Source organism: Grampus griseus, assembly GCF_964374135.1.
Source record: "Grampus griseus genome assembly, chromosome: 9".
Classification (NCBI taxonomy): domain Eukaryota; kingdom Metazoa; phylum Chordata; class Mammalia; order Artiodactyla; family Delphinidae; genus Grampus; species Grampus griseus.
In genome coordinates this window covers 74,576,495-74,648,583 of record NC_139003.1, presented here as the reverse complement: position 1 = coordinate 74,648,583, position 72,089 = coordinate 74,576,495, and the positions used below count along the sequence as shown (strand labels likewise).

Here is a 72,089-nt window from a genome sequence, read left to right as displayed (position 1 = left end):
GTACATTTTTTTCTAGATTTTAAAACAGTGTTCAATGTTTATTTGGAATTACAGTTGACCCTTGAACAACATGGGTCCACTTACATGAAGATTTTTTTCAATAAATATCTACTACAGTACTACATGATCTGAAGTTGGTTGAACCTGTGGATGTGGAACCACAGATACATGAGGTGGACTGTAAAATTATACTTGGATTTTCAACTTAGCAGGGGTTGGCGCCTCAACCTCCACGTTGTTCAAGGGTCAACTGCACTTTCAGAGTTAATGTATCAGATTCTGATGTATTAAAAAATCTCCCATCCCTCCTCTTGATTTATTCCTGCCCCATGCTGCTTCTTTGTTTATACTGGTATGTGAACTTTCTCTTCCTGAATAAGGAGTCAGTGGAGATGGGAATACTAATTGATCTGAGTCAGTGAGTATCAATGTCATTCTGGAAAAAGCAGTGGCAGCATTAAGATTATGATGATGATATTGCTATTGCTACTACTACTATTAATCGTCATCATCATCAAAATCAAATAATAACAAAGGCACTGTATGAGAGTCTTGTTCACTAACCTTTCCAAATATTGCTATTAATTTATCAAGAGAGTGGGCTGGAGACTGTTAACTAGTATTTAATTTCATCTAACTTAGTGACCATGTTAATATTTTACTTAAGTCTTCTCAGGCAGAAACAAGGTATATGTCTTCATAAATGTATAAATGTATATTTGTACATATATTTGTACATATATTTGTACATATGTACAAATGTATATTTGTACATATACTTCGTAAATGTATATTAAACTCTATTAGAGTTTAATTTCCCCATGAATAAATTTCTTCTATTAGGCGGTGAAATTATTAGTCATGTTAAAGAAATTCTCCACAACTAATTTTTATTAAGTAACATGTAGAAATGAAACATATTTGATATCCTATGTGAAAAATCAGAATATATAATGCCATGTAAAATATATATCTACATCTGGGAAAAGATTAGAAAGAATTATATAAAATAAAGACATGAGATTATATTACTTTTTTCCTTTTTGGCAAATTTTCTTCAAAGGTATTGTTTAATTCTTTTGAGAAGAAATTAAAGATGGTGACTTATACAAAAGATTTTCTTTTAAGATGTGGATTATTCCCTTTTCCTCTTGAAAGCATGATGAATATGCCCTATTTTACTCTGCAGTCCAGCAATAAGCGCTATGGGGTCCCAAAGACAAATTCTTTTAAAGTTTCAATTACTAAGTTTTCTCTAGGATTCTATAATTTTTACATTTATATCTTATTGGTCTTACTATATTATCAATATTTATTTTCTTGCTTTTGTTTTATCAGTTTTAATATTATATTTTTAGTATTGTTATAGCTGTCTCCTTCTAGGTCGTAATAAAATTTGTTAGAATAGAAGAAAATCATACTCCCCTAATTTTTCTTCCAAGCTTTTAAACTAAAAAATTTCAAATATAACAGAAATGTTGATTTGCAGAATTAACAATTGTTAATATTTTGCCATGTTCACTTTATGTATATTACACATCTAAATTATAGTTCTGTTTTGAACTCTTTTATATTTGTTTTCTCTATTCTTTTTCATTTGTTCTTCAACAAATATCTGTTATGCATCAGTTAATTCTAGTAATTTGTATTTTCTTTTTCCCATTCCATTATTTGTGCTAATAGCTTTTTCATTTAAAAATTTTGTTTTGCAGAATCAACTATTGGTGTTATTAATTTTATTTTTTCTTCTCCTTAGCGTATGTTTACTCTTAATTTTATTATTTCCCTTTCCTTACTTTCTCTTGGCTTGCTAGTTAGTTTTTTCTCAAACTAAAGTGGGAACCCAGTTGATGTTTCTTTTTATTTCTTAGTACTAGAAACCTCTGGAACAATAAAATTTTCTGCCTTTTTTTTTTTTTTTTTTGGCTCTTCTATGTATTTTGGTGTTTAAGATGCTCCTTGAAAGCATCAGATTTGTTGGATTTTTTTTCAGTCCAGATATTTATCTTTTTTAAAAGGTTTATGGGGCTTCCCTGGTGACGCCGTGATTGGGAGTCCGCCTGCTGATGCAGGGGACATGGGTTCGTGCCCCGGTCTGGGAAGATCCCACATGCCGTGGAGCGGCTGGGCCCGTGAGCCACGGCGGCTGAGCCTGTGCGTCCGGAGCCTAGGCTCCGCAACGGGAGAGGCCACAGCAGTGAGAGGCCTGCGTACCGCAAAAAAAAAAAAGGAGGTTTAGCCAAATCATATTTCGTATTTTAATCAATTCCTCTGCATTCACATTATTCCATCCGTATATAAGCTTAAATATTGTTGCTATGATGTCATACTTTTTCTTTTCCTTAAAAGAAAACTAAAATTTTCTTGTGCCTCTTTAGAACCTATTCTTCCCTCCAATTGCATTCTTAGGCAATCAATGATCTGCTTTCTGTCACTAAATATTAGTTTTTCCGTTTTCTAGTATTATATAAATGGGATCATAAAGTAATACTTTATTTTTTTGGCCTGGCATCTTTCATTCAGCATAATTACTTTGAGATTTATCCATGTTATGGTGTGAATCAATAGTTTGTCCTTTTTGTAGTTAAGATAGCTAAATAGTATTCCAGTGCATGGATATACCACAATGTGTTTATCCATTCACCTGTTGATAGACATTTGAGTTGTTTCCAGATTGGGGATATTACAAATAAAGCTGATATGAACAGCTGTGTACAAATTTTTATGTGGACATATGTTTTCATTTCTCTTGAGTATACGCCTTGGAGTGTGTCAGTCTGTTTGCGTTGCTATAACAAAATACTACAGATTGGGTAATTTGTAAAAAACAGAAATTTATTTCCTACCGTACTGGAGGCTGAAAGTCTGAGGTCAGTGCACTGGCATGGTCAGGTGAGGACCCTCTTCAGGGTCTCAGACTTCCCTTTGTGTCCTCACATGATGGAAGGGGCTGGGGAGCTCTGTGGGCTCTCTTTTATAAGAACATTAATCTCATTCACGAGGGCTCCACCCTCATGACCTAATAACCTCCCAAAGGCTCCCCCTTCTAATACCATCACAATGGGCATTAAAGTTTCAACATATGAATTGGGGAAGGAGAGGACACAAACATTCAGACCATAGCAGAGTGGTATTTTTGGGTTGTATGGTAACTCTATGTTTAATCTTTTGAGAAATCACCAAACTCTTTTCCATAGTGGCTGCACTTTTATACACCCTCCAGTAGTCCATGAGGGTTGCAATTTCTTTACCTCCTTACCAATACTTGTTATTGTCTGTTTTTGTTCTTCCAGCCATTCTAGTACGTGTGAAATGGTATCTTATTATGGTTTTATTTATGGTTTCCCTTAGTCTCTGATCCAACCTCACACCCCAGACAGCCCTTCCGGATGGCTCTATCTAAAATAACTTCCCTTCCTCCCTCTTCCCTTCACCATGCCTTACTTTTCTACACAGCACTTAGTGCCACCTGACATTATCAAATGCCTCTTTATCCATCTGTTTATTATTTCTCCTTTGATAATAATGGGAGCTTAGTGAGTTAGGGCTTTGTCTTCCTCACCCCTTTGGAAATGGCTTGGCACATACTGACTCAATATTTGTTGAATACATGTGGTGTCGAGAAGTTAAGTCATTTGCCTAATGTTCCGAGCTAACAAATGGTAGATTTGTACTTTGAACTCCCAGACTGTAAGAGTAGACTCTGCTTTGGGAAGGAAAAAAAAATACAGATGGCAGAGAAGCTTAGGATGGGAGATGGGAATGAGAAAGGCCTTTCTTCTCCTTTCTGCCAGGAAATGCTCAGTAGAATTTTTTTTTTTTTTTTAATCTATGCAATAACCGAAGAGAATTGTTCAAAAGGCAGAGCTAAGGTACAGACATGTTCAGAGACTTCAAGTCAGGAGTATGCAGGTAAACTGGCTCCAAAGCCCACTTCTCTTCCTGGGCTACAGAGTTATGCCAGATGGTTACTTGCTTTCACCTTGCTACTTAATTTTCATATGAAAGGAATTCATACAACCTTGAACTATGGGACCTTAAAATAGCTCTGTAGGGGTCATTTTGAACAAATTAATTCAGAGTTAGTTTGTTCATTTATAATGTCAGGGAACAAACGAATAAATTGGTGTATTTTGCATTTAATATCATTCCTTAAGATCTTGAGAAAATCACTGTGTCATCTATGGGTACTTCTTAATTAGGAAATAAATTATCCATTCACACTAGAGACTGCAGAAGGAAATGAACTTCATCTTGCAATTCTAGAACAAACTTCCAAATAAGGGTCAAGTTTTCATAGAGTAGAGAAAAAGAAAGGAGAAAGAAAATCATTTAGCACAGTGTTTCTCAAATTTGGCTACTTTCATGACCATATTCTTGGGGGAGTGGCTGCAGGCTTTCTTTGATCACATTTTAAATTTTATGTTTGACTTTTGTTCATAATCTAGTCAAATGAATACACACTTGTTCAGGACTCTCTGGACAACCATCTTCAATAAAGGAGTGCTGCCACATGAACCATACCGCTGAACCAGAACTGCAGTCTGCCCGCTAATGCTTGCTATGTTCCTTTGCTTTACAGGCATAATATTCAACTGAGAAATTTTCCTCTTCCAGCTCTTGGTATTGTATCCTTTTGTCACTTTCTCCTTCTGTACCATAACTCCCAGGGAGCCTAGCTAGCTGTATGTTGAATCCTTAAAATAGTTTTAAAGTAATTATATAAAAATTTTTAATGGTTTATCTTTTTGGCTAGGGGGAAGCAAGGGAAGTCGACAGAATAGATCCTCAGGTGATGTGGACTCAGTTTCTTGCTGGAATTTGCAAAGCCGATTTAAGTACGATCTTAGTTGTCAGAAGATTGTTTTTAAAATGTAGAAATTCAAGAAGACAGGCTTTGAGAATGCAAATTTTGAAGAACTTGGAATCTTTTCTCATTTCGAATATAATATTAACCGCAGAGCTCGGCTAGCTGGATATCACAGTGTGTTCAACGTAAGGAAATCACAATAATAAAAACAGCCTCTCTGTCTTGCCGGTGTTTGGTTCTACCTTTGCCCTACACCATATCCTGTGTGTTATTGTTTAGAGAAATAGCAGTGTGCAAAAGAGCTCTGCAGGGTGGAAAATTAAATCATGATGACTAGCTAAGTAGTGATCAATGGATTTCAGCAGATGAAATATGATGATATGATAACTTACAATGTGGAAATGATGCTTCCAGAACTTTTCAGGGTTGTTTGCCTCAATGTTGGGGGCAAAATAAGGCTTATGTGAGAACAAAGAAAATGATAAGAATGCCTGAAATTCACATAGTAATTAAGACAAAAAGGAAGGGGAAGCAGTTCACAGGTAGGGATAAGGATGGAAGAAAGGCCGTTAACTTGAGATGGCCGTCGTGCCTGCGGGATTCAGGGGTCTGGGCTCCCAGAGGAATGACCTGGTGAGTTTCAGCACTTGTTGTTGTTGACTTGCTGGTCCCAGTACCTCTGGAGACATCTTGGCAAGCTAGCATTTACATGTAAACGCCTCTAATAGAGCTACCCTTTCCAGAGCCTGCTCCCGGAAAGGGTTGCAAATGAATGAAAATGAGGAAGAAAGAATGTTAGACCTTCTGTTCAATTTCACATATTCATCTTTCCACCACACCTAGAAGGCTCTTAGTCACAATGGAAACGAATTATAATTCTAAGGAAATTACTTTATTAAATTCGCACCCATATACAATATACATGTGCATTTTAATCTCTTTATCTAAAATGAAATTGAGAACAAAGTTTTTGAGAATTCAAATATTTTCACTTAAAAGGGAAGTTTCAAGATTCTAGTCCAAGCTTTTTCTGACATCAAATTAGTATATATGGCATGATTCATCAGAAAAGGAATGCATGGGCCACCTGGAAAAGAGGATGACCCACAGAGCAGCAGCCTGACAGGGACTGTGGGAACCAGTGGGATGGGAGGAGGGCGCCTCCACAGCAGAGTGGCAGAGGCCGAGCTGCCAGGTGATGCCTCCTTGTGGAGTGTGGTCCTGCACCGGCTGCCTAGGCCCAAGTGGAGGGGTGGAGAGTGTGTACAAAGGAGGGGTCCCGGATGCAAACCATTAAAATTATAAATGTGAGGAGAACTGGCATGCTTACAAATTGAATTTTATAATCCAAAAATAGTATAACTCTCCATTTATTAAAATCTTTTATATCCCTAAAAAACCAAAAAACAAAAACAAAAAAGGCCCCTTGCCCAGGCACTCCATCATAGTAACCTGCTTTATTTGTCTGGAGACACTCATCACCATATGAAATCATCTTGTTTACTTGATCACCTATTCTTTCTCTCTCTTCAAAGATAATGCCAGCAACCTGAGAGCAGGAAGTGGGCTTTCTTGTTCAAGGCTGTATCCCCAGTGCCTGGAATGGTCCTAGATTAGGGTAAGCATTCAATAAAAGTTTGTTGAATGAAAAAAAGAAAGAAAAAGAAAAAGAAACAAAGAAAAGGAGTGTATGTGTACATAAACAATCTACATGGGATATTTTTGAGAATTTCAGCCTAACACAGATATAGTAGTTTTAATGTCTGCTTTTTTAAAGTCCCAAGTGTTTTTGCCAAAGTGCCCATATAATCCAATTTTAATTTACTGATAATTTAACTTGTGTTCAGTTTACATATAAGATAACTTATAGCTTGTAGTCTGTTCTATTTTACTGAATTGGAGGCATATGGCAATTTCATTCCCTGATTTCAGCCCTCAAATGTTGAGAATGAAAAGAGATATTAAAGAAACTCATAGAATAATGGTATTAGCAGGGTAATGTGGGGAGATTTGGGGTGCTTCAGAAAAAACTTATCACTTGAAAAACTCCAACCTCCTTTGACCTGATAGTACTTGAGATCTATCATTAAAAACAAAATTTTAAAAACATAGTTGCCTCCAGGGACCCTCTTAAACAGAGTCACTTCCTTGGGAGGTATAGGGCAGGCATCTGGTTCCAGGGCTCAGAGATGAGGTTGCATGTGTTTACCCCATCCTTTTCTTTGTGGTCTAGACCATGAACAAGGACCCCGGCAAGGGGCACTGTGATAAGTGGTGAAACTGAGAAGGTTCTTCTGCTGTGGGGAGCCCTAGAATCAGGACCCTTGGCATCAGGGGCAGTGGGAAGGCACAGAGGAAAGTCACCACAAGGGAAAAGGGGGCTGCAAAAAAGCCAACGGGACTACCTTACATTTGTTCTTAGGACCACTAGTCCTGATTTCTGTAGGGTCTAAAATGTTGTGATTCATGTAGAAAGGCTGGAGGAAGGGGGAGGGGAAGACTTGCTTAGCCTTTCATGGATTTATGTTCAACACTCTATGAAAGGAAACTAGGGTTTTCCAATACCCACTTTACCATAACTGTGTTGGACGCAGGCAGGCAGGGAGTCTAAGCACTGGAGGCTAAGAATTGACCTCTTTAGTCAACTGGAGAGCCAGCTGGGGTTGAGATGTTCTGAGCTTGTATCTCTAACTCCATAGACAAGGCTGATCCTGGGAGGGAAATAAGAAATCAGTTCTGGAGCCCCTCAACCTTGGAGCCCTGGGACTACATTTAGGGAGTGGGAATGTGGTTGGGGGTGTGAACTGGTCCGACAGAATGTGGTGGTGTGGGACAAAGGGGCAGAACCTAGCTTTCCTGAGGGCTCAGCAACAGGGGGTGTGGGCAGTCATGCTATGGACTCCCCAAGTCTTTGCCACCTACTGCAGTTCAGAGGGTAAAGGAAAGAAAGTAGGTGATGGTTTGTAAAGGAAAGAAGGTAGGTGATGGTTTGCTGGGGTCTTCCCCTCCCCCTCATCCCATATGGCAAACTTCACATTCAACCTCCCCACACACTCCAAATTTTATCACTGCTCATCCACAGCATAATAGTTCCCTGTTTTCTGGTGAAAGAATATTTCTTTTTTGTGTCAGTAATGGTAATTTAAAATATATTCCAGATAAGATAATAAAAGAGTAATAAATAAGAGCCATGAAAATGTTACTGTCAACCACCTCTCTCTCTTTTACTGATTAAAACATTAATGGTGGGGTTGAAGGGAAGCTTGTTAAAAAGCCATGCTGACAAATAGTTCTTCAAGGTTTCGTCTGAAATCTCCAGTAGCAAAGTACCTGGGTAATGGACTGGGAACAAGAGAACTACTCCAGTATACAGACATCTTTTGGGTAGAGAACAGACAATGGCGAAGATTTTGGAAGTACAAAATCTAACGGTCTTGGTTTTTATTTTAGTGTCCTCACCACTGGACACAGTGGGTGTTCATTCAATTGAATGAACCTTTTTAGGGCACTGAAATCTCTCCCTTTTAGCTTTCATCCAAATCTGCCCTATAACATCCTAATTCCCTACCCAGTAAACAGCCCAGATGCAAATATTTTCAACTAAATTCCACCAGAAGGATTTCTGTGTCTGTGGCTACTCAAAAATATCTCGACTCTCGTGATTTTCAAATAAAGCCCACATACTATTGAATAGTTTGCGAACATTAAAAGAATGAGGTAAACCAGACTCTAGTTTGTAAATGGGCTGAACTTTGTGGAAAGCATTCACCTCTTTGCAGGAAGAACGTCTTTAGAAATCATCAGCTTTTGCCCACTCCCACAACGTTCCTCATTCTGAGGAACAGCTTTTCTGTTTCAATACCCAAAACATGGATTATTGTAGCTGTATCAGAACTGTGTGATCCAGTTCTCTTGTTTAATAGATAAGGGAACTGAGTTCTCTAGGTCTACTTCTAGTCAGAAGTGGTAGAACCGAAGAACACATCTCCAAACTCTCAAGCCAGTGACATTTCCTCCCACGAGGTAACTGCTTCTGCAAAAGACAGAAGGGGGCAAGGGATGGAATCTCGTCAGCCCTGTGAAAGCTATCCACTCAGTTACTGGGAATAGACACACATTGAAAAGGATGAATAAGGTAGAACTGTTTATATATACAAATATGGCAACATTCCAGACACTCATGAATTAAAACAGCAGTTGCCAAATATCAATAGTACAGAGAGTCCATTTATGCGAACCAAAATGAATAGTGTACATTTTCTATGGACAAAGTCTGAGGATGCATTCCACCCTGATAACAGTGCTTACCTCTGGGGAGGGCTGTAGAATTGGGGATAGTGGTCAAGGGAGAGTTTGTCCTTATCTGTATTGTTTGTATTTTTATGAGGAGAATCTACTTATGCATTAATTATTTAAGAATTAGTTTAAAAGAGTAAAACTACCTTTTTGTTGTGCTCTGTGTCACTCTGATGGCTTTGTTTCTATCACTATGGATCATGCATGGAGGAACTCAGCTTGTTACCTTAATCTCAGGGCAATACCTAGATTAATCTCAAAGCTGTAGGGGCTGACAGTCTGGCACAGAGGGAAAGGAGTGAGAGTGTGTTTGTGGGTTTAATTTTTATCTTCCCCCAAATTACTTGTTGCCTTTATAACTCAGCAGAACCCTATGGGGCCTCCTTGGGACAGCCAGACACCACCCCCACCCCCACCCCACCCCCGCCCCCACCCCTGGCACATGTCCTCTACCTGCCTCTTGTTTGTAGAAAAACTTTAGCCTCCTAGGCCTTCCCAGAGTTCCAAAGAATATATTTAATTAAAGAAGTGAGAAAATGCAGAAGCAAAGGAAAACACTCAAGCAAGATAAAATAATAATTTAGCCATTAAACAAAGTCGAGGACCTTTAGTTCCTCCTCAAAGGCTATAGATAATATTCTGAGCCAAATCCTTTGAGCTGTTTTGCAGATACTGAAACCCCCACCAGGTGGAAGAAATTAACTGCACGCTGCCCACAAGCACAAAGAGCCAAGACTGGTTGGAACCAGAAGGTTGATGGTGTTGACTCCCCATTACCTCACCACCAGCCAATCAGAAGAATGTCCATGAGCTGATCACGTACCCTGCAACCCTCTCCCTCTCCCTGTCTTTAAAATACTTTCCCTGAAAGCCTTCGGGTGGAGTTCGGGCTTTTTGAGCACTTGCTACCTGGACTCCTTGCTTGGCGCCCTGTGATTAACACTGCTCTTTCCTTCACCACAACCTGGTGTCAGTAGATTGACTTTACTGCATGTGCAGGCCAGCTGACCCAGGTTTTGGTTCAGTTACACCTTCTCCCTCATATTGATCACCATTTCACACTTTCACCTTCAGTGAGATCAAACTCCTTGAGTATAACAATGTTGCTGTTCCTGATAATAATAATAACTGGATATGCAATACTGCCAATCAGAATGACAATAGCTGTGCTTTTTTGAGCACTAACTTCATCCCAGACCCTCTCCTAAGAACCTTCATGCGTTGTCATCCTTGTTTCATCTTCCTAACCACTTTGTGAGGTAAATACTATTGTTATGCCCATGTTAGAGCTGAGAAATAGAGGCTTGAAGAAATCAGTGACCCTGACTGCAGCCACATGGCTGGTGGGTGGAGCCTGGGTCTGAGCCCAGGCGGTGTGACTCCTGCAGATGTGCTTGCGCACAGATGTCAGCATTTCCTGTGCCTGGAAGGACGCTGACCGCCAGAGTCTGTAGGAAGAGGGCTTCGGGTTGGAAAATACAACTGGTCTAAACTGAATGTGTATGTTTTTGGAGAGACCTTCTGTCTAATCTGGTTCCCCATTGCTTCTTCCTTGAACTCCTTTGAGCCTTTAATTTAAGGGTTCAGTTGCCGCTGGGCCACTAGATCAAGTGCGTCATTCTACTGGCAATGTACGGTGAGGGGAAAATATTCTCCTTTGGAGAGTAAAAACCCATCTCCCTATGATTCCCACTTACCCGTTCCTCTTACTTAAACCACCACCACCAAGTAGAAACATCTTTTAAAAGAGAAAGTCTGCTCCTCTGGGGGTGAGTAAATAATCCCTTTTCTCTTCCAATATTGACTTTGGATATGTCAGTTTTGTTAAAGGAAAAAGTTTTGTGGAAAGCATAAAGTGGTAAATTTTGAAATGATTTTTGTAGTTTATGTAGAGAAAGATACTTTTTAGGAAGCTGGTCGTCTTATGCTAAATATGGAACAGTTTTCTCCCCAGCCTCCCCTTCTCCCCAAACTTTGGGAATTATTTCATTATTTCTCTGTTGATGACCAAAGTATCTCATTTCATCATGGAAAGTTTGAGGTAGAGCACAGGGATCTTTGATAGAAATACACAAACATATACTTATGTATATACTATGTATGTTTATTCATGTGTATATATACATCTGTAATATGTGTGTGTGTGTGTGTGTGTGTGTGTGTGTGTGTGTGTGTATGCCACTTGATGAGGTACCGTAAAATTCTCCTCGCATTCCCAAGTACCATCAAGTTTCTGCCTAGAGCGCTAAATTGGCTTTTTTGATTCCTGCCAAATCTTGCTCAGGGAAGCCACCTATGGTCTCAAAGTTCTGTTACTATTTCCATATATTTTGTGAATATTTTCCTTTTGAAAAGAACAACTCCTCCTGCTCGTTTTTCATCCATGTGATGTCACACGTGCATACACGAAAGATGAAGTGGTGACCTGTCCTTTTCATTCTTTGCCCTACAAGCTCAGGGCCTGATGCTATTGCCATATTCTTACACTTGTAAATACAGCAAGTGGGCTCATGTCTCGAGTGCCCTCTCTGTGCCTGGCCCTGTATCTGGGACCTGAGAGAGGGCGGTGAATATAACGGACGTGAACCCTGCCCTCATGGGGTTTATGTTACCCCTGCCGCCAGCAGGATCTCTTAGCTCTGCCAAGCTCCCCAGTTACCAGGGCAACAGCACTTTTGGAAGGGGAAGGAGTTCTGACAAATGTGCGGTATGATACACAGTTCTGCACACAAAGCCATTTATTTTAGGCTGAAGCATTTGCAGCAAAATTTGAATAATTTATCTGGAATGTGTCAGATTGAATGCTTTATGATATCTTTTTGGTTTTCTTTGGTAGAACATTTATACAGTAAAAGCTTTGTTATCATAGATTTCTCAACTAACTCTCTGCCAGTCACTGCAAACAAGATGTATGGACTAAACAGGGAGATGGTCCCAAGAATCTGAGCCTGTCTGAGAGAAGTATTACAGGTCATTACTGAAGTGAATCAGGAGGATCTGAAGGATTTTGTACTCAGTGCTCTAAGGTAGAGGTCCCCAACCTTTTTGGCACCAGGGACCGGTTTCGTGGAAGACAGGTTTTCCATGGATGGGGGTGGGGGGGTGGGGGATGGTTCAGGTGGTAATGCGAGCGATGGGGAGCGGCAGGTGAAGCTTCGCTCGCTGGCCCGCCGCTCACCTCCTGCTGTGCCGCCCGGTTCCTAAAAGGCTGCGCACAGGTACGGGTCCATGGTCCAGGGGTTGGGGAACCTTGCTCTAAGTTCTTGGGACAGAAATAACAAAAAAGAGGTTTTGCTGGGCCACAGCTGCTACTAAATGTTACCTATTCTGAACCAAAGAACAAGAGACATCCCTGATCCCACCCTCCTCAACCCAAGAAAAAATACTGAGTCCTGAAATTCCCATTATAAATGGAATCTTTTTGGTTAAGTTGGCATCGCTCTTGGAAAGAGGGTCAGTCAATCCAAGAGGACCATCCCCAAACTTGGGCTTGCCATTAACCTTTCCTAGGATTCATGTGTGCAGGGCCCAGCCAGCACGGTTTGCCGAGAGAATGAGACACCACAGGTGAGCATCACTGGTTCAAAACCTGGAGGGAGAAAGAGAAAGATGCTGGGCAGCCTTGCCTGGAAGGGCCTGGAAAGCCCCAGCCCCACGAGAGCACTTTAAGCATGGAGGCATCTGGAGACGGGTGGCTGCTCAACTCTGCAGAGGGCCAGCTCTTGTTTGCCTCTAAGTGATTTCTGATATATTTCCAAGCACAAAATCAAACTTTCTTCTTTAAGAATCTTAACGATGGAATTCCTTGGCGGTCCAGTGGTTAGGACTCCACACTTCCACTGCAGCGGCACAGGTTCCGTCTCTGGTCAGGGAACTAAGATCCCGTAAGCCATGTGGTGTGGCCAACCCCCCCCCCCAAAAAAAAACCAAAATCAAAACAAAACAAAAGAAATCAAAACAAAAAAGGATCTTAACGAATGTTCCTGCGTGTGTCCTAGGTTTTTCTACGACAGGGATGTTTTGGACATCTCTTGTCCTTGCCCAGGCTGAGGCAGGAGAGGCAAGGTGCAGCACCCTACAGCCCCAGAAGGGCCTTGTCAGAGCACACTGTGCTGGGAGGTCACAGGTGGCAGAAACTGCTGGCCTCTCTTTCCACAGCCCACAGGAAGCATTTGCATGTCTGACACTTTCTGCACAAAGCGGCCCATGGTAGCAAAGCCCAGATGTGGTTCCCAAGCTGTTCACGGCACTGCTTTGTGATTCATCCTTTCTACACGGTCTCTGGGAGTCCAGTGGGGGCATCCAAACCTTCCTGTTGCCTATGTTCGGTAAGCAGAATGTTAAAATTTTAGAAATTCCTTGCTTTCACTCCTTTTAGAGGTAAAATAGTAATTAGCAGAAGCAAGCGTTTGTTTCTTGGGGATATGTTTGTGAAAACATAACAAAACTTTTTATTTATGACTTGCATTAGTTATTTCAAGCTTAAGAAATGTGCCCGTTTGAAAAAGTTGGAAAAATGACATGTTAAAGAGGGAGAAATTACTTACACCATTGTTCCTGGGTTGAATGGTGACACAGATAACTTAGTCAAAACATATCTTTAACCATTTTTTGGGTGCGATAAGTTTGTGAGTCTCTGATTAGAGCTGGCTGAATGTTTCCCCCAGAATAATGGGTTTTGAGCATTAATAATAAACCTCTAACTTTCACAAGCAATTGCTATGACTTTATTCATATGCAATAAGGCCCTTCTAACAGATTATACAATTAACTTTCTGCAGTTAAAATGAATGAAATATTAATGGTTTTTGAGGAATCCAATGGAATTAAGTTAAAACACATTGACTTCTACCACTTTATGACCAGTTAAAATATATTTTTCATTATTTGAAATCGTTTTCTCCCAACATGTAGTAATCTGGGAGAATTAAATGACACCGAAAATTCTGGAAATGAGGAGAAAGGGACTAGAACCGCAAGCACCAGGCAGATGAAGAGAGAGAAGAGTCGTTTAGGTAAGTCTCCAGTTACACATATTCTACTAAGCTCTACTTGAGAAAGGGGACACATTGCCCCTGCGGAGGCAATACTGCCGCATTGACATCAGCGATATGAAGCTGTCAAGTTCTTCTGAGCATAATGGCTTTTTAAAAATATATATACAGCAGGTTCTTATTAGTTATCCATTTTATACATATTAGTGTATATATGTCAATTCCAGTCTCCCAATTCATCACATCACCACCACCACGCCTCCACCGACCACTTTCCCCCCTTGGTGTCCATATGTTTGTTCTCTACATCTGTGTCTCTATTTCTGCCCTGCAAACCGGTTCATCTGTACCATTTTTCTAGGTTCCATATATATGCGTTAGTATATGATATTTGTTTTTCTCTTTCTGGCTTACTTCACTCTGTATGACAGTCTCTAGATCCATCCACATCTCTACAAAAGACCCAATTTCATTCCTTTTTATGGCTGAGTAATAGTCCATTGTATATATGTACCACATCTTCTTTATCCATTTGTCTGTCGATGGGCATTTAGGTTGCTTCCATGACCTGGCTATTGTAAATAGTGCTGCAATGAACATCGGGGTGCATGTGTGTATTTGAATTACAGTTTCCTCTGGGTATATGCCCAGTAGTGGGATTGCTGGGTCATATGATAATTCTATTTTTAGTTTTTTAACGAACCTCCATACTGTTCTCCGTAGTGGTTGTATCAATTTACATTCCCACCAACAGTGCAAGAGTGTTCCCTTTTCTCCACACCCTCTCCAGCATTTGTTGTTTGTAGATTTTCTCATGATGACCATTCTAACTGGTGTGAAGTGATATGTCACTGTAGTTCTCACTTGCATTTCTCTAAAAATTAGTGATGTTGAGCAGCTTTTTCATGTGCTTCTTGGCCAACTGTATGTATTCTTTGGAGAAATGTCTATTTAGGTCTTCTGCCCATTTTTTGATTGGGTTGTTTATCTTTTTAATATTGAGCTGCATGAGCTGTTTATATATTTTGGAGATTCATCCTTTGTCCGTTGATTCATTTGCAAATATTTTCTCCCATTCTGAGGGTTGTCTTTTCGTCTTGTTTATGGTTTCCTTTGCTGCGCAAAAGCTTTTAAGTATCATTAGGTCCCATTTGTTTATTTTTATTTCCATTACTCTAGGAGGTGGATCAGAAAAGATCTTGCTGTGATTTATGTCAAAGAGTGTTCTTCCTATGTTTTCCTCTAAGAGTTTTATAGTGTCCGGTCTTACATTTAGGTGTCGAATCCATTTTGAGTTTCTTTTTGTGTGTGGTGTTAGGGAGTGTTCTAATTTCATTCTTTACATGTAGCTATCCAGTTCTCCCAGCACCACTTACTGAAGAGACTGTCTTTTCTCCACTGTATATCCTTGCCTCCTTTGTCATAGATTAGTTGACCATAGGTGTGTGGGTTTATCTCTGGGTTTCCTATCCTGTTCCATTGATCTATATTTCTGTTTTTGTGCCAATACCATATTGTCTTGATTACTGTAGCTTTGTAGTATAGTCTGAAGTCAGGGAGTCTGATTCCTCCAGCTCCTTTTTTTTCCTTCAAGACTGCTTTGGCTATTTGGGGTGTTTTGTATCTCCATACAAATTTTAAGATTTTTTTGGTCTAGTTCTGTAAAAAATGCCATTGGTAATTTGATAGGGATTGCATTGAATCTGTAGATTGCTTTGGATAGTATAGTCATTTTCACAATGTTGATTCTTCCAATCCAAGAACATGGTATATCTCTCCATCTGTTGGTATCATCTTTAATTTCTTTCATCAGTGTCTTATACTTTTCTGCATACAGGTCTTTTGTCTCCCTAAGTAGCTTTATTCCTAGGTATTTTATTCTTTTTGTTGCAATGGTAAATGGGAGTGTTTCCTTAATTTCTCTTTCAGATTTTTCATCATTAGTGTATAGGAATGCAAGAGGTTTCTGGGCATTAATTTTGTATCCTGCAACTTTACCAAATTCATTGATTAGCTCTAGTAGTTTTCTGATGGTGTCTTTCTCCATGTATAGTATCATGTCATCTGCAAACAGTGACAGTTTTACTTTTTTTCCAATTTGTATTCTTTTTATTTCTTTTACTTCTCTGATTGCCATGGCTAGGACTTCCAAAACTATGTTGAATAATAGTGGCGAGAGTGGATATCCTTGTCTTGTTCCTGATCTTAGAGGAAATGCTTTCAGTTTTTCACCATTGAGAATGATGTTTGCTGCGGGTTTGTCATATATGGCCTTTATTATGTTGAGGCAGGTTCCCTCTATGCCCACTTTCTGGAAAGTTTTTATCATAAATGGGTGTTGAATTTTGTCAAAAGCTTTTTCTGCATCTATTGAGATGATCATATGGTTTTTCTTCTTCAATTTGTTAATATGGTGTATCACATTGATTGATTTGCGTATATTGAAGAATCCTTGCATCCCTGGGATAAATCCCACTTGATCATCGTGTATGATCCTTTTAATGTGTTGTTGGATTCTGTTTGCTAGTAGTTTTGCAGATTTTTGCATCTATATTCATCAGTGATACTGGTCTGTAATTTTCCTTTTTTGTAGTATCTTTGTCTGATTTTGGTATCAGGTGATGGTGGGCTCATAGAATGAGTCTGGGAGTGTTCCTTCCTCTGTAATCTTTTGGAAGAATTTGAGAAGGATTGGTGTTAGGTTTTCTCTAAATGTTTGATAGAATTCACCTGTGAAGCCATCTGGTCCTGGACTTTTTTTTGTTGGAAGATTTTTAATCACAGTTGCAATTTCATTACTTGTGATTTGTCTGTTCATATTTTCTATTTCTTCCTGGCTCAGTCTTGGAAGGTTATACCTTTCTAAGAATTTGTCCATTTCTTCCAGGCTGTCCAATTTATTGGCATAGAGTTGCTTGTAGTAGTCTCTCAGGATGGTTTGTACTCTGTGGTGTTTGTTGCAACTTCTCCTTTTTCGTTTCTAATTTTATTGATTTGAGTCCTCTCCCTCTTTTTCTTAATGAGTCTGGCTAATGGTTTATCAATTTTGTTTATCTTCTCAAAGAACCAGCTTTTAGTTTTATTGTTTTCTTTGTTTCTATTTCATTTATTTCTGCTCTGATCTTTATGATTTCTTTCCTTCTGCTAACTTTGGGTTTTGTTTGTTCTTCTTTCTCTAGTTCCTTTAGGTGTAAGTTTAGATTGTTTATTTGAGATTTTTCTTGTTTCTTGAGGTAGGCTTGTGTTGCTATGAACGTCCCTCTTAGAACTGCTTTTGCTGTCTCCCATAGGTTTTGGATCATCATGTTTTCATTGTAATTTGTCTCTAGGTAGTTTTTCATTTCCTCTTTGATTTCTTCAGTGATCTCTTGGTTATTTAGTAACGTATTGTTTAGCCTCCATGTGTTTGTGATGTTTTTTTCCTTGTAATTCATTTATAATCTTATAGCATTGTGGTCAGAAAAGATGCTTGATATGATTTCAATTTTCTTAAATTTACTGAAGTTTGATTTGTGACCCAAGATGTGATCTACCCTGGAGAACAGTCTATGTGCACTTGAGAAGAAAGTGTAATCTGCTGTTTTTGGATGGAATGTCCTATAAATATCAATTAAATCTAGCTGGTCTATTGTGTCATTTAAAGCTTGTGTTTCCTTATTAATTTTCATTTTGGATGATCTGTCCATTGGTGTAAGTAAGGTGTTAAAGTCCCCCACTATTATTGTGTTACTGTCGATTTCCTCTTTTATAGCTGTTAGCAGTTGCCTTATGTATTGAGGTGCTCCTATGTTGGGTGTATATATATTTATAATTGTTATATCTTCTTTTTGGATTGATCGCTTGATCATTATGTAGTGACCTTCCTTGTCTCTTGTAACATTCTTTATTTTAAAGTCTATTTTATCTGATATGAATATTGCTACTCCAGCTTTCTTTTTGACTTCCATTTGCATGGAATATCTTTTTCCATCCCCTCACTTTCAGTCTGTATGTGTCCCTAGGTCTGAAGTGGGTGTCTTGTAGACAGCATATATATGGGTCTTGTTTTTGTATCCATTCAGCGAACCTGTATCTTTTGGTTGGAGCATTTAATCCATTCACGTTTAAGGTAATTATCGATATGTATGTTCCTATGACAATTTTCTTAATTGTTATGGGTTTCTTTTTGTACGTGCTTTTCTTCTCTTGTGTTTCCCACTTAGAGAAGTTCCTTTAGCATTTGTTGTAGAGCTGGTTCGGTGGTGCTGAATTCTCTTAGCTTTTGCTTCTCTGTAAAGCTTTTGATTTCTCCGTCGAATCTGAATGAGATCCTTGCCGGTAGAGTAATCTTGGTTGTAGGTTCTTCCCTTTCATCACTTTAAATATATCATGCCACTCCCTTCTGGCTTGTAGAGTTTCAGCTGAGAAATCAGCTGTTAACCTTATGGGAGTTCCCTTGTATGTTATTTGTCGTTTTTCCCTTGTTGCTTTCAATAATTTTTCTTTGTCTTTAATTTTTGTCAATTTGATTACTGTGTGTCTCAGTGTGTTTCTCCTTGGGTTTATCCTGCCTGGGACTCTCTGCGCTTCCTGGGCTTGGGTGGCTATTTCCTTTCCCATGTTAGGGAAGTTTTCGACTCTAATCTCTTCAAATATTTTCTCTGGTCCTTTCTCTCTCTCTTCTCCTTCTGGGACCCCTATAATGAGAATGTTGTTGTGTTTAATGTTGTTCCAGAGATCTCTTAAGCTGTCTACATTTCTTTTCATTCTTTTTTCTTTATTCTATTCCATGGCTTGAATTCCACCATTCTGTCTTCCAGGTCACTTATCTGTTCTTCTGCCCCAGTTATTGTGCTATTGATTCCTTCTATTGTATTTTTCATTTCAGTTATTGTATTGTTCATCTCTGTTTGTTTGTTCCTTAATTCTTCTAGGTCTTTGTTAAACATTTCTTGCATCTTCTCGATCTTTGCCTCCATTCTTTTTCTGAGGTCCTGGATCAACTTCACTATCATTATTCTGAATTCTTTTTCTGGAAGGTTGCTTCTCTCTGCTTCATTTAGTTGTTTTTCTGGGGTTTTACCTTGTTTCTTTATCTGGTACATAGCCCTCTGCCTTTTCATCTTGTCTATCTTTCTGTGAATGTGGTTTTTGTTCCACAGGTTGCAGGACTGTAGTTCTTCCTGCTTCTGCCGTCTGCCCTCTGGTGGATGAGGCTATCTAAGAGGCTTGTGCAAGTTTCCTGATGCAAGGGACTGGTGGTACGTAGAGCTGGGTGTTGCTCTGGTGGGGCAGAGCTCAGTAAAACTTTAATCCGCTTGACTGCTCATGGGTGGGGCTGGGTTCCCTCCCTGTTGATTGTTTGACCTGAGGCTACCCAGCACTGGAGCTTACCTGGGCTCTTTGGTGAGGCTAATGGCAGACTCTGGGAGTTACTCACAACAAGGAGTACTTCCCAGAACTTTTGCTGCCAGTGTCCTTTTCCTCACAGTGAGCCACAGCCACCCCTCACCTCTGCAGGGGACCCTCCAACACTAGCAGGTGGGTCTAGTTCAGTGTCCTATGGAGTCACTGTTCCTTCCCCTGGGTCCCGATGCACACACTACTTTGCATTTGCCCTCCAAGAGTGGAGTCTCTGTTTCCCCCGGTCCTGTCGAAGTTCTGCAATCAAATCCCACTAGCCTTCAAAGTCTGATTCTCTAGGAATTCCTCCTCCCATTGCCAGACCCCCAGGCTCCCCCAGGAAGCCTGATGTGGGGCTCAGAACCTTCACTCTAGTGGGTGGACTACTGTGGTATAAGTGTTCTCCAGTTTGTGAATCACCCACCCAACAATTATGGGATTTGATTTTATTGTGATTGCGCCCCTCTTACCATCTCATTGTGGCTTCTCTTTTGTCTTTGGATGTAGGGTACCTTATTTGGTGAGTTCCAGTGTCTTCCTGTTGATGATTGTTCAGCAATTAGTTGTGATTCCAGTGCTCTCGCAAGAGGGAGTGAGTGCACGTACTTCTACTCTGCCATCTTGAACCAATCTCTCATAATGGTTTTAATTAAGTAAAATTGGAAGTTAAAAAAAATAAACAAAGATAATCAAGCAACATTTGTCCTTTACGCAACAATGTTCTGCAAAAACCACTGTTGATTTCATTAATTTACATGTCACAAAACAATTAGCTTTGTTTACCCATCTCTCTCAGAGTGTGGGTGCATCTGAATTTTTTCCTAATTATGTTTATAAGGAGTGTCGACTATAAAGGGTGTTGAGTAGTTCAAATACACGATTAGTATTGTAATTACTACAACTGGGGGTAAAAAATGCCATCCCCTGTTCATTTTGTCCCACCGTTAACATGTAAATTGTGGAGTGGGATGTGGAGGGTCATTTGGGGAGGGGGAATAAAGTTAGGTCCCCAAATCAGAGCAGCCTGCCGCACAGAGAGCTTGACTCCACACTCGTGTCCATAGTCCTTTGCCTCAAAGTCTGATCGATAAGAACATGAGGAACCAGGAACCCAAGCCCAAATAAGCTTCCAAATGGGAATTCTTACAACGCTTTTGAAGGATGTATGGCTGAGGTGATTTGTTACAGTCTTAATTCCAAAGCTTTATTCAAGTCTTGCCAGGCTCTCCTGAGCTCAGAAGCCATCATGGGCTGAAGAATGAAACTCTGTCGTGGCAGGAGGAGGGGGTGATGAATCTTTCTTTTTTTTTTTTTAATTTATTTTTTATATATATTTTTTAAATTAATCTTTTAAAAAAAATAATTATTTATTTTTGGCTGCGTTGGGTCTTCGTTGCTGCACGCGGGCTTTCTCTAGTTGAGATGAGCGGGGGCTATGCTTCGTTGCGGTGCGCGGCCTTCTCATTGTTTCTTGTTGTGGAGCACAGACTCTAGGTGCACAGGCTTCAGTAGTTGTGGCACATGGGCTTAGTTGCTCTGCGGCATGTGGTATCTTTCTGGACCAGGGCTTGAATGTGGGTCCCCTGCATTGGCAGGCAGATTGTTAACCACTGCGCCACGAGGGAAGTCCCGATCTTTCTTTTTGATTCAAAGAAGAAGAAAAAGTAAAACAAAACCCCAAGTCCCATTGTACCATTTAAATGGAAGTTTTTGCCAACTACAAAAAGATGTTTGAGGGATAATAAAGGAAACTGAGTATGGACTAGCTCTCAGATACTATCAGAGAATTAGTAATATTTTTAGGAGAGAGAATAGCCTTGTAGTCATGAAGGGAAATGTGCTTACTTTTAGGAGATAGGTGCTGAAGGGGTAAGTTATGATATCGACAATTTAATTTCAACATATATTGAAAATACACATACACACAGAGATAAAACAAATATGGTACATATTAGCAATAGTGAAATTTCGATACTGGGTATATGGGCAGTCATTGAACCAGTCATTAGAGGTCTGTGTATCAGTTGGAAATGTTTCTGGCTGCAAGCAAAAGAAAACTCAACTGGCAAGGTCTGAATCTCAAAGAACCTTCATTACTTACTAAACAAGAAGTGTACAAGTTATCCAGTCAGGGTTGTTTCAGCAATTGAGTGATGCCTTCAAGGCCCCGGCGGTTCTTCCCATCTGCCTTGTCGCCCTCAGCCCACTGGCTTCTGACAGTGTCAGTTTATGACTGCGAGGCCGCTGCTACAGCTCTAGGCATCACAGCCACAGTCAAAGGCAAAGCGATGGGTGAGGAAGAGCAAAAGCAAGCTCTCCTCTTGCACTTGATTCTTTTATCAGAAAGCAAAATCTTGGGGTTGGGGGGAGGGATAAATTTGGAATTTGAAATAAACAGATACACACTACTAAATAGAAGGTAGATAAACAGCAAGGACCTACTGAATAGCACAGGGAACTATATTCAGTATCTTATAATAAGCTATAATGGAAAAGAATCTGAAAAAGAATATATATATACATACATATATATATATATATATATGTAGCTGAATCAGTTTGCTGTATACCTGAAATATTGTAAATCAACTATACTTCAAAAAAAAAAAACCCACAAAGAGACATCATCTCACACCTGTTAGTATGTGTATAATTAAAAAAAAAATAGATGTTGGCAAAAAAAGAAAAAGAAAGCAAAATCTTTCCCAGAAGCCCCCAGGAGACTTCTCCTTCCACCTCAGTGGCTAGAACAGTCAGAGGCCAATCCTAGCTACAGGGGGTCTGGGAAATGCCATCACAATAAGTGACTTACATCAGTTGTGATTCATCCCCTGGGGCTAGGGATGCACTGTCTCCCAGAGCAAGACTGACGTTCTGTTAACAGAAAAAGGGGAAATGGCAGCTATTTCCCATGTGTTAAACATATGCTCTTTTTCTCTAGAGAGGATATGGTTCTGCTTTACTAGGTAACAGAAATGATTTTAAATGAAAGTAGAACCAAAATTCATTCTTCACTATATCCTGTTGCTGTTTAACAGGAAAGTAAATGGTGCCCAAAAGAGACTTTAACTTTCTTGTCTTCCTGGACAGGGTCTCTTTAGTCCAGTGAAATAGAAACTATAACCAGCCTTGAAATCTATCTTTTGTTTCACTTTCAAGTTTTATAATACATTTCAATATACAGTTTGCTTTTAAAGCTTGTCCTCATTGTGATGGACATTAGGCAGCAGGATAGAATATATACTACTGCTCATCCTATTTTTAGCCACAGTTGATCTAGTGTCCTCTCTTTGCAAGAATTTGTGATAGGTGAGTTACATGTTCTCTCATTTGTGTAAGAAGGATGTGCTTGCCTATTGCAAAAAGCCCCAATTCAGTCTGAGTCATCAGACTTAATAAAGAGAAAACCAGAAGCTTTCAGCAATTGTTCTAACTTCTACTTTCTCCCCAACCTGTGTGAGGCCAATCTAAGATAATCTCGACATCTGGGCTGTTTAAATGGAAGTTCTGATCAGAGCAAGTAATAGTCCTAACTAGAGTTCCCTCCTGTCCTCTTCCCTAGCCCTTGGCCCCAAAGTAGGCTTTCTTTTAGAAAGAATGCTGCACACTCATTGTAGATGGATTAAAATGAATCCCCAGACCAATAATAGCCGCCTAACCATCACTGGGAGCCGTAGTCATGTGTCCTTGGGAGGCAGACATAGCCTTGCCTGGCCTGGGCCAGAAGGTCTTTGCGTGTCCGGATGTCCCTCAAGACCACAATGGCACATTTGTCTGATGATTTAGCATTTGGTGTTAATGGCTGGCATTGTGCTCAGGTATATCATGGCTGGCTGTCCCCTGTTTCTGGGTACCTTCTGGTTGTGGCTGACTGTGACACTGACTGCTACACCAGGGCTCTGTGGCAGGGCTGGCTTGGAGCAGGCCCAAGAGCCCCCTTTTCTCTACTATGTCAACCAGCACCAACCCCATCCCCCCACCCAGGGTCCCTGACTCAAGTATCTTATTGGGGCTGCACTGTAGCCTATGGCTTGCCTGTCTCCCTGCGGTGACCCCTGGGAGACGTCCCATTGCTGATAGAAGCCACGTGACTATTCTACCTCCAAACTTAGATTTAACGCTTAGGATAAATATTTCAGTGATTCTCTCCAGTGTTTTATATGAAACATTTCTCTCTTTTTTTGCATTCTTATTTATTTATTTTTGGCTGCACTGCGTCTTCATTGCTGTGCACAGGCTTTCTCTAGTTGTGGCGAGCGGGGGCTACTCTTGGTTGTGGTGCGCGAGCTTCTCACTGCAGTGTCTTCTCTTGTGGAGCTCTAAGTGCACAGGCTTCAGTAGTTGCAGCATGCGGGCTCAGTAATTGTGGCTCGCGGGCTCTAGAGCGCAGGCTTAGTAGTTGTGGCACACGGGCTTAGCTGCTCCGTGGCATGTGGGATCTTCCTGGACCAGCGATTGAACCTGGGTCCCCTAAATTGGCAGGCGGATTCTTAACCACCGTGCCACCAGGGAAGTCTGAAACATTTCTCTTTAACTTAAATATAGTAAGGGCACATCACTTAAAAAAAAAAAGGATCAATGTCCTGGAGGATGGGAGAGAGGTGTGGTGAGGAGTGGCTTTGCTGGGCGCCCATAGAAACAGGAGGTAAAGGTGGAGCCACAGGTGTGGGCAGGTGGGAAGGTGTAATGGTGGGAAGTGAAGGAAGTCCTCTTCCACTGCTTTTATATCTTTAGTGGCTTAGCAAACAGGCTATCAGCGCAGAGTGAGGGTGGGAAATGTTCCAAGAGAGAAGAGAAATCAGGAAAGTAGGAAAGTAAATGGACGAGAAAAACACAGTGTGAGGGTGGGCAGCCTAAGGCCCCGCTTATGTTTAGTGATAACGTATTTGAAGGGAGATCAGCCAATGGCGAGTAATGTACCCCCGGCCAGAACCTCTCCTCTCACTGGGCCAGATGGAAGATCGAATAACAATCCAGAGAATTCCTGATGTGAGGGGCCAGCTCGCAACAAATTCTTGCTAGTAGCTGGGGGCCAGCAGGGCCGGCCTAGAGCAGACTGGGCTACCAGCCAAAGACCCTGCTCTTCAGTGCAGTAACCGTCTCTGGAAGATTTGTCCATTGCTGGGCTGTGATGTGGATAGCAAAGTGCTGATGCCTCAGGCATTGCTGAGGTGGTGAAGAGTGGAGGTGCACCTGGGGAAAGGCCACAGGGTTGGTGATATCTGCGCATGTGAAGGACCCAAGGCACTAGTTTTCCAGCACTGAGCTGCGTGGCTGGGTGGTGCTCCTGTGTCAGGAGATGGTATGTCCAACTTTGACAGCCTTCCTCAGTGCCTTCTGTTGCCCTTTGGGTTCCAGAAAGCCTCCTAAGTGACCTGCCATAGTTCCTCCATGACTGGCTTGTGGAGTGACTGGGTGATACCCACCCCCGTCTAACAGGAAACTCATCACACTAGGTTATAAGTCATTGTCTGTTGTTTGTTATCCCTGGATAACAGAAGAGTGAGAACCCTAACATTTTTTTACCACTTTATCTCTAGTGCCTGGCAGAATACCTGAAAGATAGTAGATGCTCATTAAGTTTTGAATGTGTGAATACATAAAAGAGGGCTGGCAGGAAGGAGGGATGGAACGGAGGGAGGGAGGAAGGGAGGAAGGAAGGAAGGACGGAAGGAAGGAAGCAAGGAATTCCTGTTACTATATCAGGGCTATTCTGGAGGAGGGTTGTTTAAATTGGTGGTAGCCTGTATAGAAGTTATAGCAATGCAGGTAGGTGGAGGGTGGTGGGAGCTGATGAAAAGGGCTTTAACAGGGCTCTCTAAAATGAGGAAGACACACTGGAGGTTGCAGCGAGAGACCAGAAAGACTGGGACGTCAGTAGCTGGCACAGATGGGGATCAGGTGCTATTTTGGTGAGGGTGTCAGGAAGGTGAGAATAAAGAATGATGGTCAAGGTGGGCAGGAGGGAAGCAGGAGAGGGTTCCTGGGTGAAGAGCTGAGACAGACCCACAGCTCAGCAGGTGTAGTGGGTGTGTTTGAAAGGCCCCTGCAGAGATGAGGCCCCTGCAGCTGGGCATCCACAGAGGAGCCCAGTGGCTTTAATGATCGGCCTCTCTTTCCTATTCTTTCTGGAAAGAAGGGATCTCCCCTGCACTTGCTTCATCCTCCCCACTTCCTACTCTCTCTGACTTGGTACTTTACACCCCAGCCTCTGGATTTTCTTGTTTGCAGTTTGCTTTCTCTTTTCTCCAGACCTTCGAACCCATGGTTCTCCTGACCTAGAAAGCTAGCTCCACCCTCAAACCTCCTTCCTAGTGACTCCCTCTTGGCCCTCAGATTTTGCTGAGGGGTAACGTCCCCTTGAAGTCCCTGCTCTGCCTTCCCAGGTTGAGTGGCTGCCATTTCTATGTTCTTCATCACACTCTGGGCTACTTCCTTTAAAGCACATATCTCAGTGCAATGGCTTGCTTACTTCTCTGACTCCATCTCTAGATGCGAGAAAAGGGATATGGTTAAATATTTCCCTAGTGGTCACTCAATGGCAAATAAATCAAAGGAAAACAAAGCAGAAGCCCTGAGAATCCTCTCACTTGTTGAACAAAACCATGTGCTTTTCTGTTGCCTGTGTTTTTATTTCGCACCAGGCTAGTGTCCGAAAGCAAACCCATGCCAACAGGATTTCACTTTCTCTGAGTTAACAGGCAAAATTTGCTTTAAAGAAATATAAACACATATTTCCAAATGATAAACATTACGAAATAGTAAAAAAATATACATATATATAATTTTTTTTTTTTACTATTTCATAATGTTTATCATTTGGAAATATGTGTTTTAGGAGCAACTTTGACCTACCTCATCAGTCCAAGATTTTTGATTTATGTAAGCTGTGCCTTATCAATACAGGTAAGATGAATCAAAATGAAATTAATATATTTTGAATGGTTAAGAGAACTGTAATAGACAATTAGAATGTCTCGAAATAACTGATGCAAAATGTGTGTATATTTTTGTTAAAAAATGTTTTGAATTACAAACTCTAGCACAAATAGAGGAAAGTGCATCATGTATATATATCCATATATATATGGAACAATTATAACAAACACAAAGTGAATACATGAAACCACCACTCAAGTCAAAAGCTAGGATGTAGCCAGCACCCAAGAAGTCCCTCATAGGGTCCTTCTCAATTATACCCCTTCCTCACAAAGGGAAGTAGCCAGGAGCCCCACTTTTCTGGCATTTACTTCCTTGCTTTTGTTATTTTTTTTTTTAATTAATTAATTTATTTTTATTTTTGGCTGTGTTGGGTCTTCATTTCTGTGCGAGGGCTTTCTCTAGTTGTGGCGAGTGGGGGCCACTCTTCATCACGGTGCGCGGGCCTCTCACTATCGCGGCCTCTCTGTTGCGGAGCACAAACTCCAGACGCGCAGGCTCAGTAGTTGTGGCTCACGGGCGCAGTTGCTCCGCGGCATGTGGGATCTTCCCAGACCAGGGCTCGAACCCATATTCCCTGCATTGGCAGGCAGATTCTCAACCACTGCGCCACCAGGGAAGCCCTACTTCCCTGCTTTTGTTTATAGTTTCACCACTGATGTAGGCATCCCTAAATGATATAGTTGAGTTAATTTCAAGTTTAGTTTGAACTTTCCATAAATGAAGTTCTACCGTATATATTCTATTTTATCTTGCTTCTTTTGCTCAACATTATGTATGTAATCCCATGTTTTTGCAAACAGCCCTGGGTTGCTACTTTTTATTGCTGTGTAGTATTTCATTGCATAATAAACCACAGTTTATTTTATTAGTTTTCCAAAGAGCCAGATTTTGGCTTTATTAAGCTTTTCTATTGTATGTTCATTTTCCTAGTTCATTGATTTCTTCTCTTACCTTTATTATTGCTTTTCTTCTATTTTCTTTGGGTTTAATTTGCTGTTCCTTTTCTAACTTTTTAATATAGATACTTAGCTCATTAAACTCAGCCTTTCTTTTCTAATATATGCATTTTAAACTACAAATTTCTCTTTAAACAGTATATCAATAGCATCTGACAAGTTGATATACTCTGTTTGAAATATTTTATAATGTCCTTTCTGATTGCCAGCTTGACCTATGGATTATTTAGAAACGAATTTCTTAATTTACAAACATATGAGGAATTTCTGATTTTCTTTCTTATTGATTTTAGCTTAATTGCCTTGAGGTCAGAGAACATTCTCTGTATGGTTCAGTATTTTGAAAATAAGATTTGCTCTAAGATCCATTATCTGGTCATTTTGTTGATTTGTACAAATGTTTCATGTGCTTAAAAAGCAAGTGTATTCTAAAGTTGTCAAGTACACTGTTTTTTATGTAACCTTTACGTAGAACACACACACATATATAACATATAAGATATATATAAGTGTATATTCTTACTATATATTTATATTTTTTGTTTATTCTATCAATTACCAAGAGGGAGATGGTGAGTTAAAATCTCCCACAATGATTATCTATTTCTTCTTTTAACTCTACAGATTTTTGAGTCATATATTTTGAGCCCTTGTTATTAGGTACATACAAAATTGGAATTTTTATATCTTCCTGATCAATTAAGCCTTTATTATTATGAAATGATTCTCTTTATTTCCAGTAATCTTTTTTTGCCTTAAAGCCTACTTTTGTATCAATTCAGTGACATGGATTCTTTTCGGTTAATTATCTGTCATTTTCTTCAATCTTTCTTAGTCTTTTGTTTTAATGTGTCTCTTGTAAATAGCATCTAGCTGTATTTTTGAATCCAATTTGTCACTCTTTATCCTCTAATTTGAACATTTAGTTTATTTATACTTATTGGTAGCTTATGATATATTTACGCTAAATCTACCATGTTATTTTGTGTTTTCTATTTGTCTGGCCTGTTATATGTTTCTTTTTGTCCTTTTTCATTTTTGTTCCTACCATGTTTCCCTCAGTTTGTCTTTCTGTGTTTTATTGTGGGTTTTTCTTCATACATATCTACAGTTAACTAATTTTTCTTTAATTATAACCTCCTATTGAAACTATCAATTGAATTTTAATTTCTATTGCTATATTTTTCAGTCCTAGAATTTCTCTTTAGTTCTTTTTCGAACTGACCACATCATTTTTTACAGTTTCCAATTCCCTGCTCAGATTGTCAAAATTGGCATTTATTTCTTTAAATAGAGTAAGCATTATTATTTTACAGCCTGTGTCTGGTAATTTAAATATCTGAAGTCTCAATAGGTCTGTTTCTATTGTATGTTATTTATTGTAGATTTTGCTCATAGTGTTTCATTTCCTTACATGACTGGTTATCTTTGACTGTGTGCTGGGCATTGTGTTTTAAAATTATTATAATAAATATTAAACATACCAAAAAATAAATAAATAAAAATAAAATTATTGTAGAAGTATTTTGAAGCCTAAGATGATAGTATTTTCTTTTAGAGAGGATTTTAATGCTTCTCCCAGATGCATAGTGAGCAGTAGCCATTTTAATTCAAGCTCAAGGCTTGAGGTTTTCTGGGTCATCAGATGAGGTAAAGCTGGACTACAAGTCCATGCAATGGTTAGCTTACTTGTAGTTTACTCTGACTTACCCTAAGGGTGGAGTTATAGCTCAGCCTAAAGTAAGAACTATTTTTATCTTTGTCTTTGGTGAGCATAGACTTCCATCTTCTGACTTTCTGAGGCTGCTAAAACTGCAGTTCTGTTTCACAGTTGTCTCTTCTGAATCAGCAGATACTTCAGGGTAGCCTAGGCTTAATTCTTGGGCTTCTCATGTTCTCCAAGTGTTCATCGGACATTCTCTCCTGGGCTTCTTGACTTTTTGGTGTTTTAAGATTTTAAAATAACATTCTGTTCAGTTTTTTAAAGTATAATTGTATTGCATTAAAAATTATGGGCTTCCCTGGTGGCGCAGTGGTTGAGAGTCCGCCTGCCGATGCAGGGGACACGGGTTCGTGCCCCGGTCCAGGAAGATCCCACATGCCGCGGAGTGGCTGGGCCCGTGAGCCATGGCCGCCGAGCCTGCGCGTCCGGGGCCTGTGCTCCGCAACGGGAGAGGCCACAACAGTGAGAGGCCCGCCTACCGCAAAAAAAAAAAAAAAAAAAAAATGTTATACTTGTACTACATAAAAGTGTAACTTTGGACATTCTGGTTTTAAATTCTGCATATTACATGTCATTTGAGAGAAATGCATCTTTCTGGATTTTAACTTTGTTCCATCTTTTAGGTCAATGATTAAAACATGCTTTGCTTCTACTGCCTTGCAGGGAGACTGAATGTGGCACTTTGCCATATCTGTGGTCCTGATAAAATTATATGGATACAATCTTCTACTAACAGCAGTGTTTGGCTTAGTGGTAGCTGGATCTGTATTAATATTTAGGGTATTAATTGGTGATTGGATCAACAGGAAACCAAGAAAAAAAGGTAATACATATATAATGATATGGTAAATTATGACCTCACTAGCTTTTTTGGTTTACTTAGTGAAATAAAATACAGATATGAACTTAATAATGACAGGGCATAAGTTTTAAAAACTAGAAAAAGCGGTATCCAGCTTTCTGTCATTCTCTGGTACTATATTTAAAATATTTTATTGTAGTTTTTAGATATTTATCCATCACAGATTTTTAATATTAAATTCCTAAAAACATGTTTCATTTTAATACTCTGGTATTACCTATGTATAATATACTCATGTAATTTCTATTAAAGACAATTTCTATGTGTAAAAGATAACTTTTATACCAAGTAATCTGTCTAAACTGGGAATTACTATCTGGAGACTTATTTGTTCAAATGTCAATCCATTTTTAGCTTTTCCCTCTAATATCTCTTTAACCTTCCTTTACCCAAGCAGAATGTAGGATTTCCCAAGTTTTTCCAAGTCTTTTGATTACCAGTCAGCCTGATTGTTTTCATTTCACCTAGGAGGTTTGACAAGGCATTCTCTGAAAGCACAGCACTGAAAAGGCTAACTTATTTAAAATCTGGACTGTTGGTCCTTAGGCCATGTTGATAACTTCAGTCACAAATTAAAGAAGAGTGTGATATATCAGTAGAAAAATGTAAGTGCTTTGATTTATCTAATATCCTGCTTTTCATATCATCTTACTCTCAAAGCATGTTTTCATTTGCTTGCAAAACCCAGCTTTTTTTTCTTCTTCTTCTTCTGGTTGTAAAGGCTTTGCCTTTAGTGAGCACACAGGCCTGCTCTTTGCTTCCTACTCAGCCTATGATTGCTGATGGGAATGATAACCCTGGTTGGCACAGGGGTTTGGTCAACTGCAGTCACTCTGCATTAAACGATGATGTAATTGTAACCTGTCTCTTAAAACCAAGAATAAATATTGTTTCCCTTTGCAGTTGGCCATGTCTTGCTCTTCACTCAGAATGCCTCTATCACCACCGGCTGTGCGGTCCTGATGCTTGTGTTCTCATACAGAAGGGAGCCGGAGCAAGTATGGCAAGGCTGGTTCACTGTGAGTGTCTGCCATCTCCCCCCTGTGCTGTGAGAGTGAATGTCACAGGCAAGACCAGAATGCCCTTCAGTGAGTCATCTCTGGATGGCCCTGCTCACTGATCTGGGATCTGGCTAATCTTTCACCAGTGTTCTCCTTACCCCTAATTTGTTAGTCAGAGTCTAAATCTCACAGTCATGAAGGCAATAGAACAGCAGAGTCTCTGTCTGCAAGGTACAGATTAGCACCGGATCTGGTGCTACTGGGGTGGGAAGAAGAAAACGCTGAGAATAAATACAACATTTGGCTTCAAACCTGCATTGAACCTCTTTCTCTCAAAAGTCTTTGGGTTCATTTAGATGCTCTTCAAACTGTCAGATAAGTAACTGTATGTATTACAATGGGCTGAGAAAGTCTATCCCTGGGTTCCAAACTCCGTTTACCCTCCTTCCTTCAGTGGTCTGCTTCACAGCTGTGATCACCCTGGCAGCCCTGGCGAACCTGGCCAGCACAGCACTGACCAACACCATTCAGAAGGACTGGATTGTAAGCCTCACAGGTGACAACAGAGGCCAGCTGGCTGGTGAGCTGTGGATATAACAGGGCATCACATGTTCTCTAATCTGCTGAGAAGTAGACCTGATTTAGTGAACAGAGTTGATGAGACAATTAGCGCTCCGAGAAAGGCAGGAAAGTAGCATTTAATAGAAGGTATTTGGAGTCAAAGAGACCTGCATTTGAATGCAGCTAAAGCCAGCTATGGCTCTTACCAGCTGCAAGTTACTTAACTTCTCTAGACTTTACTTTCCTCATCTGTAGAATGAGAGAAATTATGACAACCCCCCACCTTGCCGCCAGCTCACTTTTGGGAAGGATTATGTGACATACAGGATTTGTAAAGCACTTAGCACTATATCTGCACATGGGAAGCATGTAAGAAATGGATGAGACTGTTATTATCAAAAGGATATATAGACCATACTTTCGGGAGAGAAATCCCTCTGAATATATTACAGAGGTTCTTTGGTCATTTTAGATTTGAAAAATAAGTGAATTAAAAGATTTCTTAATTTTTGTCTGTGATAAGCTTCTACTTTCCCCAGAAAATTCATCCCCAAGTGTGACTTGATTATCACCTAATCACTAGTAATGAGAGGTAGAATCATTTTTTTCAATAATGGAGCTAAATGGAAGAATCTGGCATCTTTTTATTTTTTCTTCCATTTATAAAACTTGGATCATTTTCATTGTGAGATATTCAAATTGCCAAACTAAAGCAGGAGATCTTGTCTTACCCTATATTTGTGCAGTTGGTACTCTTGGCTAGAAAACGTTCATGAGAGTTGATAGCCAAGATAAAGGAAGCTATTACAGAGGACTCTATTAAAATATACTCCTTACAAAGAGTAGAAGCCCCTTATAATCATGTTTTCTTCTAAACTACACTTATTTGGATGTACTGTGGCTTAAATAACGACACCCAAAATAAAACAGCTATGTCAGTACAAGCCAGGTGACATGGTGTTGAAAGTGTCCTGTCTCTGGGTAAAAGAAAATCTTCCTGCTTGCTCTTAATTAATTTTAAAGAAATCTAAAATAAAGCACAGATTCAGATCTGAGGTTTATTCTAATTTTAAAAATCATCTTGTAAATATGTTCTTTAATGATGGTGGAATAGTTAAGAGAATAAGCTTTAGGGTCAGACTGCCTAGGTTTGAATCTCAGCTCCACCATTTACCTTCCCTGTGACCTTAATTAATTTCACTTCTTTATGTCTCAGTTTCTTAATTTGTAAAAGGGAGATACTACGGACCCCTTAGAGTTGTTGCAAGGGTTGAGTGAGATGAATATGTGTAGAAGGCTTAGAACTATGCGTGTGGCAAAGAGTATTCAACTATTTCTGTCCTTCGTCCCCTGTTTTTTCCCTCTCTGCCCTGTCAACGTGTGAGTCATAATGGCTATTAATACTATTGTTGTTCGGACAGTGGGATGTGATAGAAAGAGTGCTGAGACAGGAGTTGTAATAATTCCAAGTTACCTAATCTCTCTAGCCCTCAGTTTACTCCTTGGTTAATTGTTCAAATTCTAACAGAACTGATCTCAGAGGTCTTTTCCAGGTTGAAAATCCTATGATTAATCTCTAGTCAGACTAAAAGGGATCTTTCCTGTTTTCACTGCCGTTCACCCAGTGCGGGCTCGCAAATCTAGCAAATACACGACATTAAATTCACCAGGAGGAGAGACTCCTGCACTGAGTTGCAGTGTTTCCGTCCTGTCACTTACAGGGATGAATGCAGCTGTCTGGCGGCTGGACCAGATCATCAATAAATCTGCTCCGCTGTTCATGGGCCAGGTGATGACATGGGCCTCTCATGTGATCGGTTGTGGTTTCATTCTTGGATGGAGCTTGGTTTCACTTCTTGTTGAGTTTCTATTTCTATCCAGGGTTTTTCAACTAGTTCCCCAATTGGCTGTAAAACCCCAGCGACAAACAGGGGCACTTCCTAGAAAGGCGACAGGAGGCTGTGAACATTCAAGGCAATGCAAACTCAGAGACAGCTCTTGCTATTTTTTTTTTCCCCTCCTTTATGTCAATGCTTCATTTCTTCTTTTCAGAGCTTGTGTCTAACTATAATCTTAATATTCTGTCTGCAAATGTGCCTCAAACAGTGAGAAGTGAGAAGGCTCCAATAGTGCCATTTGTTATTCAGTTCATATGGTTGGTGTCATTGGTGGAAGCAGGGGGGTCTGCCGTGTACAGTTACACAGGTTGTACACTACACAACTCCAGGGGCTCCATTAAGTGAGTTTCCACTGTGAGTAGCAGTCCCTGGGAACCGTGCAGTTTACAGCCTGCAAAACCTATTCCATGGTCCTTAGGGCATACTCCTTCCTATTTTATCATAAGCCTCTTTCCTAAAGATGCTAAGCTAGAGAGACAACTATGTCAGGGAATATGGGCTGTTTTTTGGTCAAGACAATAGATAAATTGGCCATCCCTGCTATCAGCAGTGTTTTTTAAATCAGAAATTGCTTATCATCAGGATGAGGATGACAGAAAAGTAAACCTGCCAGTAAATATGACCCCATTCTCTCAAGATAAGAGCTATACCTGCCTATTGACAATGTTGCCCATCTGCCTGGGCAACACAGCCCAGGCATTGCTTCTGACCTCAGTTTCTCTTTCTGGAATTCTTTTTTTTTTTTTTTTTTGGATTGGTATATCTCTGAAAATGGATGCTCACTTTATTTATGGTTATTTTTACCTATTACTTTATTTTAAGCATGAGAATTTTAAAGAGAAATGTAATACAGTACCAAATGGGAGAACAATCATGGAAAAAATACAGCCAGTCGACTAATAATTTTTCAAAAATTGTATCTTTAAGCAATTTTGCTTTATTGTTGATTATGTGAAACTAAGTTGCAAATCACAGACATTTCAGGTAAGCACAGAAGTTGAGTTGGTAAAGTCAGTTTCAAACAAAAGCTAAGTTTAAGACAAATGAAAATGAAATCATATTTTTATCTCAATCAATAAACTCAAGAATCCTAAAAACAGATAGAGATGAGGGTCTTGCAGTTGTGATGTCTAATGCTGTACGGAAAGCTAGGGTTGATTTTCCCAATTTGGCCAGTTTAGATAGCTTCCCATTATTCCCACATTCTTGATCCATGGTCCCCAAATTGTGCTCTTAAGTGACAAGAAAAATCCTCCTTCTTGATGGTCTCCTGTCAGGCATGATTGAGTAAGCCTGGTATCGACACCTGACTTAAACTGGACAAGTGAGATTATCACTTTGGATAGTTGTAATTAAGATGAGGAAATTCTAATTCAGTTTGGTATAGTTTCTTGAGGAAAGATGGGTAGGCTTCTTTTACCGACTGTCCAGAACTCCAGAACTCCACACTCCGAGGCCCCCCTCAGGCTGTGATGCCTCTCCTCCTGCTGTGCAGGTCCTGGACTTCTTATAATTATATTTTCTCTCAAGTTGTTTTGCAATTAAAGCTCACCAGATCTCACTGTATGGATAAAATATAAGTATTTATAGATATAGGTGAATAGATATACATATTTAAGTGATGGATGGATGGATAGATAGGTAAATAGATAGATAGATAGATAGGACGAGCTATATCTTCCCATCTATAACTTTTAGTTGTGTGACCATGTGTGGCTAATTTATTCAAATTCGCTGTGTCTCACTATCTGTAAAGTAAGGATAAAAATAACAGAACTGATGGCAGGGAAGGGATTAGATAAGATAGTCTACATAAAGCCCTAGGGAAGCGATTAGATAAGTTAGTCTACATAAAGCCCTATTTCCTTCTGCATAGAGTAGAACTTAAGGCAATGTTGGCTGTTTTTTTCATTGTTATTGTTATCTTTACAAAAAAACCCTGCTATGGCAATAAATTCTTTTCTATAACCAAATTCACCCTTCCCACAGTTCTTGGGCTAGAGTGGATTTAGCATACCTGACCCTCTCTCCTTCCTTCATGGCCTTATTTGGCTCTTCTAGTCCTTTTTGGAGTTTGTCTTAATTTGTGCTAAATACTTCTTACAACTTGTTATGTACTTTAAAAATCTGTTTGCAATCATTGCCTATTCTGTCCTGGAAGATGGAAAGGTATTTGTCATTTCCTTTTCATGAATATCTGCTTCTTCAGAAAAATAACCAGAGGAAATATCCACCACTCTTTCCGAGAGTTCATTACCACATCTCAAGCATGTGCAGTTTTGTCTTTTACTCTCTCCCGTGTCTTCCCTCTCCTGTCAATGTCCACCTTCCTGAATTTACTGTTTGTCTTAGTCTGGGTTCTTTCAAGAGCAATTCTGGGACTTCCCTTACATCTCCATCACCTTGCTCTTCTCGGGTGTGATCCTGGCAGGAATTGTGAGCGGTGGGTCATGTGTGGCACAGGATTCTGCAGCCTGTGATGTTGCTAAGTAATCGTAGAAGCATTTCATGGTCTCACCACTGTGTCATTGTCAGTCTTCATCATTCATTCACTAAGAACCCATTATGTGACAAGAACTGTCCTAGACACTGGGGATACATGAGTGGTTTAATCAGACAAGGTCTTAGCCCCACTGAGTGTACAGTTTGGATGGGAGACCAAAGAGTGAGTAAATAGCAATGACCAACAACACAAAGTGACAGGAGCTATGTTAGAGAAGGACAGAGGATTGGAGACACATAGGAGGGATACCAAATCTGGTCTTGGGAGCCGGGGAAGCCTTTCCAGTCGGAGGCACAATTAAGAGATCCCTGAAGGGCAAGCTCGGCAGGTGACATGAAGAGGGAAGAGTGCTCTAGGCGGGGTGGGAAGTTGTGCAGAAGCCGAAATGTGGAGATGTGGAGATCTGGGGAAGTGAAAATAGTTATTTCCAGGAGTCAAGCATGTAAATGCTACAAATGGCATCCACATTGAAGGAATATTTTGACCTGGGTCCTTTCCCCGCGGAAGTGGGATGGGGAGAGGGGAAGAAGACAGCTTGGTGGCGCCAGAGCTTTCCTTAGCTGCCTGGGGAAGGGGAGGGAAATCCTTTCCCAGAGACAGGGTGCCTGACTCTGAACATCTGCAAGCTTGTCTCCCCTGAGAACTTGGTCTTGGAACTCTGCCACCAACCAAATGTCATTCATACCTGGCAGTGAGGACATATATGATTTGGTTAGGGTGTTTAAAAAATTGTTTTGGTCATTTTATGCCTGATGAATTCAGCAGCAACATATTGGGTATCAACACTGATGGGGATTAACAGCATATTGGCCCCGAGTGATTCGACCTGCAGATGCCCAGTCTGGGAAGAGTCTGGACCTTGCTCTTAGACATGGACTCCCTGTGATCCGGTTTCCACCCAGGAGCATCATTTCTTTGCCCAAGCCCTGCTCCCTCCCCTCAGTCCAACCTCAAGGCCACAGCTCAGAGCCAGGGGATCCCCCATCCCCAGAGCAAAAATGAGGGAGCGGAGAGTGTCGTGGCGGGTGGTGGAAGGAGAGGATCAAAGGCTGAACCGACTGTGTCTTCCCCCTTCATTCAGCATCTCCCTGCCTGCCTCTGCTGTGAACCTCAGCCCCGACTCCAGGTGTTGGGCTCCTGCAAGGTCCCTGCCCTCCTGGGGCTCAGAGCTTCCCCTTCTCACCCTTGGGCCCACAGCGGGGTGGGGGCATGTGGTTTGGGGATACCTTTCTGCTTTCTATCAAGGAGACCCAGAAGCCCTTGGTCCACAGAATCTTGGGAATATGGGGAGAGGAGAAATGAGAGTTTTGTCAGTCCAATTCCAGAGGTTATAAAACCACGGGCTAGCTTGGGAACCTCTTTCCTCTGATGTAATGTGCATGTATGAGAAAGGAACTGTTCCTAATTCCAAATAGCTGATTTAAAAACCTGTTCTTTCATCTGGAGATGACCCAACCTCTAAAATATTTTAAGTGAAGGACGTGACAGGTGAATTATCTTTTATTAGGCTATTTGGCTTGTACTTCCCAGCCTTTAATTGCATGAACGACAGAGAGCAGGTTGGCCATTTAAGATTTACACAATTCACATAGTGTTATGATAATAAACTAGTTCTAAGGGGGGAAAAAAAAAGAAGTCCAACTGGCTCTTCCTGACACAAAGGAAACATCACATTTAGAGAACGTGAAATCTCATTGGCAATGCCTACAGTCTGGAGAAGCATTCAGTACGAGAGAAACTTCGGGCTTTTCTCTATGGCAATAGCAGTTCTTTTTGCTGACCCTTGATAAGGATGCCAGACACACCACAACACCTTTGACACTCACAAGGGAGACAGCTCAGGATGTGGAGCCAGGCTGCCCATGATGTTCGCACGTTACCTAAGCTCCCTGTGTCCCTGTTTCCTTGTCTGTAAGACGGGATAGTAATGATAGTACCTACCCATCAGGGAGAGTGTCGTGGCGGGTGGTGGAAGGAGAGGATCAAAGGCACAGCTATTGGAGCTGTTTGTTAAAAATGAATATTAACTCTCATCTTCAGTCATCATCATCATTTTTATATCTTGGCTGTGATTGTGGTGCTTTCACGAGCGTTGTTGTGTGAGCGTGGAGTGTGGTGTGGACAGTGAGATCGAGAACCACGATGCCGAGTGACACGGATGCTGACTGAATCCCGCACACCCACTGCCAGCGAATGCCATTCACATTTATTCCCAGCAGAATTACAAATCACTCCAGGGTTGGTGGTGTGGTCAAAACTGCACCCGATAAAAGTACCAGTGCCCCCAAAGGATATAGTATCGTCCCTGTGTTAGCGTGGTTAGCATGGTCAGGCCTGGTGGCCGTGATGACGTGTGTCTCACCAGGACCAGTGGCCTGTGGCCACCTTGCTGTCTACCACGGATCCCCAGACACAGAGCTCACCCGAGACATTGGCTCAGTATATACTTGTTTCCATTCTTAGTGGAAAGGAAGTTACAGAACTCTGGCTACAGCAGGATTTGACATATTACCCCAAAGTCACTTTGCTTTTGAAAATCTAAGAACTGCGACTCCGTATGCCCTCAATTTACAAATAATTCTGTCAGTGCAGAATCAGCCCTCACTTCCAGAGCTGCACATTGTACAGCTGCAGCATTTTATAAATACCTCTGACCTGTCCGCACTGCTTGTTAGGGGCCAGGCGTGTGGGTTTTATAGGTGAGCTCCAGGTCAGAGTCCTTTGGCAGACGAAACCCTGAGGCTTCGAGGCCATGCCGGGTGGTTGGGACAGCCCAGAAGAGTGGGGAGCCTGGGCCAGGGTCCCAGGTGCGGGCTACCGCAGGGTGACAAGGGCAGCCTAGGAGGACAGAAGGCCTGGCCAATGCTCTGCAAAGGCAGACACTGGAGGACACGGCATATTCAACCCAAATAATTCTTGAGTTCAGAGCTCAGTCCAGAGATCAGGACAGAGGCACACGACAGGCCTCTGCAGGGCCAGCGCTGGATATCAGGGAGAATCCAGAAGGAAACCAACTATAGGGAGAAGCTGGGAGCAGGCACAAGAGCCCCCGGGACTGGCCCTCAGGGACAGCATTGGCACCTGGTTTCTGACTTATGTGGTGCCTGTACGGCAGGTCCTGAGGCTGCTTCTGAAGTGTAATCAAATGTAGCCTCTTAATGTGGTTACAGGTGGGGGAGGGGAGAGGAAGCTCATTCCTCCTCTGCCAGATCAGGAGGGAAGAGGAAACACGCGGAACTGGAGCAGGAGGTGAAGCTCAAGACTTTGCTCTCTGTCCGAACCATTTTTGGAGTGGAATGGAGACATACATAGATACATCTAAAATGAAGTTATATCGCTACCTAGTGATAACGGTGGCGATGGTGATTCAAAAATACAATTTATACTACCACAAATTATTGACCGTGCCAGGCATGATGCTGCCCACTTCACAGTGCCGTCTCATGTAATCCTCCAGTGAGATGGGATCTAAAGAGTCCCATTTCACGGCTGAGAAACTGAGCCGCCGAAAGCTTCATTTACCCAGCGTGACCGTGCCAGTCAGTGCGAGAGCCAGAATCCTCCCCGAGGTCTCTGACATCTCTTTCCATTTCTTCTCCCCCCACACTGCTGCCCTGTAGGTCTTTGGTCCTTTGACCTCACTGTGACCCAGCTTCTTCAGGAGAACATTCTGGAAACAGAGCGAGGGGCTGTGAACGGTGTGCAGTGTTCCCTGAACTACCTCACGGACCTCATCCACTTCGTCCTGGTCACGCTGGCCCCGCAACGTGTTCGGCATGCTGGTCTTCACCTCCATCCTGTTTGTGCTGTATTTTTTTTTTTTTTTTTTTTTTTGCAGTACACGGGCCTCTCACTGTTGTGGCCTCTCCCGTTGCGGAGCACAGGCTCGGGACGCGCAGGCTCAGCGGCCATGTCTCACGGGCGCAGCCGCTCCGTGGCATGTGGGATCTTCCCGGACCGGGGCACGAACCCGTGTCCCCTGCATCGGCAGGCAGACTTTCAACCACTGCGCCACCAGGGAAGCCCCTGTGCTGTATTTTTTTAACGCAAGGAAGTGTAAGGTTACAAATGCCCATGCTCGGAAGACAACGAAGAAGAGTACTTCAACCTGAGAGGTAGGCAGCACCTCTGACCACTCAGAGCCTTACTAACACTGGCCCCATCTCACTGTTTCCGGTGATTTCCCCGAGTTGCTCCTGGGTGCTTACCTTGTTCCACTGCTACATTTGAGAGCAATTATGTCACCATCACCTTTGGCAATAGCATCAACTGCTTTAAATGCATCTTTGGGGCGATGGCTACTAGCCAGAGTTTGACTGGGGTCTGACTGGTGGCATGCCCATTAACAACTCAGATTCCACTCCAGACAACTTGAAGGGGCTTGTTTTAATTTTGCCAACACAATTCAACGTTTTCAGGTTTTTATTGTTCCTTGGGTTCTAAAATTAGGCAGGATCTTCTGGTCAGTGTTAAAATTAGAGTTAGATCACGGTCAGTGATGTTTGGTCTCAGTTCCTTGGGTTTTTGTTCTACAGCTGGTTTGTGAATGTCCTTTTGATGGGCTGTGTGCCCCTCACAAGGACTGAAGCTATCTGTTGAATTCAATCATGGTAACAACCTTTGGGTGGTTTCTGGGGTCTAGCGTCAGGCCATGGATCTGAGGATCCCTCAGCTGCCTTGGGCAGGCTTCGTCTCAGCAATCAAGCTAAGACATCCAGTTTGACCATCTCTGATTAAGAAAACCACTAGTTTGTGATGAGTAAAATTTGAGTTTCTGGCTGCTTAGAAGCAATCAATCAACACTAAAACTATCTTCTGGGGAGCCTAGAAAACCCATATAGCTCTTTGCTTTAAATAATGAATTGCTTCTTTGTAAATGCTGTGGAATAGAAATTCACTTAGCAGTGAGAACAATGAGGCTAGCAATGAAGGCTGCTCAGGCCTCAAAGTACAGAGAACCTTTCTGGGGGTCGTGGGGGAGTCACATTTGGGGAATAGCCTGTAGCACACTCAGTACCACCTTAGCAGGTTGGTGCTGTTGGGAATGATTTTCTAAGACAGGGTTTCTCAAGCTCTGCGCTGTTGACATTTTGGATTAGATACTCCTTTGGTGTCGAGGCTGTCCTGTGCATTGTAGGACACTCTGCAGCATCTCTGGTCTCTACCCACTAGATGGAGGGAGCAGCCCCCAACCACACACTTGTGAGAATCAAAGGTGTCTTCAGACGTTACCCAGTGTCCCCAGGGAGGGTAAAATACTCCTCCCCCCATACCCCCTCTTAAGAACCACTGCTTAAAGGAAACGTGAAACCTAAAGGAAAAAATCCACCTATTGTTAAAAGACAAAAATGACCAAAAGTCATTCATAGTAAGGAAATTACAAAAGGGAATTTTACACAGACCTGCTTCTTAGAGCTGAGTTGAGTGAAAACAAGGGAAGGAGAGAATTTTGTGAACATTTTGCTTAACATAAGGTACTTTGAAAAAAATTGTGCTGTATATAAGTTCTGGTAGTACTTATGGTGCCACCTCCCCCAATCTTTCCTTTTCCAAGAAAAAATCTGAAAGGCTACGTTACTACACACACACACACACACACACACACACACACACACACACACACACACACAACCAACTAGGTCGGGAAACCAGAACTGTTCCTCACATGAATTCTTCACTAAGGAGACTGTATTTTGAGGAGGTAGCACATCACGTCTCCTGGCCCTTGATTATCCCAATGAACACACAAGTACTTGCACAGGCGACTCTCGGAACAAGTGTTTAATAAATCCATCCTGAAGTCTTTTATTTAAAACCTCCAGAAGTGCTAGCAGCTTGAGTGTAGAATTTATGTCAAGTCTTCTATGTAGAATTTATGTCAAGTCTTCTAAGTACCACTGGCTCCCTACACTGCACCTCCTGCCCTTGAAAAATTAGCTGCTTACCTGTAAATTCTGCATTTTAAGCGCAAATTTTACGCTTGCTTTTCCTCCAGGCCTTGTATAGTAGGACAGCAACATGTTTATATTGGATCGTGGAATGACTATCTCCATGTTTCCATGAATATTTCATGTTTTAGACCAGTACTACCCAACAGAAATATAATGCAAGTCACATTTATATAATTTTTTTTTTTTTTTTTTTTTTTTGTGGTACGCGGGCCTCTCACTGCTGTGGCCTCTCCCGTTGCAGAGCACAGGCCCCGGACGCGCAGGCTCAGCGGCCATGGCTCACGGGCCCAACCGCTCCGCGGCATGTGGGATCTTCCCGGCCCGGGGCACGAACCCGTGTCCCCTGCATCAGCAGGCGGACTCTCAACCACTGCGCCACCAGGGAAGCCCCACATTTATATAATTTTAATAATATATTTCTAAAATATTATCATTTAACTTGTAATCAATATAAAACTGAGATTTTACATTCTTTTTTATTGAAGTATAGTTGATTTATAGTATTGTGTTAGGTCCAGGTATATAACATAGTGACTCGGTATTTTTGCAGATTTTATTCCACTCTAGGTTACTATAAGATAATGGGTATAATTTCCTGTGCTATACAGTATATCTTTGTTGCTTATCTATTTTACATATAGCAACTTGTATCTGTTAATCCCATACCCTTAATTTGTCCCTTCCCACTTCCTTCTCCCCTTTGGTAACCACAAGTTTTGTTTTCTATATCTGTGGAATCTAAAAGATAATACAAATGATTGTAGATGCATCTTTAAAAAATATTAATTCTTCCAAAGCTGATGTTTCTTACACCTCAGCACGTCAGTTTGCACTAGATACATTTCAAGCGCTCAATAGCCACATGTGGCTAGTGGCTACTGTACTGGAGTACAGTTTGGGAATCATCTGTGATGATTCCCAAAGTTCCACATATTTCTCCACTATAGGAAGCCTATAAATGATACAATGGGCTCTCTTCTGCTGGGTAGTGGGGGTAACATGCCAGAGCATTTGTCCAACTGGAAAATCATTCCATCAACTACAACATTCTGATCTGTTTTCCAGAAACAAATCATGGTGACATACATCAACCTGAACTGACTGGATTTTGTCTGTTTACCTCTGAAACAGATTGATGTGCAGCTGTTCTGGAAATGCAGATGGCAACTGGGAAGGGTACCTCAAGATAATTGGCCCTTGCCGTACAGACAAACTCAAGCAGGGGGCTTTCTAGCCGTGGTTGCATAGTCCCAGATAAGTCACAATTTTATAACAAAATATCAGAATCAGAACTTTTCAGTTTATGAACACAAGGTAAATTTTGGAAAGGCAATCCTTATGAGTACAAAATTAAAATAAGCCTTTCACACACATCTCTGGCTGTTTATTTGTTCTCAACATGGCTTTCCTTTTGAGGTGTTATCCCTGACCTTGGCTCACAGGGGTCACTGGTTGACTGACCTTACTACCCTGGTCAAATGCCTCAGTCTTTACTATCTCTAGATCCCCCTGTTTCGTTATCTGGACACCTTCTCTGTTCTACTTCTTCCTTCAAGGTGCTTCAGATCATGAGGGAGAAAAAGCATCTTCTCACTTGGGTTCCAGGGAGCCTAGAATGTAAATGACCCTGCCCCCTCCACCTTGTCCATTTAAAATTTATATTCAAGTGCCAAATGACAAATTTGCCAACCGGATTTCCTCTGGCTCCTAGGAAGCTCAGAGCCAAACTGGCGGGAGCCTAAAGCATGAGGTCTAATGGTTTGGTTTTATACCCTGCTCTCTTCTTGCTGAGCTTTTATTCCCTCCTCTAATTATTGTACTGTTTGCCATTTGTTTATACGCCACCCCAAGTCATTCTGGGAATGTGGTGGGGGTATACATAGATATAATAGTCTCTTTATAGTTTGTCCTAACAATTGAATCTTTCAGATATTGACTCAGATACTGAGTGAAGTTATTCCTTAAAAGAGAAGTTGAGGGAGGCACATTCTAACCAGCTTCATCTTACAAAGTGTCACAGATAAACCACACCATGTAAGTTCCATAAAGGCAGGAATCATCCATCACAGGACTTAACACACAAGGGAAACATAGTAGATATTTACCAAATTATATAAATGTTTGTTTGTGGAATCTCAAAAAAAAATACATACCTTAGTTTGGAATATTCTCTTGAACTATAAAGACCTGTTTTTTTAAAAAAAATATTTAATTAATCGCACAGGGTCTTAGTTGTGGCATGTCAACTCTTAGTTGCAGTATGCATGTGGGATCTAATTCCTTGACCAGGGATCGAAACTGGGTATCCTGCATTGGGAGTGCAGAGTCTTATCCACTGCACCAGCAGGGAAGTCCCAAGACCTGCTTGCTTTTAAGAAATAAAAACTACTTGTCTTTAAAAATGGAGTATGCACATTCTTGAATCTAATTATATGACTTAATCTACCTGAACTGACATAGTGATGGCACTACTGCCAATACCAGGCAAGTCACATCTGGGGAGGTTAGTGACTGGAGTTCTTACATAAGATTTGACATTTTCAGTGAAACCATAACCATTGAATAGAATTATATTCCAATCACATTTTCTTTTATAGTCAAAGATTCTCTTCATGACCATAACTCCTCCCTTGGAACTAATAAATCCTCTGAAAACATTTCATTCAGCTCCAGATTTGCTTCACTTCTCCTCTTTTGCACCTGAGCACAAAAGAATGGCCTGGTAATTTTAATAGTCATGCTGGCCATCTTTTCACTCTTGCTTTAGCTCTTCTCAACATGCAGGCATGTGCTATGCCAAGGAGGGCAAGCTGACTGCAGCCCTGGGACTGGCTGCAACTCACTTTGGTGACCCTGGGCTATACTTTAATCAAGGTGCTAGATAACTCTGTATTGCCACAGTACAGGGAAGGGAGTTGGGGGGTGATGGAACAGGTTAGGTACCACACCTGGAAGCACAAGGAGGCATCTGAAGGCACTGCTTCATCCTACAGGCAAGATGGCCCAAGGGTGGCCCATCATTCTTTTTTTTTTTCTTTTTAAGGAAATAACATCTTATTTAACTGTTTATTGCTTTAATTTTTTTTTTTTTGGCCACACTGCGCAGTATGTGGAACTTCCCCAACCAGGGATCGAACCAGTGTCCCCTGCAGTGGAAGCTCAGAGCCTCAACCACTGGACCACCAGGGAGGTCCCCATCCCTCTTTTCAAAAACACCCTTGAATATCCCCAGAGAAAAAGTAATCCATGTGACTTATGCATCAAGCTTTGAGATTAACCTAAACCCAATTACTCAGCACCTAGAACCTCACTTACTCCTTAATTCTCTCACTTAATTCCCTGTTTTAGCCAGTATCGGCCAAAGCCGTTCTAAATTTTGTTGGGTAACAATTTTCTCACTTCATTTTCTGCTACCATGTCGCCACTAGTATACATTGTCAAGAGATGCAGAGAAAAGTGCCAGACCGCTCACACCCTGCCAAATGGGATTGAAAATGCAGCTGTTAAGACAATGAGTATGTGCTGTTGCCTGAACCAGCCATAAAGAGAACCTGTACACCCTTGATAGGTGAGGATATACACTGATTGTTTGAGTATTTACTTGTGCACGAGTCACTTACATGACCCCAAGGTAATTTTGATGTTTTTGCCACTCTAATCTCAGTAAATCATTCAATTACTGACCTAAGACTGTCTTCCCACAGATTTCATTGGAAATGTCATTAAGATGCCAGAAAGGGTAAGTTTTTAAAGCCATGTTTATTGAAGTTGAATTTACATTCAGTAAAACTCACTCCAAAATTTGACAAAGGCAAACAGCACCATAATCAAAGTGTAGAGCAGTTCTTCAACACCCACCCCCGACCAAACCCTATGTAACAAACTCCTCCCTGATCCTTAGGAATCCACTGATCTGTCAAAGGGGTCAAACTTAATCAAAATAATCTATTATAGGAAAAACTGTACGCACAAAAAAACAAGTCTTTAAAAGGATACTTTGAAACATACAATGTTTAGAATAGTCAAAAGTATGGGATTTAGAACTAACCTTTGTAAATTCAAGCAGCTGACAGTTTTCTTAAGATAGCTGTATTGATAGAATAGCTAGTCTAGTTACTATGTTGAGCTGCAGGCTGGGGCTGGCTGGCAGAAAAATGATTGTAAGTAGTTTAAATGGAGTTGAATTCTACAGAAATTCTCTATGGGGCAGATATATGTTCTTGCAGATATTTGGCACCTTTTCAAAAGTCCTCCCCGGCTACCACCATGAAAGGGACAGTAAGCGAAAACCTCTACTCTGTATATATCAATCGTCACATGTTCAAATACACCTTGTCTCCTCGAAAAGCTTTCAAGCACCAGCCCTGTAAGAGAAGTATCACAGTAGGTAATTAGAGCAGCAATTACTAAATAAGATGCTATTAAGAAAATACAGTGTCTAGACTATGTTCACAAAAGCAGTGCAGGTTAAGGAAAATGAATTCCCCAATGTACTACATATTGTCAACACAGGCATAGTAATGTTCTGACATAAAAATGAAAAAAAAATTTTTTCAACTCAAAATCCTAGTTTACTAATGCTAGCAATTCACCCTCTGCCTCTGGAAGATTCTAACTCAAAATGGCCACCATTGCCAAAGATAAACATCTTGAAAGATTAGATGCCAATCACTTAAAAATCCTCCCCCCCCCAACAACCACCTTTTTCTGGGCATAATAAAGTATTACCTATTTACTAGAGCTCCCCCCCCCACCATTTTATTTAAAACATACTTTTTAAAGGTGGGGAGGGGTGTGATTGTACTTAATAAATTCCTACCTATCAAGTTGGCCTCAGGTAAATCCTTTAACCCATCAGAGCAGGATATCCAATCAGATTAGAGTTCTCATCCTTGGCCAAGAATTCTATTCGTATTTATTAACTCAAGCCAAATTCTTTCCATTTGGTCCATACCTGTTTGCCAGCATCTTGAACTGGACTGAGCCTGGTAGGAAATTGAGAAAAACAATGTTAAGAATATCATATGCTAACTTTTTATGGTTTTGTGTGTGTGTATATGTGTGTGTTTGGTAAAGAGTCTTTTATTGGGCTACCTACCAGCTACCTTTGATGAATAAAAAGCTACCTTTAAGTAGAGTTCCTTTAAAACAGCTACATTCTCCAAACTTCCTGACACTGGGAATCTCCTGTCATTTCCAGCCAGGAGTAAAATAAGTAGTGAACTAAGTGCCAATACTCTGGGAATCCATTTTACAGAAAGCCAGCAGTCACCAACCTTCCAATCTCCCTGTTACAGTTGCATGGAACATTATCAATTTGGAAAAAATAAACATTACTAGCAACAGTATTTACCTAGGAAAGAGGGAAATAAACTGTAACATTAAAAAAAACCAAAGGAAGCCTGAGACTTGCTTACCCAGAGGCAGAGCCCAGGGAGTGTACTACAGTCCTCAGCACTTGCTCAGTTTCCAGTCCTTAAACAGACACTGGCTCAGGCTGCTGCTTCCTTGACCTGCTGCCTGGCTCTCTCAGCCCATGTCCCTCTCCCGGAGGCAACCATTTGGCTCAGCAGGAATCCCCAACATCTAAACCAATTGTAAAACAAAGCCTGAGCACTGCATTTCTCTCTGTGGTAGTGCCATTCACCAGAGATCCAGGTAGTCGGGGCAGGGAAAACTGTGTGCTCCCACCCCATATATATGGCTGGAAAGGGGGTGCCTAGGACAGTTTGCAACGCTGCTCCTCGTTTCCTCTTTAAAAGCAGGATAAAATTGATGTCCCATTTGGTTTCCTAATTAGTAAAATAAGTTATTTTCTGATCAGTAAAAGGGTCTTTCACCACTGAGGCAAATATGTAAAACACCCCACAAGCCTCACATTTCAAAAGAAGATTACTAAGCGGTACCAATGATACCTATAACGATTCCTTCATTTCATTCGCTCAACTCTAAATTTAGATCTCTACAAATTTTATGGAATTTAGAGAGTAATCCTTTCTATAGGAACGTATAGCAGTAAAACAGTAAAAATGCCCACTGATGCCGAAGAGAGCCACACCGAAACTTAGAAACTCTTTTTTCAGACAAACTTTCTCTAGGGCAACCCTTCCTCTTTATGTTGGCGGACACAAAACCCCAACGGTGCCGACTTTTTCCCAGGACAGACAACCATGACGAGCCTCACAGCCTGAAAATGTTGGAAGAGGGTCCCATGCTGCATAACGCACTGTCAGTCCTGAAAAGTTGGGGGAGAAAATTGCTCCCTCATTAAGGCTCACAGTAGTTAACCGCTTCCGCAAGACTCAACGCCAGACCTTTTAAAGAGCCCAACCGCCGGGAGAAGTGGCAACTGGAAGGCACTTGTGGCAGGGGAGTGTCTGTGTGGGCGAAATTCCCTCCGTTTCTCGCCAACACCGGAATTAACACTGCTCTGCTCTGAAGCTTAAAAGTGTTGCAGGCGCGTGATCTTAACCCGCTTCCTAAACTGGCCGTTCCGGGGTCGTCAGAGCCACCGGGCGGGCGGGGGCCCCGCGTGCGCCTAGAACACGGACACCGTCCCGGGCTCTGCGCCTCCGTCCTGGGTCAGTTTCATTCTCGAAGTTTTGTTTGTTTGTTGTTTTCTTTTTTCATTGCAAAGGAGCTTGAAGCTCCCTGTGGCCTGGATCCCTTGGGCGTCGGGGGTCACAGGTACAGAAGGTGCCGGGCGCCTCGGTCCCTGGGAGGAAAAGGGGGTCTTTAGGCGCCAGGAGGGTCATTCCCGGGGAGGAAGGGTCGCCGGCACACTGAGGAGGTCCCCGCCCCAGAGGGGCCCTCACAGGAGCTCCCCTGGGGGCTGGGAGGCCTCTCCCGAGGGGGTGCCGAGCTCCGCCCCTACGGAGCGGGCCCGGGGACAGGAGGGGCGCGCGCGCCCGGTAAGTGCCACTGGAGAGACCCCCAGGCCACGTGGCGGGCTCTAACGTCGAGCTGGTTGGAAACCACTTACCGAGTCGTGCGCCGAGGCCGAAAAGGGAGGGGAAGGGAGAGACCCAGTTTAAGAGGGGCCTGGGCGGTCAGCACCCAGCGGCAGCCAACCAAAAAGTTGCCCCAGCGCCCCGCCCGGCTCGGGACCCGGCCCAGCACCAGGCCCAGCACCCGCCCCGCCAGCGGTGCGCGGAGGCCCTCGCGCGTCCCCTGCCGGCGGCCTGGGGCAAGCGGGGCAGGCGGCGGCCGCCCGGGTCTACCCTAGCTCGGGCCTCGGGCCGACCGACCGAACTTTCGCCTCAGAGCCCTTCCTAAGCGTGGTGTCCATTTACCTCGCGGCAGGTTCGACGGAGCTCCTGGCACCCTAATAATGTTAGATATTTATGCCCGTCTCCCCTTTCCCCACCTCAAGTATCCCATGTTCTCCCCCAGGGGGGTCTGCAAGCCACTAGAGGTCCCCAGCCTTGCTTTTTTTTAAAAAAACTATTTTTTTAAATGAATTTATTTATTTTTGGCTGCGTCGGGTCTTCGTTGTTGCACGTGGGGTGGGTTTTCTCTAGTTGCGGGGCGCGGGGGCTACTCTTTGTTGCCTTGCGCGGGCTTCTCACTGCGGTGGCTTCTCTTGTTGCAGAGCTCGGGTTCTAGGCGCGCGGGCTTCAGTAATTGTGACTCGCGGGCTCTAGAGGGCAGGCTTAGTAGTTGTGGCGCACGGGCTTCGTTGCTCCACAGCAGGTGGGATCTTCCCAGACCAGGGCTCGAACCCGTGCCCCCTGCATTGGCAGGCAGATTCCTAACCACTGTGCTACCAGGGAAACCCCAAGCCTTGCTTTTATATTTGGTTTTATCCTTAATCTGTCCCTGGAAGTTTGAGATTTGAGGCTTCCTAGGTACTGGAGCACTTGAGAGCACTTTTGGTTGGAGGGACTGTATAGGGCAACAAATATTTACTGAGTGCCCACTCAGCGGTAGGCACCGTGATCCGTGCTGTGAAGTTGAATGAGAAACTGCCCCTGCCCTCAAGAAACATAAAGTGATAAAAGCCTATGCAACGTGCCAAGGGCCTAGCACAAAGCCACGAAGCCCAGCCTGCTAAGGGGATCAGGGAAGGCTTCCTGGAGGAGGGGTATACCTAGGATGAGTCTAGCATTACTAGCAGGAAGTTGGCTTCACAATATAGAAGCCAAGAGAGTTAAAGAAGGATCACAGAGTAGAGGGACTTTTAGATCATACAGAGCTTCTGGTGGAGTAGAGCCCACCTTAGGGTGTTCTCCAAAAGCAGACTTGTCTTGATCATGGAATGTAAGCTCCATGCAGACTTGCTTTCCCAGTCTCCTGGATCCTCTGAATTCAGCATAGTGCCTGGAACATATTCAGGTAAGTGGGAAATGACTCCAGGGAAAGAGATTCGCCGTTGAGCCCCTGCAGTAGTTGAATATTCATACTATAAAACTCTTCAAGGCTCATAGTGAGGATAGTGGTGGGGTCTTATCCCAGAATGTAGCTTTTTTGGGTCACCTTGAGTATGAATTTATCCCTGCATTCCCGGCACATGGCCTAGAGCTTGGTGCACTGTCAGTAATTGATAAAACCTGCTGTATTTCCTTTCTTGGTGTGTATTTGGCCTGCCTTTCACACACGCGATGAACTACTTGTAGAACAGGCATCCCGAGCCCCCGGGAGGTGTTGGGCACTTCTCTGGCTAGTTTTGCTGCTGCTAGAGGGGAGCCCTCACCCCCGACCCCGGCTCCCCATGCCATGTCTCTTTGTGGAGGAACATCTGTGGGATAATGCTTGAGCTTCTGTCCACCCTTTCCTCATTCCCTTCCAGCAGAGGAAGGCATTTCAATAAAATCCTGTTCTAACATGAATTTGGAGAGCATGCAAACCGGGGTAGGCTTGTTGGCATCTGTCCTCCACCTGCTTCCTGTTTTCAAGATTCTAATGTTCTCTGATGGGAGGGGGAGACGGGGGTAAGAAGTGACCGTTTGGAATCCATTGAGGGTTTTCTTGGTTCAGTGTATAGTCACTCGGGAACATTAAGTGTCACTCCCTTAAACTTTGTGCTTTTTCAATAGTACAAACTGAATAAAAGATAGTATTTCTTACTAACCCTGCAATAACATGGTCATGCATTTTATTCATTTTAAATTTTTGGCCCGCACGAATGTTAAGGCAGGTGATATCCAACGGCTCATCTTTCTCAAAGAAGAGCAAGTCCATCAGAAGGCTGTGAGCTGTGAAGATTCGTGTTCTTTTTCTTCCCTCGCTGCCCAGGATCAGTATAAGGTAATGGTGACCCAACGTCCAGACAGGGAAAGGGAGTAGAACAGACTCAGCTCTGAAGTCACTATCTTGTCAGTAGTAAAGCTAACACCTTCATTTCCCTTCTGTATCTTATCTTGAGTTGGTTCTGAAGGTGGAAAGGGAAGAAAGCACATTATTTGTCACCCTCCCCCAACCCTTATTCCCAGGAGATCCTAAGACTCATTTGTTCTCAATGGACTAACATCACACACAGAGCTGGGACATTCGCTCTCACAGATTAATTGGCCCATCCATTTTCTCTTGTCTCTGTGTATATTGCGCATTTTATTGTGTCATTGTAGAGTCAGGAGATAAAGCAACTGCAGACATCATTTATGATTTAAACGGCAGTTCCAGTTGGGTAACATTTTAATTGGCGTCATTGGGCCATTTGCCACATGCAGGTCTCTGCCCAGCAGCCTGCCTTTTCCAAGCAGCTGTAGGCTTGTTTTCAAGCCAGAGAGAATGTCTGCTCTCACGGAGGCCTATTGGTTTCATTTGCCTAAATAGAAGTGGATGATGGCTGAAATGTGGCTGATTTTAGCAATCAGAGGGTGTACAGGTAAGCATCCTGGAAGCACTGGGATACAGGTGTGCTTGTTTCTGACCCCTTACATCGGTACAAAACAGACTATTAAAACAATGCCCTCTCGATTGCCATGTACTCACTACCATATTTAACACGAATAACCAACAAGGATCTACTGTACAGCGCAGGGAACTCTGTTCAATATTACATAACAACCTAAATGGGAAAAGAATTTGAAAAAGAATAGATACATGTATATGTATAACTGAATCACTTTGCCGTACACCTGAAACCAACACAACATTGTTAATCAATTGTACTCCAATATAGAATAAAAAGTTAAAGAAAAAAAATGCCCTCTCAGGTGTGTTGCCTACAGACCTGAGCCTTGTTGTTCACAAGACTTCTAGGAAATATAGGAATAAAGGTATAAAATACATTTCTATTTCGTATTTATGTTCAATATATCAAATATATCACCTTTATTGATAAGCGTGATCTAGTTGTAAAACAAATAATTAAAAACATCCTTTAACTCCATATTCTTCTGCAACTAACCCTTCATTTCTTTTTCTCTTGAAAAAGACTCCTCAAAAGCACTGTCTTTATTTGTCTCAAATTCCTCTCCTCCATTCTTTTCTGGATCAAATTATGTTGGGCAGCCTCTGAGATCGTCCCCAATGGCCCCATCCTCCTGCTCTTCATGCCCTTGTATAATTCCCTCCCCTTGAGTGTGGACTGGACCTGTTGAATTTCTTCCAATGAATAGAATACAGGAAAAATGACGGGATGACATATGAAAAGATGCTCCCTGTTTTATATCACTAGGGAATTGCAAATTAAAACAGCAATGAAGTACCATTATATATCTATTAGAATAGCTGAATTCCAAAATACAACACCAAATGGTAGTGAGGATGTAGAACAATAGGAACTCTCAGTCATTGCTGGTGGGAATGCAACATGGTACAGCCACTTTGGAAGACAGTTTGGGACAGAGAATAATTGCAGATGAGCTTTGTTTAGTTGTATACTTATGGGATTGTTCAAATCAACATTGCCAAGTTTAAGTTTCAAGAGGTAGAAATTATGACCGCTTAATTTCTGCATATATATTCCAGGCTGCCTGAACCTCATGTAGGAGGTTGCTAATACATGCCTTTCATACGAATGATGATAAATATGTGAAGCCACTTGACTGCAATGTCCTTTCTGATTAACACATATTTATGACCCACATTTGGAAGCCTGGAGATTGCTGCCAGGCCCATCCAAATCTGTGCTGGGTAACTGAATGCCGCCATGCCACAGACAGCTTCTCCTAAATCATGCTTTAAGCTTTAGAAAAATGGTAATGGAACAGTGCATAATCCTTTTGGTCTCTCCAGTGATGTACTTAAACATGTGTTTCCTTCCTACCCTTTGCCGTGACTAAACATCTGTGCAACCACGACCGTACCATCTTAAAGGAAAGCAACAGATCCTTTTAGCTTCTCTTGCCGTTCATCCTGTGTCCTCTCTCCTCTCCTTCCCAAAGTAGCCTTCGAGTGGGGGGCAGCAGCATCACAAATGCTCAGTCGAGAGCAGAGTCAGTCTAGATTTTTTCCATTGCTGATCTGCGTTCCCTTACGAGCCCGTGTCTGCTAGATAGGGCTCAAGGTGCCAAGGGGGTTTTACATTTTAGTCGAGTCAAGTAAATTTACTCAGATTCAATCATTTAAACAGGATTTTAGGGGGAATGTTGAGTCTATTTTTGTAGAAAGTCCCCGTCTTTCTGGTTTCTGCTCCCCTTCCCTTCTCTCCATGGCGCCTGGAGAATGCATGTGGGGAGGTGCTTATGGCCCAGGAAGGGAGGCAGATGACACAGATGGATCTTCTGCATTGCAGCTGGCCTTTGCTTGGACAGTGACCACTGTAATGGGACTGTTTCTAGCCCTGGTCTTCTCCGGGGTTTGCTGTTGAAGACCTGGGACCTGGTCACTCATGATCATACTTGCTTGTGGCTTGGCCAGGCCTTGGGAATCTGCCCTGGTCAACTCCAATGGCACCTGCCCTGGCCACCCTGTTCCAAGGCCAGCCCCCTCCCCCCACTGCTTTCTATTTTTTTTTTAAAAAAAACCACCGCTTTCTATAAAATAGAAATAGATATATCTATAATAGAAATAGATAGCATGTATCTATTTTCTATCCATCTATCTTTCTCTCAGCTGGCTTCTAAGTCCCTTTCAAGATGGTTTACGTAGAGGTCTCCTGTCCTCTTCTCTATCTCTGTCTGTATCTCCCTCTCCATCTCCACACCCAAACCTAAACCCATACCCATACCTGTACCAATCTATGTCGATCAAAAATATGGACTCTAAAATTCAACTTCCTGGGTTCAAATCCTTGTTCTGTTACTTATTAGCTGTGTGTACTTGGACAAGTTACTTAGCCTGCCTATGCCTTGGTTTCCTTATTTGTAAAATGGGGATAATAATAGCACCTACCCTATAGGTTGTGATAAAAATAAAATGAATTACTATATGGAAAGGGTTTAGAAATGGATCTGACATGTGGAAAGCACCACCTAAGTATTTGATGCTTTTTAAAAATTATTGATTGCCTCCCCAGCAGAATATAAAGTCCATGAAGGCAGAAACTTTGTCTGTCTTTTTTTACTGTTATGTCTCTTTGTCCATCGGCAATGCCTGACCCACAGCGGGTACTTAGTAACTATTTGTTGGAAGAATGAATAAATGAATGTATGGAGAAACAAAAAAGAACAACACAATCTATTTCAAAAACTATTACCATCCTTTCACACTCCCTCTAGCAAAAGTTGATGTCCCTCTAAAGGTGACTTCCTCCTCTTTAGGGTTCTCCTATCCTCTGGGAAGCTGCGAACTAGGTTTTAGCTTTTGTTTTTGGCTGTACCACATGGATTATGGGATTTTAGTCTCCCGACCAGGGATCAAACCAGGCCCTTAGCAGTGAGAGTGCAGAGTCCTAACCACTGGGCCACGAGGGAATTCCCTTGGTTTTGGTCTTTAATGGAACTTTCTATCACCAAACTACCTTATCCCAGGGCCTCTGATCTTTTTTTTTTTTTTTTTTTGCGGTACGCGGGCCTCTCACTGTTGCGGCCTCTCCCGTTGCGGAGCACAGGCTCCGGACGCGCAGGCTCAGCGGCCATGGCTCACGGGCCCAGCCGCTCCACGGCATGTGGGATCTTCCCGGACCGGGGCACGAACCCGTGTCCCCTGCATCGGCAGGCGGACTCTCAACCACTGCGCCACCAGGGAAGCCCAGGGCCTCTGATCTTGTTGGATAACCTGGTCCTGGGGAAAGTCTCCCCTCTTGATCCTCAGAGGTTCCTCCTCTTTCTTCACAAAGTTTTGGCTACTTCCTCACATTGATACTAACACTATTCTTTCCTGTTCCAGGTGGAGTAGGGGGTACTTAGAGTTATCACATCTTGCACGTGTGTGCGCATGTGTGCGTTGTGTGTGTGCGCGCGTGTGTGTGTGTTAGTGAGGGAAGGCAGAGGATAATGAGCAGCTCTCACAGCTTAAAAGCAGCCATTTTCCCACCCTGCCTTCCTTCTTCCTCCTGCGATGGTATCTTTCTAGTTTCTGGCCTTACCTTGCCTGGCTTGAGAGAGAATTGGAGCCGGTTCTCCCCAGAGTCCTGTGGCATTAACCGCTTAGCTCTCCTGATGCCCTAGGTCCTGCGTTAGTAGCTGGAGGCTCTCATTTCAAGTAAGCCCCAGATCACTCCTTTAGTGGTGGGAGTTGCCGCTGATGGAAATGAGTTTCCTTTTTGGTTAAGAGGCTCAGAATTCAACTGAATGTGAATTGTGATGAATTCTACTCTCGCCACTCTTTTTTCTGCTGGCTTTCCTCTCTCTGTCTTGGCAAGACACACCCCTTTGCAGGACTGGGTTCAAGATGACTTGGCTCTTTAATTTTTAAACTAGGAGTTTGTAATCAGCCCACAGGGCATGGAAGTGAGCCCCATGTGTAGTAGGGGAGGGTTTGACCACCATCTGGTCCCACCTTAGCGAAGCGTTAGGGCTCTACCTTCTTGGGCATTAAGGGTGCCAATTCTCTTAAGGGGTGTCCTGGGGCACCCAAGGTGAGCTCACACATGACAGTTTGGAAAGGCTCAGCAAAGTCTTGGTGCACGCGTGGGTTTTCTTCTGCTGGAAAAACCACGGGCATGAGGCAAGCCCCTGCTGACAGAGGCCCTCGCCCTACAGCAAAAAAGGAATGATTACATCGACTTTTCCATCCACGTGCTCCCAAGGGCGTAGGCTGGTTTGCAGATGTTGGCCTGCTGTTTAGGTTCATGTGGCCTGAGCTGGAGAGGCCCACCTCTTCTCGTTGCCAGGGTTTTATATTGTTAATTAATTGGTTCTTTTTAAAGCATTGAGAGAGGGATTCTCTGGGAGAAAGATATATAAAATTTTCTGCCATTAAGAGAACATTTTTCTCTTCTGAGGGATTGCACATACTTGCTACTGGGAGAGATTTCCATTAGAAGATGGAGTAATGGTTATTTAATAAGACGTTACTCATGCCAGCTTCTTAGCTCTCTGTTGAGGTCACTTATGTTTCAAAAGTCTGAGTGGTGGAGAATCCCTGCCCCTCCATCTCCCTGTCTTAGGAGGGGCAAACAGAGGGTCTTCTGTGGTGGAGCTCTGTGGATGTAACATGGCCACTGCTTCCCATCGGATGAGGTGACCCAACCTTGTCTTTTAAAAACCAAAACTGCTGACTGTGTTGCCTTCTAATTTCAACGTTGCTTTCTTCATTTGGCGTCCTGAAAGGGGAACTTCCAGTAGAAATGTTACTCTGTAGCAGACATGCAGTAGAAGAGAGAGAAATGTATTAGTGATGTTGAAGAACCTTTTATATTTTTGTTCATCTCCCTTAGTTTTATTAGAAACAGAAAACAGGATCTTAGGAACTCTGGTGGCCATGTATCCCCTGACGTGTACTGTGTATGTTAGGAAAGTAAATAAAATCAGGGAAATGGACTCGAGAGAGATAGAGGAGGGGGGTTCTATGTTAGACAGATGGTCAGGGCATGCCCTTCTGAGAGACAGTATTACTGAAGAGACCTGAAGGCAATGAGGGGCTGAGCCGCGGGAGGAGCATTCCAGGCAGAGGGCACAGGAGTGCGAAGGCCCCGAGCTGGGAAGGTAGGAACACGATGATCTCCTGATAGGATCCCTGCAACCCTGTGCCCCAGAGCAGGCCCTCTTTCCACTAAGTCAGGGTTCCTGGCCCCCATCTCTGACTTCCTTCCCCACCCATCAGACCTCGTCCGGGTCTCCTGGAAGCCGGGCCTCTTCCTCTTCTTCTCTCTCCCAGACTCCACTGCTTTGGTGTTAGCTCTGTACCCTGGTCCCCCTCTTCTCCCCACACCTGATTTCACTAAAGCACTCGTGGAAATTTTTTCTAAATACCTGAAGTCGACTGTTGCCATTTCTTTTCGCTTCAGCCGTAACAATCGTGCTTCTCTTTGAAGCGGTGTGATTCTCTACACCCACAAGGCAAGGGGTGGGAGGTGGACATAAAGAATAAGAGTTGGGGCTTCACTGGTGGCGCAGTGGTTGAGAGTCTGCCTGCCGATGCAGGGGACGCGGGTTCGTGCCCCGGTCTGGGAAGATCCCACATGCCGCGGAGCGGCTGGGCCCGTGAGCCATGGCCGCTGAGCCTGCGCGTCCGGAGCCTGTGCTCCGCAGCGGGAGAGGCCACAACAGTGAGAGGCCCGCGTATTGCAAAAAAAAAAAAGGAATAAGAGTTGCCACTTTGGCTTTTCACCCCACTCTCCACCCTTAGTGCCTGAAGGGCTGGTGTGTGTACCTTTACGCTGACAAAACTGTCTTCTGGAATTGGGACCTGTGACTTTCCAATTTCCACGAGCAGCCGCTTTGTTCTCACTCCTCATATGATTCACGTGCAGAATCTGACACTGTAAGGCTTCCGGAAAGTGCCTCACCGACTAACTGGTTGACTTGTTAATTCACAGTGTGTACATTGAACGCCATGAGAGGCGCTGCTGCAGACCCTGGGTATGGAGGTGAATTACACGGTCCCCGTTCCAGGAGGACTTATAATCCCAGGGCGGTCACAGCCAGCCATGGGGCAGTGGAGCCGACAGGAGGTGCTGAGGGAGTGCATGGAAGGGGCCCCTTGCCCGGCTGGGGGGCTGGGCTGCGAGGGTCTCCCTAGACCTCTGAGCGCAGGCGTGCTCTGACTGATTTCACACAGCCCCGGTTCTCCCCCTGCCTGAGCTTCCTACTCCACCTGGCTGCCTCTGTCTCATTGTCCTAGCCTCTCAACTGGGCATTGAAAAGAATTATTTTATTCAAGTATAGTTGATTTACAATGTTGTGTTAGTTTCTGGTCTATAGCAAAGTGATTCAGTTACACATATACATACACATTCTTTTTCATAGTCTTTTCCATTATGGTTTATCAGAGGATATTGAATATAGTTCCCTGTGCTATACAGGAGGACCTTGTTGTTTGTCCCTCCTATATATAATAGTTTGCATCTGCTAATTCAGTTGGGCATTTTATGTGAGTCCTTCTCTCTCTGCCTTCTGTCCCTTGCAGATCTTACCTTTTCTTATGACTTCTATGCTGGACGAGGCCCACGTCCCTGTGTGGGGTCTCTCCTTATCTCCAGAGCCAGCCTCTGACTCACCTGCTCTCTCTAGCACCTCACTTTTGCGCTTCTACAGTCTCCTTTCTTTTGACTTAATTCCACCTCATTTTTGAATTCACCCTGACTGAAGTTTCCATCCTGGTTTAAAAGGGTTGTTGGAAGAGAGCCTGTGCCATGGGCACTGGGCCTCCCCGTCTGTTCCTTCTGAGAACGCCAAGAAGGCAAGGCCCCGCTGGCTCTTCGTCCAGGCCATTATTCAGGGTTATGTGTGCAGCAAGCGACCTTCAGGGAAGAGGCAATGCCTCCTCCCAGACAAAGGTTTGCTACTGCTCACTATGAAAACAATGAATCCCTCCAGGTCAGTGTTCCTCTCCCATGGCAACCCTCTGCATGTGCAGGCATCCTGGATGGGTCCTTTGCGTCATCATTGTGGGATTCGGGGGACATGGGGAACCACTGCAAACCAACACAAAGCTCTGGCTACTTCTTTTGCCACATGTAATAAAATCCTCAGTCTCTGGCCAAGAGGCTCATGCCTCTTACCAGTGTCCATGAAAGAGTAACTTGCAAGCTTGGAAATGGGGTAAAACTTTAGACCGTGCACAGTTTTTAACAAGTGTTATCTAAGCTTCTAACTCCAACCTACCATTTGATGTCGCCAGGTAACCAGGTTTCTTCCTATGTCCTGAATGGTGCTGAGCACTTTTTTTTTCTATTATATCCTTCCCCTCCCCCCCGCCCCCCGCCCCGCAACTACCACCATTGTTGGCCTGCTTCAGTTCTCTTCTAGGGTTAAGCTGAGTATTCTCCAATTATTTCCTGTCCTGGCATCCTGCCCCTTAAACTCAACTTTGAACATTCTCTAGGAAACCCAGTGTGAGCTGTTGCTCAGATCTCCTCTGATCTGTTTACTTGTCTGCCTGCATGTCCAGGCCCTGGTGTGGCTTAGGCTGCCTAACTGGACTCTCCCACGCTTGCCCAAAGGTCCCTAAGTCATCCCTAATGCCTTGACCTGGAACTAGCAGTCATGGCAAGTAGTCCTGCCTTTCAGTTGGCTAATAATAAGAGCTGACATTTATAGAGCACCTACTACGTACCACCTGAGACTCATCCAAGAGTTCGTAGCTAGTGAGAGCTGCAAAGCTAAGGTTTGCCCCAGCAGTCTGATTCCATGTGCTATGGTGCCTCCTGCTGGGAGGAACTTTCATTCCTATGTCTTGCCCTCATTTCTAACTCTTGACCTATCTTGATTAGAAAGGAAACCATTTTGGGACTTCCCTGGTGGCACAGTGGCTAAGACTCCGTGTTCCAAATGCAGAGGCCCCGGGTTCAATCCCTGGTCAGGGAACTAGACCCCATGTACATGCCACAACAAAGACCCCATGTGCATGCTGCAACAAAGATCCTGTGTGCTGCAGCTAAGACCTGGCGCAGCAAAATGAAAGAAAGAAAGGAAATCGTTTAAAATGCTATTTGGTCAGTTACCTGAACAACTTGTCAACCTCCATAATCACTTTATGAAATCAATATTTTTAAATAGCAGTGTTTCTCAGGGAAGAATCTGACAATGAAATGAGAACTTAATTTATCAATAGGTCAATGAGGAAAGGTCTGCAAATCAAACCTATTATATCTTGGCTTTAATCCAGTTTTTGTATATTTTTATGAAACAATGGACAGTATGGTGTATATATGAAGTTCACTGGCCTTGAATTTTAAGAGCCTGGATCTGTTAAGTCTTGCTAGATGGCCTTCACCTCTGGGGACCTCGCGTTTTCCATTTGTAGAATGAAAACCAGAAGATCTTCAGGTTTGTGTTCAGATATGATTCTGTGTCTAACAAAGCATGTTAACTCTCCCACAATAGCAGAGCCCTTGTTCCAGGACTGTTATATTCCTCTTTTCCCTCTTTCCTTTCTTTTGTTTTTCCCTCCCTTCCCTTCCTTCCCCTTTCTTTGCTATTTGTGTTACTATCACCAAATACCATCACCCAAACTTGAAATCTCATAGCTGATTTGAATTGCCGCCTTTCCAGTCAATGTTTTGTTCAATAGGCCATGCACATCCTTACTTTCATTTCCATTCCCATGTTCAGTTTTATGTATTTATCACCTCATATTTCCACATCTACTTTTTCTGCTCTGTTTTCTCTTCTCTTCCAGCCTTTGTCCATCTTTAGACATATTTTGTATATAGCTGTAACCCCCAGTGCTCATAAAATTTTGCTTTATCCTTGTATCAGTTAACAACTCTTTAATCCTGTTGCTACACGGTCTATGTAATCTGTGTTTTAAAAGGCTGCACACCTGTGTATGGCAGCACTGACAATGATTCTTCTGCTGCTGAACATTGAGGTTGCTTCCAAGTCTCAAATCATGCTGCAATGAGTATTTTGGTGAGCTATTTTCCAGTTAAATTCTTTAGTTGCAAGAGACCAATTCAGGTTATCGTCAGCCTTTTTTTTTTTTTCCCCTTGGCCGCACTGCACGGTGTGTCTTGTGGGATTCCCCGACCAGGGATTGAACCCGGGCCCTCAGTAGTGAAAGCATGGAATCTTAACCACTGGACTGCCAGGGAATTCCCTATCGTCAGTCAATTGATGGACTTTTGATGATGATAGAGAGAGTGTCACAGAGAGGGAGGAAAGGTGAGGGGCCCAGGGAAAGGAATGGACTCTGTAGCCAGGTGGGCCTCTTCTGGGTGCTTCCCTCTGGGTGGGCTTCATTTTTCTCCCATTGCCCAGCTTCTTCTGTTATTCAATCCCCATGGTGGGAGAAGATGGGTCCCTTTGCTCTTTCAACATTATATCTCTATCTTACAAGAGTCTATTTTTGACTGAAGTGGAATCTCTTTGTCCCAATTCCAAATTCTGGGAGAAAGACTCCGACTGGCTCTTTTTGTGTTGGGAATCTATGCTTTGTCCAATCAGCTGGACCAGTGGTGGGTCAGACTGGATAGAGCTGCTGGCTGCTGGGGACCCATCCCTATAGGTGGGGAGTGCAGCTAGGATGATCCGTAGTGAGCTGATACCTCCCTTAATGCGTCCATCCTTTCCTTAGGGTAAATTCTGAGAAGTAGAACTCCTGGATCCCAGGGCATAACCATCTACCTGGTTAGTATCATCAGTTCAGTCCCAGTGAACAGCAGGCCATGGACATTTAAATAAGCTGGTGTTGCCACTGGGATAGTAGGCACCCACTGTGAGCAGGCTGTAGGCAGCAAGCAACTGCACAAGGAGCCACACATTTCCTCAGAAAAAAGGCATTGAATCTTTCCCAGTTCTGCTCCATAGAATACTGAGGAGAAAATGTTTAGCTTGAAACATTTAAACGTAGGTGTTGGCTACATTGTCTGGGTCTTGGAGAAATTCAACATGAAGTTCCCTTTCAGGGAAAACAAGAAACAAAAATAAAACCTGCACTCTGCTTTCCAGCCCAGGTGAGCCAGTGTGGGTGTGTCTTTTGGTGCTATTCTGATTGGTGGAAGCCAATACTTTGACTATCGCCCTTAAGTGAAACCCCTTTAGAATGTCTGGGTGTTAACTAAAATTGCTTCTTGATGTGTCCAACAGGATGATTTACCTGCAAAATGTACTAATACCAAGGAGCCAACCTGTTAGATGGGTTATTAAACTGTACATTGAAGTGAGGCAGAATGGCTATTAAATGCAAAGGTTTTATTTATCATTATTACTGTGTGGCACCCCCTCTGACAGTCATTAGTGACTGGATTAGAAAACAGAAGCGCTCAGGAAATAATTTTATTTTAAATCAAAAATAATATGGGGTAAGACGCAGCTTTCTTTGGCACTCAAAGGGAGACTAAATCTGCCATGAGATAACTCCTATTTCTTTTTTTTTTATTGAAGTATAGTTGATTTACAATGTGTGTTAATTCTGCTCTATAGCAAAGTGATTCCATTTTACATATATGCATTCTTTTTTATATTCTTTTATATTTTTTAAAAATTTATTTTTTATTGAAGTATAGTTGATTTAAAATGTGTTAGTTTCAGGTGTACAGTAAAGGGATTCAGCTTTATATATATATTACGTATTATATATATAATATATATGTGTGTGTGTATATATATATATATTTATTTATTTATTCTTTTTCAGATTCTTTTCCCATATAGGTTATTACAAAATATTGAGTATAGTTCTCTGTGCTATACATTGTTGTTTATCCATTCTATATATAATAGTTTGCATGTGCTAACCCCAAACTCCCACTCCATCCCTTCTCCACCCCCCTTCCCCTTGACAACCACAAATCTGTTCTGTATGTCTGTGGAGATAACTCCTATTTCTGATTGTAGGTAGAGGATTCTGATATAGGTGACAGTCATACTTGCCAAACTTTTATTTTTATAGTGGATTCAACTTAAGTAAGTCATGTCCCATTTATCATCTTGTCTAACCCTCAAGATAATTGAAAGGTAACCAAGGCAGGTAATCCCAATGTTGCAGATGAGACAGCCAAAACAGGAGGGTTAAGTGACCTACTCCAAGTCAAACATTAGTGAGCAGAAGACTAGGATGAGAACTGCGTGCTCCTGATTTCCCAGCCCCTGATTTCCCACTACAGTCTTTATGGTTACATAGTTTGGTACCTAGCCCACTCTTAACCATCGAGTCAAAGTCTGAGTACACACGGTTGGACACTGTTATTAATTTTTAGGAATTTAAAGGAAATCTGAGATATTTGGCTTCACAGGGGACAAGTTAAATATTTTATTCATGAAAAGTATGACTATGCATCTGTAAATAGGGAAGCTATTTATGTACTGATCTGAAATAATTGCCAAGAAATATTCTTAATACTTTTTATTTTGACATATTTTAAGACTTCCAAGAAGCTCCAAAAATTGTACAGAGAGTTCCCGTGGGTCAGGAACTCTCTCTTCACCCAGCTTCCCCCAGTGATAAGATATACATAACCATAATCCATTGTTAAAACCAGAAAGTTGCGATTGGTACAATACCATTAATTTAAGTAAAGACTTTATTTGGGTTTGTAAGAAATATTTTAAAATAAAGAAAGAAGGTGAGATAGTGTATATTATGCATCCTATTTGTATATTTTTAAAGGGGTGAGGAGGATGTGTGAGTTTATGTTTATTTGTTTCCATATGCGTAGAATATCTCTGGAAGGATGTATATGAAACTAGAGACACTGGGTTGCCTCCAAGGAGAAGATCTGAGCAGCAAAGTGTAAAAGAAATAGAATTATGCTCTTTTGTACCAATCCATCTATTTTTTAAAAAGGTAATGAGAAATCTTTTTATGTGTTCATATAAAATAATCTTTAAATTACATTTTTAAGGTAAGTAAATCTGACTGTATTCCATTTGCAAAACATATGCATAGATATCTTCGGAAGAATATATAGGAAATCGGTAACATTGATTTGCTTCCAGGAATAAAAATGGGCAGCAGGGGACAGAAGCAGAGGGAGACCTTTCACTGAGTACCTTTTGTACCTTTTAAATTTACACGATGTGAATTTATTTCCTTTTCAACAAAATTAAGAAAACTGAAAAAATTAAACCTTAAAAATAAATTGCTTTTACCTTGTAATTTTTTTTTTCCTCTAAAATATTCAGTAGCTTTCTAGCTACTCTCTGGCTAAAATCCAAATTTCTTAACATGACATTTACATTCTTTTTATAACTTGGTCTCATTATTTCCTGCCTGGAGCTTCTGTTCCACCTAAATCGTTTTATTACTCTCTCTTTCCAAATCCTGCACCTTCTGGCATTTCTTTATTCTTATCTCCCTCTTCCTCAGCCATCAGAAACTAGCTCAGGCTCAGTTCTGTGACGTTCCCCCCGAACAATCCAGCCCTCTGTGGCTTGTCTCTCATCCAGATTTCTATAACAGTATACTGTCTGCCCTACACATTTGGCTCTTATCCCATACTCTCTTGTCTTTCAAGGGGATGTGCACTCTGTCCCCAAATAAGATTCCCAAATCCTTGCGGGCAGGAGCTGAGAAGGACAGTTTTCTGAAACTCCCTTTTCCTGGCAGAACCCTACACTTGGTAGATGTCCCAGTGATGCTTTTTGGCTAATCTCTTCTTTGCAGAAATTTATTCCATGCATATGCTCGCTTGATATGCTGAAGAATCCCAAGCTGTATCATGGCAGTAAGAAATTATCTATCCACCCAAAACACCCTAGCAGAAAAAAAAGAGGACAAAGTAAGAGTTAAAAACTCAAGAAAGCACATGGTGTTTGAATACTGATATATTTTTAATATACCATTTCTGGAAAACCAGATGCATGCTAAATTTTTTTCCTCTTTTTCATTTTGGTGCATATATTTGGCTGCATTTTGGAAAATAGGCCCTGTTTTCCTGGTAACCATGGTGAATTAACTAGTTTTTCTGATCTATTATCAATTAGTTCTTGCAGTTCTTGTTTTGGGGAAATGGCAGAGTTGGATTCAAAGGTTGACAAGTCTACTGTCAGATCCACGTGACTTCTAACTCTGTTCTTTTTTTTTGCGGTACGCGGGCCTCTCACTGTTGCGGCCTCTCCCGTTGCGGAGCACAGGTTCCGGACGCGCAGGCTCAGCGGCCATGGCTCACGGGCCCAGCCGCTCCAAGGCACGTGGGATCTTCCCGGACCGCGGCACGACCCCGTGTCCCCTGCATCGGCAGGCGGACTCTCAACCACTGCGCCACCAGGGAAGCCCTGTGTTCTTTTCTTTATAGCAATGGATATATGTTAGGCTCCCTCCATGGCACAGCATTGTATTCCGATTTAATGGGCACAAAGTATAAACTCTCTTCCTTGAGGAGCTTACATTCTGTCTCAGGTTGTATTAGTCTTTGTGCACTCTGTAGCTCTGTATGTAGTAGGTGCAGCCAGTTCCTGGAAGGCTGTTGATAGGTAGCCTTAGAACTAGAGAAAAAACTTCTGAAAAAGGTTGATCTTTGAAACAGAAACCAGTAAGAACGAAGACGCAAACAACAAACAATAATAGAAATAGCTTACCTTTGCCTAAGTCTTTTAGTTAGGCCCCATATTTCAAGCATATTATCTCTTCAACTTTACAGTAACTGACTGAGGTGGATATTATTGTTATCTTCTTTTGCAGATGAGAAAAGAGACTCAGAGAGGTTAAATAACTTGACCATGATCACACAGCTAAGTGACAGAGCCAGGATTCAAATGCAGAGCTTCTGCCCCTGGGTCCCTGTGTTTAACCTTGATGTGATGTTATTGTTTTTCCAAAGATTAGTCACATGGACAAGTAACTTATTAATATACTTGTCTTACTCTCTCTAACTAGATCACAGAGTCTCTAAGTGGAAGACTGTACCTCATTTTCTTATGGGTCTCCACACATAATTATCCATAGCACAAGGAGCTGGACATTGTCAGTACTCAATACTCCAGAATGAGTGAATGCATAAAAACAATTATGGCTTATAAATGTTGTGTTAATAAGACCATGATGTTCAGATTCAAAATTCAACAAACCAACTACACACCAAGCAGCGTGAGAGGTGCAAAGAGCATGAAGTTTTGGAGGACTGGAGATGATGTCCATGAAGGGCCTGGCACAGGGAGGTGCCCAATACATGGTACTTTTATTAATACATTAACATGATCTAATTTTCCTTACACACAACCCTGTTAGGTAGTATATTAGTCTGCTCAGTCTGCCATAACACAACACCACAGACTGGGTGGCTTAAACAACCAAAGTTTGTTTTCTCACACTTCTAGAGGCTCAAAGTCCTAGATCAAGGTGCTCTCTTCTCACTGTGTCCTCACATGGCCTCTGTGTGCACGAGGGTGTCTCTTTCTTTTCTTATAAGAACAGGCCCTATCAGATTAGGGTCCACTCTTAAGACTTCATTTGATCTTAATTACCTCCTTAAAGGCCCTTTCTCCAAATCCCTCCACAGGGGGTTGAGGCTTCAACATATGAATTGGGGGGAGGGGGACAGAATTCAGTCCATAACAAGTAGTTATTCCCTTTCCATTTTACAGATGTGGAAATAGACATTTAAAGGAGTGGTTCCTGTTTTTCTGTGAAGCCTGGCTGTGCTGTCAGAAATGTCTATCACCCATATTTCTGTAGGTTTCTTTCCTCTTAGCAACTTAAAGCGTTCAACCATCTAACCCTCTCTAGAGGTTTTTTTCCTAAGAAGACAGAGTTAGTATTATCTTTTCTCTGGATGTTGCTGGTGAAATCCTGACAGTTGATTTTTTCCCCTGAGTTTCTCACCTTCATGCCTTCACCTCTCTTCTGTTATTTTATAATTAGCTGAGACCATGGGGGTTATCATGTAATTGATTAGTTCCACTTCCTTCTACGTTACAGAACAGGAACCATGGCAAGGCCAGGCTTACCAACTCTGGAATAAGGCTGGGGAATGGAAGGCGGTTCAGCCTACAGCAAACTCCAGGTATTGCGCTGTCACCAGAAAGCATGTGTGACTTCCCTGGTGGTTCAGTGGTTAGGACTTCTCGCTTCCGCTGCAGGGGGCATGGGTTTGATCCCTGATCGGGGAACTAAGATGCCAGAAGCCCCATGGCAAGGCCAAAAAACAAACAAACAAAAACAAAACAAGGGCTTCCCTGGTGGCGCAGTGGTTGAGAGTCCGCCTGCCAATGCAGGGGACACGGGTTCGTGTCCCGGTCTGGGAAGATCCCACATGCCATGGATTGGCTGGGCCCGTGAGCCATGGCCGCTGAGCCTGCGCATCCGGAGCCTGTGCTCCGCAACGGGAGAGGCCACAACAGTGAGAGGCCCGCATACCACAAAAAAACAAAACAAAACAAAACAAAACAAAACAAAAAGCCCCAGAAAGCATGTTATTCTTTACCTGAGGGCTTTAATATCATTATAACTCAATATTCTCTACTTCACTCTTTCTGCCTACTTGTACCTTCTGCCGCTTCATGTCTTCTATTCTCTCTATCTTACCAGCTTTGGTCAAATTGTTATTTCTATCTTGAGTTCAAAACTCATTTAGGGAGAGTCTGGTTGGTTCAGCCAGTCAGCATCCCTTTGGGTAACTGGCCAGCATTTGGTCTAGTCGTATGTGTTGCTTCAGTACAATGGAAAGAATTCTTTTATCTATCACAGCATGAGGAAAATATTTTTTGAGAATATACAATTTCTTTTCTTCTGGTCCTGTGTTTACTTCTCTTCTATAACGCAGTCTAGTGTCATGGTTAACATTCAAGTTCTGGAGTAAAAGCGTCTGGGTTTAGACACTACTTCCACCACTTACCAATTCTATGAACTTGGACAAATTTACTTCACTTCCCTGTGCCTCAGTTTTCTCAAAATGAGATTGTTGATACAGTCCCCATCTCACAGAGTTGAGAGGATTCAACGAGTTAAGGCATGTGAGCAAGCACAGTGCATGCATATAGTAAGCACCCAGTAAGTATTAGTTATTTCTAATTGGTTGTCTGAGTATAGTTGCCCTCTTGGAAGGAGAATGTCAGTTCTTTTGCCAAGAATATCTCTAATCATAAATTTACAAATAAGCATTTTAGATACCTGTTCTGTGGCTGATTAAGTAGCATAATTAACCAAGGCTGTTAGTTCCTGATGACATTCATTCAACAATTCCACAAGTGTTACATATACAGTAACTTTTGTATTGAAACACTTAACACAGGCAGAGTAGACAGGTTGTTATTATCATGATGATGAGCTAAGCACAGGAATATCCAGAAAGCTAGGGGAAATTTTTATGTGCCATTGGGCACCTTAAGAATTTAAAAGACGGAGCACTTCTGGTTTGGAACTGCTCGATTTAAACAAATTTTTGCTCAAATAAACTAAAAAAAAAAAAGAATTTAAAAGAAAATATGATGTATCTTGAGGGTGAGCCAGGAAAGGCATCAAGGTCAAAGCCTTAGAAATCTCTTACAGCCTTAGAAATCAAGAAGTCCTCGACCTGGGGTCAAAAACTCAAACACCAACTGCGGCCAGGCAGTTACTGAATCAGAAGTTGGGAACTTCAATGGTAAACCAAAGCCCAGGCCCCACCCCCAAACTAATGATAATTCGTAGGATTTGGTACCCAGCAGCAGTAGGTCCAGCAAGGAGTAAGCCTTTACAACGCCTCACTGATTCTATTGTGCAGCCAGGGGTGAGAACCACTGCAATTCTAAACCAGCGAGGGCAAGATGGGTGTTGATTGCAATGAGATTCGCCAACTTCTCTGAAAAAGTCCAGATCTGCATGGGAACTTTCCCAAACTTTAAAATGTTGGCAAGTAATTTAAAATGTAAAAACTAAATAAATAAAAAAAACAAACACCCTGGGAGTCAAAGAAAACATGGATGGGGCTCTGTTGGGCGTCAGTTTGTAACCTTCCTTGCAGTTCAACCTTCAGCTTGAAGAAGCAAACTGATACAGAGATAAGTTAAATAACTTGGCCAAGATTAAACGGCGAGTCAGAATAACTGAGTTGGGACTAAAACCCGGTCCTTTTGAATTTAGTTAATGTTCCTTCTATGTTAGGTAAAGAACACTTGGAGATACACTTTAAAAAATGGGTAAGACTGTGGGCAGAGAGAGGGCGTTCCGGGCAGAAGGAATCCCAAGACCAGTGCCCCCCAGGCATCCTGCAATCAGCGAAACTGAGCGATTCCTAAATAGACGAAAGTGAACTTGGGCCTTTGAACGAGGAGAATCAACCACGCATGCGCCTTCCACAGGCGGGGCCGCGGAGAGGCAGGTGGTAAGGTGACGAATTACGACCTCCGCTGGCGACGCTCACGTCTCCTGCCGTAAAGGCTGTGTGTTTGGCGCATGCGCATCGTTTCTTGTTCGGATTCCCGACGCGGTTGCTGCGGTTGCTGTAGTTTCCTGAAGTGTGTTGCCCGGGCCGTCGCCATGGTGAAGCTGAGCAAAGAGGCCAAGCAGAGGCTGCAGCAGCTTTTCAAGGGAGGCCAGTTTGCCATCCGTTGGGGCTTTATTCCTCTCGTGATTTACCTGGGTCAGTATGAGAAGAATCTGGGAGGAGTCGGGAGGGAAGCGGGTGCGGAGGCCGAGACTCCATTTTTGGTTTGGGGCGGGAGAGAGAAACGCGACCACGCCGCGCGTGCCGTTTGAGCCTGTCTTGTCGAGTGGGGTCGTTCTGAGTTCGAGTTCTTGTTCTGCCCTTTACTTTTTTTTTCGGGGGGGGGGTCTTTAACATGTCACGTAATGTCTCCCGTCCTGTTTTTACATCTGTAAACTAGAGGTGACCTACTTTTCTGACAGAGTTAGGACGACCTGACGTATGTGAAAACAACGAATTCACTCTTTGGCACTAGGTAGGTTTTCAGGGCGTTAAACCTCACCTTTCCAGGTGGGCCTAAGTGGAAAGAGACCGGTGAACCTCGTGGGTATGCCATTGCTTTGAGGCATGATTAAGACAATAGTTATTGGTTGCCTGCTCGTTCTCACCAGGAGTAACGGGTTTACTGGTGAGGAAACCGAGGCGTAGAAAAGTTCTGTTCCTTGCGGAAGGCCACACAGCTGTCACGTGGGGGAGTTATGAACTCAAGCATTGGGGCATCAAGGCCCATACTCTTCACCACTATGCTGTAGTGCAAAGATTTGTAAGTGCTCAGGCAAATATTTTCACCTAGGGCTGCACATTGGTAATTTATCCTGTTTCTAGCCTTGGATAGTCTTTTAATTTTAATCTGCCCTATTCAGGCAGTATTGTGGAAAGGAAAGAGTCTCAGCTCTGTCAGTTTGACATTTTCTAAAACACAGGTTCATATTTCAGAATCCTATGATTTTAACTAGGTGCTGCTTCTTGTTTTTCTTGCCTTTTTTTTTTTTGGTGTAAGATAAAGTACATTCACTCAGTCTTGACAGAGTGTTTGTGCTGGACATTCTCTAGGTAGCTTTGGCTCCCATTTCCCCATGAGTTGCAAGGCAACTGATAACTTGGAGATACTTCAGTATGCAGGACTTAAACAGATCCTTTTCCGCCCTTATTTCTAAAATATTTTTTCTAATATTCTCCAATTGGAGAATTTTAATAAATCTTTTTTAAAAAAAAGATTTATTATTTATTTATTTTATTTATTTTTGGCTGCGTTGGGTCATAGTTGCGGCATGTGGGATATTTTGTTGCGGTGTGCAGGCTTCTCTCTAGTTGTGGCGTGCAGGTTTTCTCTTCTCTAGTTGTGGTGCGCAGGCTCCCAGGGCACATGGGCTCTGTACTTGTGGCGCGTGGGTTCCAGAGCGTGTGGGCTCTGTAATTTGAGGCCAGCCAGCTCAGTAGTTGTGGCACTCGGGCTTAGTTGCCCTGTGGCATGTGGGATCTTAGTTCCCTGACCAGGGATTGAATCCGCGTCCCCTGCATTGTAGGGTGGATTCTTTACCAGCGGACTGCCGGGGGAGTCCCTCCCTGATTTTGAACGCATTTTTAACAGAAGCATTACTTTGCCAGATTTTAGTGACTTTGTATAGGTATCAAAGGTTAGGGCAGGTAATTGGGACACCCTGCTCTTACAGGCTGTTATTCCCCTCTTTCTTCCAGACTCATCCCCACCTCAGCTTTCACTTAATGGTAGAACGGCCCAGTTTGACTAGTCAAGCACTGGGAGGAACTCTTCTTTTAGCTAAGGAAGGTATGGGGGCTTTGATGCTTCCCCGTCTTTGTGCCATCTCCTTTTTCCATTGTTGTGTATATCGGGTTCGGTTTTAGTCTGCTCTTGCTTTCTTTGTCCCTGTGGTTTCTTTGTTGCTCTGTAAGTCTTCCTGTACCTTTCCCTCTTCCCCTTTTTGAAATTGCTTTTCTACTGCCAGAAAGCTGTAGCTGGTTGTTACATCTGTGTAGCTGGTTGTTACAATCTGTGTATCAGAGGTTTTGGTCGGAAGAGTAGTTAATGCTTTCCTTTTCCACCTCATTTTCTTTTTTGTGCACACCGGCTATATTCTCTTTACTAGGACTGTCATTATGGTGATTTTTGGTACCCTAGTGTCCAACTCAGGTGGAGATTGATGTTAAGGCTATCTTTTTGTGCTTCTTCCTTGTTAGTCATTGTCTTTTTCCTTATACTGTATCTAAACTTAATTTCATGTCTAACCTAGTTCCCATGCTTTACTTCTCCACCTTAGCTCACTAAAAGCTGCAACTGCAGATTGAATTTCTTGTGTAATTTAGGTTCAAACATACCTTTTAGGGCTTCAGGGAGTATAGTGGGAATGTAGTGCTATAATATTGGACCGCTAGTGACATGATGATAAAGAATGTGTTTGGACAGTTACCAACAAAAGGATTTTAATGAGTTACCTGTTGGAAGACAATTCTCCATAGTATCTTGAATTTCTACAAATCTGGTGAGCAGAGGCAGTGACCACCCTTTGTTCCGTATCTTTAAGGATATTGGTAGGGTGAACAGCCTTGGAAAATAGTTCCAGGGCAAAGGGGAGACATGCTCACTGCCCATTATGAAAGATTCTGGTTCCCCAATCTCAGGGTTCGTCTCCTAAATGGTACTACTCTGACTGTAGCTGTTGCTGGGAGTAATAAAGTGTCCTTGTTTCTTTTCTCTTTTTTTTTCTTAATAACTAAACTTTCTCCCTTAACATTTTTTTAAAAAAATTTTATTTACTTACTTTTGGCTGTGTTGAGTCTTCGTTGCTGCGTGCGGGCTTTCTCTAGTTGCGGCAAGCGGGGGCTACACTCTTTGTTGCGGTGCGCAGGCTTCTCATTGCCGTGGCTTCTCTTGTTGTGGCGCACGGGCTTAGTTGCTCCATGGCATGTCGCAT

The 72,089-nt window shown here is 42.4% G+C and overlaps 1 protein-coding gene, 1 long non-coding RNA gene and 1 pseudogene across 7 annotated transcripts in view; 2 read left to right on the top strand and 1 right to left on the bottom strand.

The window, feature by feature from the left end:
• Positions 1–21,635: 21,635 nt before the first annotated feature.
• On the top strand, positions 21,636–43,113 carry LOC309827166 (ferroportin-like; annotated as a pseudogene). Its single transcript has 9 exons — positions 21,636–21,774; positions 26,321–26,388; positions 29,767–29,926; positions 30,869–30,988; positions 31,421–31,546; positions 33,249–33,436; positions 35,778–35,868; positions 39,549–39,736; positions 43,011–43,113. The product of its transcript is annotated as a ferroportin-like (transcript).
• A 2,524-nt stretch (positions 43,114–45,637) lies between these two features.
• Positions 45,638–48,943, bottom strand: LOC309827252. Of its 4 annotated transcripts, XR_014297199.1 has the most exons (5): positions 48,862–48,930; positions 48,194–48,594; positions 47,297–47,465; positions 46,699–46,864; positions 45,638–46,243 (listed from the first exon to the last, which is right to left on the bottom strand). It is a non-coding gene; the product is annotated as an uncharacterized lncRNA (long non-coding RNA). The 4 variants fall into 4 exon arrangements; XR_014297200.1 differs by lacking the exon at positions 47,297–47,465; XR_014297201.1 differs by lacking the exon at positions 48,194–48,594 and having other exon boundaries at positions 48,862–48,887.
• A 20,181-nt stretch (positions 48,944–69,124) lies between these two features.
• Positions 69,125–72,089, top strand: part of TOMM7 (translocase of outer mitochondrial membrane 7) — a gene marked incomplete at its 5' end in the record, with an annotated part of 7,780 nt that continues 4,815 nt past the window's right edge. Inside the window, one exon of one of the 2 annotated variants that reach the window (XM_082661456.1) lies at positions 69,125–69,312. In XM_082661456.1, the coding sequence (XP_082517582.1) occupies positions 69,126–69,312 (187 nt within the window). The remainder of the gene's footprint in view (positions 69,313–72,089) is intronic. The other variant, XM_082661457.1, reaches the window with a different exon arrangement.